A 60,948-nucleotide genomic window follows, 5' to 3' on the forward strand; every position below is an offset into this window, starting at 1 on the left:
TTTTTGGACAAGTTCAGGGGGCAAATGATGTATTAAGCCATATAAAAATGAGATAAAGTATTAAAAAAAAGTACTATATCTTCTTATATTTTTAAAACTTATCATTTAATATATGCATAACAAAATTACAGGTAACTTGAAAACATGACACGAAATCGACACTAATCCGAACAGGTTAACACGATTATGATACGAATTTTTTTGGATTGGGTTTGAGTTTACTCTTTTCAACACGAACATGAAAATGACACTACATAAACATGACTCGAACGAAATTGTCAGGTCTACTCACAACCTCTCGACTCTAATTTTAAAGGTGTACCAACTGAGCTATACTCATTTGATTCAGGATAAAATTATTAGAAACTGCAATTTTATGACTAAGCAATGAAAATACCTACCTAGTAATTAAGGTTGTAAAAATCACTAGATGCTAGTCGGACGGATAACGCTCTTGGGGATCAATGGGAGATTTGTTGGAGATCAATTAAATTAATCAGATTTGAATTTTTGTATTTTTTTTATATAAATGCAATTAATATCTAAAAATAATAATATAAAATAATTGTATATAAAAAATTGTATATTAGTAACATATATCCTCAAGAACTTGTAAAAAAATTTCAACATTAATATCATCGAAACAACTGAAACAAGTAAAGTATAATGCTCATAAGTAATATAATTAATCGAAAACTATGAAACTGTATCCTTAAAGTCTTCAAGCTATGAAAAAAATAAGCAGAAAATGCAATTAAATAAAAATATCTGAAAATAATACACAATCCACCAAAAACCATGAGACAATGTTAAAAAAATGAGTTATAATAGGAAAAAACATCAAATCATAATAATAATAAATACTTTTTGTTTTGAGCACCGTCTAGGCGGATCCTAGCCGACCTCAAAGCGTCTTAGACGATTATAAAACGTTTAAGGGACCTAGGTGGGGGAAAATCGAAATGAATTCTCAATTTTGAACACTTAGATGAAGCCTAAACGACTTTGTTGTTTAACAGAACTAATAATTAATTAACATGTTAGTTTGTGTCTGTATGTATATACTGATGCAAGAATCTATTCGACTAAATGAGAGAACACGAGTGGTGGACGAAGTCGTGTCAAATGAGCAACATACCAAGACAAAGAAAAGACATTTTGTTGAAAAACAGGGTCACACGCCGTGTGGATTAATGAAATGAACTTCAGAAACTTCAGCACCAAGCCCACACGCCGTGTGAATTAATAAAATGAACTTCGGAAACTTTAGCACTAAACCAACATGCCGTGTGGACTTGGATGATCAACAACTATGTGTCGGATATGAAGCCCATATGTCGTGTGGCTATTTCCAGACGCCGTGTGGACTTTTGAAATCTTTCCCCTCACTCCAGCTTTCCCCTAATTAACTTTTTCACTTCTTATTTACAACTCATACTTCAAGCTTATTTATAAGCTTGCCACCCCTTTACCTCTACCCCATTTTAAACCCTTTAAGTTTCATCTAATTAATTTATGTATTTTGGACTTTTTATGTAATTTCAATTTTAGGTTTAGGGATTCATCTCTTCCATTTGTAATGTTTAACTTTTTTTTTTTTTTTTATCAATCAACTTATATTTCTCTTTGAGAACTTGTTTAGGATTCATCCCTTTAACAATGAAGATTTGACAATTTCTATGGGTTTAGCTCATGAAATATTGAGATTTACTCTTTCTAGTTTAGTTAGAGAAGAAACCTCTTTGTTAATTTACTATTAAAATCAACTCGTTCGTCATTATTCGGAATCATATATTGAGATCAATTAAATTTCAATTAGTACTTTTTTTCAATATAATTTAATCCATTATTATATTAATTAATTGGCTTAATACATCAAAAGCCCTTGAATTTGTCCAAAAAGATTGATTGACCCCTGAACTTACATAATGTCTCGTTAGCCCCTTCAACTTGCTTAAAATAATTTATTGGCCACCTGAATTTGTTTCAAATAACCTATTGCCCCTCTCCCTCTCCCCCTCCCCCCCCCCCCCCCCCCCCCCCCCCCGAACTTGCTTAAAGTGACATACATTTCAATTTGTCTAAAGCTGTAAAAAAAATTGAAACTTAAAAAAGTAAAGGCTTGATTCGTGATTTTAAAATCTTTAAAACAAATTAACTTTTTATTTTGTACATTTTTATGGCATTTTTATAAGAACTTAATCATGATACTTTAAGTAAGTTTAGGGAGCTAATGAGACATTATGTAAGTTTAGGAAGTCAATCAACTTTTTTTTTGGACAGGTTTAGGGGCAACCGATGTATTAAGCCTTTGATTCATAAGGGATCAATTATTAGAATTCTTTCATTGTTATTGATAGTAATTAATTTGTTGGAATATTAATTAATTAATTATATATATATATATATATATATATATATATATATATATATATATATATGGCTTAATACATCATTTGCTCCCTGAACTTGTCCAAAAAGCTTGATTGGCCCCCTGAACTTTCAAAGTGTTCCGATAGCTCATTGAACTTGCAAAAAATGTTCAGTTAGCCCCCTGAACTTACGTAAAACGTAATCAATTGATCACTCGGTCGTAAAAAAGTAAGTTAAATGCGGAAAATGTATTCCACGCACCTTAGAATGTTATTACATAATTAAAAAATAGATTAAAAAAGAAGTTATTGCTTGCTCAACTATACAACTTGTCTTCTCTAATATTAGAATCGTATATTCCGATTTTGGTCGTTTTACTTTTTATAAGACTCGTGGAATACATCTTCCACATTTAACTTACTTTTTTTTACGATCGAGTGATCAATTGATTAGGTTTTACGCAAGTTCAGGGGGCTAACTGAATATTTTTTGCAAGTTCAAGGGGCTATCGGAACACTTTAAAAGTTCAGGGGACCAATCAAGCTTTTTGGACAAGTTTAGGAACAAAATGATGTATTAAGCCTATATATATATATGTATAGATTGGTCATGTCAGCATTTATCTATTTAGGTTTCATTTATGGTTGTGGTTGGAGAAAGAGATGGTCCTAAAATGTGGAGTTTGCAATTGCATGTGGATTGGATTACCAAACTTTGAGTTTTCATTTTCATTTTCTAAACCACATGAGATAAATTATTGGGGATTTAGTCATAATTGTTATTAATTGAAGAATAAAGAGAGATAATAATTGAGAGAACATTAATTGATATTTAATCAATTCTCTTACATTGAAAGGAACAAATAGAGGCTATATATAGAGGAAGGATATAGTCCTAATTCAATTATAGGAATTGAGAGAATGACATAAATAGTGTTTGCCCTAAACTCTTACAGTGTTTGATTGCTTCTTTTCATGTTATTTACCTTTTCACTTCAAAATTGAGAGTTTTAGGTATTTGGTTAGAGACATTCTGTTTGTCTTTTACATCTGAAAAACAGTCTTTTATAAAAGCAGAGAATTACTGCTTTTTGGGAAAGCAACCTTTTCCAACAACAAACAGTGAGTAAAATAAACGGACCCTTAAAATTAGTTTATAATTATCTCGAACACACCTTGTCAAACGATGTTCAGATGTGAGTTTTAGACGATCGCAAAGAGTTTGAAAATAAGCACTTGGAAGAGGTTTGGTCAAGATATCAACAACTTGATCTTCAATTAGAAGGAACCGGACAGAGATAAAACCATGTTGAATCTATTCACGCACAAAGTGATAATCAAGCTCAATATGTTTTGTGCTCGCATAAGATTCACATTTAGATATATATAGCTCCAATATTATCACACCATAATTGAACTAGTGTTGACAGAGAAAAACAAATTTCAGTGAGAAGAGGGTGAAGCCAGAAAAGTTCGGTTGTAGCATAGACAACATCTTTGTATTGACTCTCAAATGAAGAACAGGCAATTGTTGGTTGTTTTCGAGTATTCCAAGATATCGAGCTATTGTTGATGTAGATACATTAAGCACCAGTCAAGCGATAATCATATGGACACCCACCCAACCACTGTTTGAATAGCAATGAGCAAAGCGGATGGGCGAGGATGGAAAAACAAGTCCATAGTGAGGGGGGTACTTTGAATGTAACCCAATATCCGCTTAACCTCTTCTCAATATTCATCAGTTAGACAGTGAAGAAACTGACACAATTTGTTGACGGCAAAATGCAATATCTGGTCGGGTGAGAGTGAGATACTGCAGAGCTCCAATAATGCTCTGAAACTCATACCTAGAAGTTAAATGAGTACCAATATTTCTAGCCAGATTCAACGTAGTTTCCATAGGAGTGAGACATGATTTGCTATGTAATATCATAACACGGTCCAAAATATCATTAACATACCGAGCTTGGCATAAATAGATGTTGTATTTGAAATACCCAATCTTAAATCCTAGAAAATAGGAAGCACATCTAAGGTTATGAATAATAAATTCTCGTTCAATACAAATGATGGCATGTTGAATAAGAGAGGGAAAAGTGTCCGTAATTAGAATGTCATCAACATAATATAAGATATATTTTGTATTGTCTGTTTCTTAATAAAGAGCGAGTTGTCTATACGAGACATGATAAAGCTAATATTTGTCACGAACAACTTTGATAGAAGATCGTGAACAAACTCAATAGAAGCTCGCGAATAAACTCATAAATAATATCGAATATTATTTATATTTGATAATTATAATTTGATATATGGTCCATTCTAAAATTCGTTTATTTGATATTATAGTAAAATATAAGTCAGATTTGGAGGATAAGGAAGATATTTAAGATTTTATAATGAATCATCATCCTATCATTTCATATCTTCATAATATTCACTTCTTCTCCACTCATTTCTCTTTTCATTTCTGTTTCACGCTCCACACATGATTTTTTATTTAATGACTAAAATGAGATTTTTTTAATGTTTATACATGTAAAAATGTATTATTTCATTTGCTAAATATGTTATTATTTTCTCGGTGTTGATATATGCAACTCTAAGGGCTGCATATAAACATTAAATATATAGAATAGATATTGAAAATTTGGTGTTTCAATGCTTTTTTTTTACAATATTTGGTATTTCAATGCATATTTGATGTTTCAATGTATATTTAAAGTGTCTGATAGCCCCTTCAACTTGTATAAAATGTTCAGTTAGCTTCCTAAACTTGCGTAAAATGTAATCAATTAATCACTCGGTTGCAAAAAAAAAAAAAAAAAAGTAAGTTGTATGCAAAAAATGTGTTGCACGCGCCTTAAAATGTTGTTACATAATTCACATGATAGGTTAAAAATGAAGTTCTTACTTGCTCAATTTTAAATTTCATCTCCTCTAATATTAGAGTCACATACCCCAACCTTAGTCGTTTTACTTTTTTTAAGATGTGTGTAATATATCTTGCACATGCAGCTTACTTTTTGCAACCGAGTAATAATTGATTACATTTTACGTAAGCTTAATGACTAATTGAATATTTTATATAAATTGAGGGAGCTATATAACATTTTAAAAGTTTTTTTTTTGTTGGAAATTTCAAATGGCAAGTGATATGGTATAAAATATGAGAATGGGCCTAGACATATAAGCTCAGACTCACTATTTCAAAACTTTATATATTTGGCCAGCCCAAGAAGCTACGGAGGGTCTTTTTGGAATTAAGCATAAGGAGGAATCTTCAGTTTCCAAACATCACGCTCAACTACCTATATTACGGAAAGTTAGGTTCCGGACCAATAAGAAGTTGATACGTGTACGGAGGTACAACTCTAACATCTATAAATAGCACGGAAATATAGAAGGCAGGTACACAATTCTCTTAACTACTCCATCTGTTCCATAATATTTGTCTTTTAAGATTAAAGCACATGAATTAAGAAATGCAATTAATGTTAACTAAAAAGACTTTGTTACTCTTGTATTAACTGCATCTATTAATTAGTTTTTATTTATTCCTAAAATAAAAAATACAACTTAAATAGGTATATATTTGGTAAAACATCAATTAATGTGCATGGATTGAATCAAAACGTCAAACATTATGGAACAAAAGAATTTCTCTACAAAGACAAATAGTATGGAACGGATGGAGTATTACATTACTAAATCCTTTTTAGATTACATATTCTATATACTAATTTAAGTATTAGAGAGGATTCGTCGATCTCTGATCTCTATCTAACAATTTTCTTCTTTCTCAGATGATCGGAAGTTCATTCTCCGTGATTAGAAGATATTCCAATATCAAGAAGTAATGTATCAAGCCCGGAAAAAATCAAAATGCAAACCAAGCGGCCTATTTAAAAATAAATATATAGTTTTGAGTCTTTTTATGGCAATTTAAATGATTATTATTGGGATCATTGCTACTTTTCATAAGATTCAGAATATTATCTTCTGGCTTTTTCGGGGATTTGTGGCCACTACCAACCACTTATTCCTCCTTTTGTCCTCGTACATGCTTCAAAATTCATTTATTTTTTAGATGAGGTGTAAAAATATACCTTTACGTGGTGTTTGTTAGGAAGGATATAAAAGGTGAGACAGAGATAAAAAAAAATACGAGATAAGTTATCCCGTATTTGTTTGGAAGATAGAAAAGTGAGACGGATGAGAGATAAGCTTCTTATCCCTCAAATCATATACACAAAAAGGGTGATATAATGAGGTGGGATAAGCTCATGCGATTTTAATAGGATGGAAAAATCCGTATTATCCCTCAAATTAATGTTATGTATTTTAAATAAAGTTAAAATAGTAAAATGTATTTTATCCATATCTCTATCCAACATACCAAATATTGAATATAATTCTCCACTATCATATTTTTATCTTTATCTCAACCATTTATCTTTATCCATATCATAACTTTTATCCTTATTATTCATATCCCAATAGAATACCAAACGCCCCGCTAAAGTTTACATCTAGAAGTATTTTGTCCTTAACATTTAAAATAATACAATTTTATTCTTAATATTGGCAGTCAAGGATAATGTTGGATTAATTGGAGAAATTATTTATCAAATTGTCTTCTTGGTCATGAATCTTATCATCTACACTTCACATTTACGTCATAGTAACATATCACAAACATATAATTATATGTAAAAAAAATAAAAATAAAAAATATTATATTTTGTATGAGTTGGATAAAAAAAATCAAATATTTTACCGAATTCAGAAATATTAATTTCCAATTCTATTATTAAATCACAAAAATATGATTTTTTTAGAAACAGCTACGTGCAATTGGTGCAGAATAAAAAAACAAAATATCTATGTTTTATAATAATGTCTAAAATTAACCCAATTTGCCAATGGTATAGGTAAACTGCTATTGTTTGTCAATGTTAGAGATAAAATTACACAATTTTAAACGTTAAGAATAGAATTGTTCCTAGAGGTAAATGTTAAGAGTATTTTAATACTTTATCCTAAAAAAACAATAAAACATATCATTCAATTAACCTGCATATAGTGGTTTTTAATTTGTTATTCTTAAGCAAAAAGCATAATCAAGCTCTCGAACTTTTATATGTTTTAAAGATTAAACCTATGATCAATTATTTTTCTACAATAAACCATTAATCATTGATTCTATTATGGATTAAGTTCTTATTTAACTTTTCCGTCGAGTTTGGGCTGTATACACCGTTACGGCGATTTGACCTGTTGACATGAACAAATAAAAATAAGAGTTTCTTGACTAGGGAAGATAAAAAAAAATTAAAAAGTAAAAAGAAATTATAGAAATTAATTATATGTTCATCCAATCTCGATCTTCTTTTCTTCAATTTTGTGATTTCCAACATCAAAATCGCCACATCGATCTTCTCCCATAATACTAAAATCCATTTCCAGCAGGTTCTTACAAATTTGATTTCCAGCTTAGAAAAACTTACTGGAAATCAATTTCTGCCATTTCTTTTTACTTTTTACTCTCTCCAAATAGTCAAGAAACTTATTTTCTATTTATCCACATGGAAGTAAAAATATCCGCATTAGCATATCGAATCTTTTAACGGCGCTTATCATCCAAACTTGATGGAAAAGTTAAATAAGGGTTAAATCCATAATAAAATCAAGGATGTTGCTATTTACCGCTCCTTTTTTGCTTTTCCCGTCCTATTTGGATAATTTTACCTTTTTAATAAAAAAAATTGAATTTTTGATAAAAAAAACGCCAATTTTGGCCTAGGCGGGTATCGGATCCGCCCCGCTATAGGTCTGGGCGGATCCATCACCCGCCTAACCAGTAGCTTGGGCAGATATAGCATCCACTCAAGCCATTGGCTGGACGGGTGTTTCACCCGCCCCAGCCATTGTTTGGGCGGATGATGGATCCGCCCAGTCCTATGGCTGGATGGATCCGACACCCGCCTAGGCCAAAATTGGAACAAGGCACAAATTTAATATTTTTAGTGACGGAAAATGTTAAATCGTCCAGTTTTTTGTGACGAAAAATATTAAATTCTCTAATTTTTTTGTGACGAAAAATGCAAACTCGTCACAAAAAAATATGCATTATGTTCATGATTTTTTTGAAAAAAAAATGTAAATTTTAATGTTTCCGACTTATAATCATCTATTTTTGGGGTTCGGGTTGTCACATATCAATTATTTTCATAATTTTAATTATTGTTATTCGGGTTCGTGATTTTGGAAAGAGAATTTTCAGTTTTTGATTAAAATTATGAAAAAGACAAAAAAGTCCAAATAAGAGCGGTAACTAGTAAAAAGAAGCGGTATTTAGCAATCCACAAAATCAATGATCAATGGTTTAATGTGGAAAAATAATTGATTAGAAGTTTAATTCTTAAAATATATAAAATTCAGGGCTGAATTATGCTTTTACAAAAAAAAAAAGTTAATGTTTTGTATAATTGAGTAATTAATAATTGTTATTTTCCCCAATAAAAAATGATTTTTTTTTTCTTTTTTCATATAGTACCATGTATTATCCCTTAGCCTATAAGATAAGACAAAAGAAAAAGACAGGTTGATCTAACTTGATAACGACATGTGGTTATTGATATAATTAATAAAAAATTTTATTGGATGTCTGAAAGCAAAAGCATTCTCATATTTATTATTTGGTAATAATTATTTAACTAATTAATGGGGGAAACATCCTATGGTGGGTTTGCTAGATTCACCTTAACAAATAATGAGAAAATTAGTTAAATAGGACTATGGGAAAGAGCATATATGTAACGTGACTTGGACACAATAAAAATATAATTAATTAGACAACAAAGCAAACTTAGTTAGTTAACTACTTAGGGGTTAAAATGATAAAATTTACAAAAATGGTCCAATGAGTAGTGTCATTTACATATTTAGATCTGGTGAAATACACCATTGATTATTGAACTTACAGAGTTGTCTCAAAATGATACTCGGTGTTCCTTTTCCATTTGCTTCCAATAGTGCCACCTATCTAGAAAAATTGGCGGCCTATGAATGTAGTTTCGATCCTTCCGGTGATGCCAGAAGTCGTTTCGAACCATTGGCTGAAGTATAGGGATATTAGACTCAAGTTCAATTTGTTTCAATAAAATCACTGAACTTTGAGTTTTGTCTTAATTAGATCACTATTGCGATTTCAGTGATTAAAAGACATCAGAATGATGTCATGACTGACATGTCAGCATGAATCAACTCGAATTTCTAACTGAAACGACATGTGGCAGCCACATGTTGGTTATTTTATGAAAAATTTGTTTTTTTCGTAAAAATAACACGTGGTTGCCAGTTGGTGCATGTGTGGACGTTAGACATCGTTTCGATCAGAGATTTGAGTTGACTCGTGCTAATATTTCACTCATGTCATCATTCTGGTCCCTTTTAATCACTGAAATCGCCGAAGTGGTCTAATTGAGATTAAACTCAAAATTGAGTGATTTTATTGAGATAAGTTGAAGTTGAATGACCATTTTGAAATAATCATGTAAGTTCAGTGACCAATAATGCATTTAACCCTATTTAAACTCGTTTAGATATATGCTACCAAACTATATTCTTCCACTTTCAGAATACCCATAACACCTCATTTCTCTCCAACCTTTCTCATTCTCTTTTCTTTTGTGAAAATTTGGCGAGTTGCAAACACTACAAACGATCGGCGAAAGATGGAAAAATCGGGAAAGAAGAACCTTCATGATAAAACGAAATCAAAAGTATTTCCTTTCCATATGTGTTATGGGTATTTCATGGTTATTTTGGATAGGTTTTAGGATTTTTGCATAGATTGAACCTGATATATTTAGTTAGGGTTAATGTTTGTGTTTAGTGGCTATAATGATGATTTTTGAACTCATTTGGGTTGTATATGTAATGGAAGAGTCTAGTTTGGTAACATATATCTAAATGAATCTAAATATGTATAAATGGACCTCCTCATTAGGCCAATTTTGTGAATTTTCCGGTTAGAAACATTGGTTATTGAATTTTCAGAGTTGTCTCATAATGGTTATTCAATTTCAATAACATTATTCAATTTTAAATTTTGTCTCAATAAAATCACTCTGGCAACTTGAAGAGCAAAAGACACTGAAATATGACATGACTTTCATGTCAGCTCCAGTCAACTCGTACTATTGACCGAAACGACGTGGTTGCCATTTACCTAACCGAAATGGCATGTGGCTTCCACCTAAGTGACACGTGTCATTTCGGTCAGCTAGGTGGCAGCCACGTCTCATCTAGGTGACAGTCACGTACCGTTTCGATCATCAGTGAAAGTTGACTACTGTTGATGTGACAACCATGTTGCTTTTTTATGCTTTTTTGCTCTTGAAGTAACCTTGACTTTATTGAAACTAAATTCAAAGTTGAATGATTTTATTGAAACAAATTGTAATTGAGTGACCATTTTGGAACAACCACATAAATTCGGTGACTAATGGTTCATTAACCCCTGATTCGGAATCTCACAAAAGGCCCAACAGGCCCAGGCCCAATGCACAAGGCCCATAGACCACCTCAACTCATTATAAATACCCCCAACATAGGAAGGTAAAGACACAAGAAACTCTTTTACCACAAATCGGGTAATCTCTAAAGCTCTTCGATTATTTCTTTTTCTTAGTCGTCTCGAACATCTATCTGTCTTGATCGTCGGAGTGTTCACAGGGACCGCTCCCCGCACAGAGATGATCCCCAAGAACGACCAGGGTCCCCGACAGGCTGCCCGAATCTTTATAGTCCGTTCCCTAATTATTTGGTGCGGTGATCGTGGACTACAAGTGATTTTCAAAGTTTCAACAGAATGCAGACACCAACTGAATCCACTCCAACCGGAATACCGAACGCCGGAGCAACCAGCTCCATGACCAGTGAAATGCGTCCCGCGCCGTCCACCCTGATCTCTCCAAGGAACCTGGTCCAACTAATGGAGGAGGTGGACCCCGAGGAGGAGGAAGCCTACAATACCTCGCAGCTCCTCAGCGCCATACGGGGTTTCCAGACAACTCAGACCGTCCATACGGCGGCCCAGATGAAGATCATAGAACAACAAAAAAGCTTGCAGGAGGAGAACGCCAAAATCTGGCAATACCTCAAGGAAGCCGCAGAACCACAACAGGCAGGCGTGATCGCGGGCAGATCCGCGGACCCAGAGGCACTCGTCGGCAGGCGGCCCGAGCCCGCCGCGGCTACACTAGGAGGAAGGGGCGTGGCGTCCGGAGGACTAGCAGCCACCAGCGATGAGGACCTACTGGAGCTAAAAATCCAGCGCTTTTTGGACAAGAGAGCGCTCAGAGGAGTAATGAGGGGAAGCATCACCTCCAGCAAAACTCTACTGGTGCAAAGAATCATCGAAACAAGGTTCCCTTGTGACTGGAAGGCCCCACGCTTATCGCAGTATTCGGGAACCAAAGACCCAAATGACCACGTGGCCTCTTTTATGAGCATCATCAACCTCTACTCCAAGGATGAGGACATCATGTGTAAGGTTTTCCCCACCACACTTTCCGCAAGTACACAGGAGTGGTATCGAGGACTGGCACCCGAGTCCATCGACCCTTTCGACCTATTGAAGGACCTTTTCCTCTCCAGATTCGCCGCGATAGCGAAGGTGAGGAAGATCAGCTCGGACCTCAACGGCCTCAAGCAGCGAACAACCGAGCCACTGTGCAATTTCCTCTCCAGGTTCCACCACAAGGCCTCTCAAGTCAAAGGACTCAATCTGGAAGTAGCTCACGATGCTCTCGCAAAGGGCACTTCTTGTGAACCCCTTGAACAGAAGTGCTTTAGGAAGATGCCCCGGTCCTTCGAAGAGCTCATGACCATGGCACAGACCTTCGTCCGATACGACGACTGTGATCGACCTGTAGGGTACGAAGAATCAGAGAAAGATAAGGTGAGAGGAGATTCTCGAAAAGAGGAGAAGGGCAAGGTGACTAGGGATGCCCGGGACGGAGGACGAAGCCACAAGGAGGAGGCCCCCCTTCCCTATCCCCCACGGGTAGAGTCGACAAACTCGGATCGCAGAGGTGACCGGTCCCGCGGTAAGGAAGTGCACTATGTCACTCAAAACCCAGCTCGAAGATACATGCACCGATAACCCCATTACAAATTCGCGAAACTTTGCAATCTTTAGCTCCATTCTCTTCACCATTTATGGATGGTCGCCCACCCTATCCACCAAGTCCGCTGCAAGCTCGGCCCCTACCTCCGTACGTGTTCTCTTGGAACCCTCGCTCGCCCCAGCGACATCATCCTCAGCGATCACCTCTTCATTATCGGACCCTACGATCTTCTTTCCTTTATCCACCTTCTGCTTCCGGGATAGCATCACCTCGATCTGACCCTCATCACCCTCACCCTCTTCCTCAACAAGTACTACCTCTGGATCCTCCCCAGTTTCCTTCAGCTCATTTTCTAGCAAGGGCATGCCTTGGGGAATGTCGGCTGCAACTCCACCATCATCGGTCGCAGCAAGCACCCCGCCCATGCTCTGGACTACTTGGTTTGCATCCTCAAGCGAGGAAAATGAAGCCAGGGATGCTGAGAGACCAGCAAACGCCTCTTCGGCACTTTCAATCCATACACCAAACTCATCAGGATCGAAGTCCATACTCACACGAGGATCCCCAGCACCTGCAAAACCAAGATAGAGCAACTACTTAGCATATTTTCCAAAAAGAACAGACACGAGATTACTATCAAAACACCCAAAGCCACTCGGACGCCTCACCTACAACGGCAACGTTTACAGTTATCGACTCCAGTTCGGCGAGCTCGCCGGTCGAAAAATTGTAACCTCTCTTCCACTTCTCAAAATCCGACACGGACCAACCCGACAGCTGAGCCATCCACCACTGGTTCCAGATATAATAACCCGATGTAAGAAAATGACCAACGAGCTCGTCCACGTATGTCTTTTCATCCTTACCGGAGGGCAGGTTCTTTAAATACTTCACCAATTGGTTTTCCGATTCCAGCATCTCGCGAGGTCTCAGCCACCGACCTGAGTCCATGGGATCCTCATTCCAGACCACTCGGAATGGGAAATCCCCGTCAAGCTTACGAACGAGCAGGTAGCGATGACGGTATTCATTAACTTTGTCCTTCAATCCTCCTATCACCTTGAATTTCTGATGGGAGAAGGTGACATACTGCGATCGCAGTCCTTTATTCGGCCGAAAGAACTGGCAAAAAACCAGACCAGTCGCTCGAAAACCCACCGATCTGCACAACGAGTAGAAATCCACCATCATCCTCCACCCGTTTAGGTGAATTTGCCCAGGGCAGAGATCATACTCTTTCAGCACTTCCACGAAGAAAGGTAGGAGAGGGAGCCGCATCCCAGATTCAAGTTGTTCCTCGTAGACTACCAACTCGTTTGCTCTTCCCGCATGGTGGGCACGGTCCTCTTCGCCAAGTGCGACCAGCTCGTATGGTTGGTCTATTCGATTTCATGCTAAATCTGCGGACACGATGATGCTGTGAGCATCTTCCACAGAAAAAGACTTCGGCCTCTTCGGACGTTCTGCCCTCTCAAAACGTCTACCATCAGTGCCTGCTACGCCCGACAACCTTATCCACAACTTCACCCTCATCTCTTCGTAGATCGTGGCAAGATGTCGGTCCCTTGTTATTAAACCGTCCGGTACCACCACGACCACCTCAAGGATGCCGGCGGCAAAACCACCAGCTGGATGTTCGATGCTAGGCGCGGCACGCGGTATGACAGTCTTCTTCTTTTTTGACTTTACAATGGGAGAGTTGCTTTCCCCCTTCGATTCTATCCGCCTTTTCCGTTTAGAGGAGCGGGTCCGCGATGCATCATGGAGCGTGAAATCACCCGGAGTAACCGGCGGCAATCGTCTGAAGGCTCCCCGGGAAGAACCTTCTGACATACTCCCCTTCCCCAAAAATAGTAAACAAAAGCAAAAAGGAGGGAGGGAGGTGGGACTGACCTCACAAACAAACGAAGCAACGATTAAGAACAATTTCCGCAGGACAGCACGAGAAGCACCGCACCTCGAACACTCCAATCTACGGACGATCGCGCTCGAATAATGGCAGTCGATGCTTTGCCAAGACAGGAATGATAGAAGGAACAGAATTGCGCCAAGAGAGAAAGGAGAAAGAAAATGAGTTTGAAACTCGTTTTCAATTTTTTATACCAAGTGAAAAAGAGGCGCTGGCGAAGCATAACATCCAAGACGTCTGGCGGCGCGTGCAGAAGGCATTAATGGCAAAACATTTAATGCTACAGCAGTAGCCCTAGAACGCATGCATGGGAGCTGAGGAGTCTTTCCAATAAAAATCAGGCCACCTACGCTCACTCCTCTTCGCTACTCGACCACGGCGGCATCTCCAACTAACTCTGCACCTCGCATGGAATACTCGCCGGACCTGTTCGCGGGGTGGGGGGGGACTACTTGATTCAGAATCTCACAAAAGGCCCAACAAGCCCAGACCCAATGCACAAGGCCCATAGACCACCTCAACTCATTATAAATACCTCCAACATAGGAATGTAAAGACACAAGAAACTTTTTTACCACAAATCGGGTAACCTCTAAAGCTCTTCGATTATTTCCTTTTTTTAGTCGTCTCGAACATCTAACTGCCTTGATCGTCGGAGTGTTCGCAGGGACCGCTCCCCGCACAGAGACGATCCCCAAGAACGACCAGGGTCCCTAACAAGCTGCCCAAATCTCTGTAGTCCGTTCCCTAATTAACCCCTATTTAGTGTCATTATATTTGTTAAATCACGGATCATGACTAAGAAAATGCAAAAAGACCATTAATATTGATAACCATGAGCAATTTTAATATTGGCAGTCAAAAATAATTTTACATTTAACGTTGGCAAGTTGTGTCAAATTAGAAAATAATTCATTAAATTATTTTCTTAGTCATGAATCCTGTCATCTACACATCATAATGCATCATTTTATGAGTCGTTTAGTAACATATCACAAACATATTAATACACGTGAAAAAAACTATATTGTATTTCGTATGAATTTGACAAAAAAATCAAATATTTTGTCAAATTTAAAAATATTAAATAATAAAAAATTTAAAAATATTAATTCTCCGATTCTATAATAATATAAAAATAATAAATCTTGTAGTTTAGTGATTTGTAAAGACAATTCTCATGATTTTAAAGTTTACAAACATGAGTATGTACTTTGTGATTTTTATAGTGAAAGGATATGTGAGTTAATTTTTCGACCAAACAATATTTGTGGTTTAGTTAATTTGTAAAATTAGACCTTAAATGTTAGATAATTTGCAAAATCAATCTTTTTAATTGTTCCAAAATGCTCATTTGTCGGGTAAATAATCACAACCACAATTTTTGAATGAATGACTCGGGTTGCAAACTCAAAAAAGCAGAAACTCATGTTTGCAACATTTTAAACCACGTGAATTGTCTTTGCAAATCAGTCAAATCGCAATTTTTTTCTTATTAATTATTAAATATATATTTTTAAGGGTTAATTTCAAATAAATGCCCTATGCTTTCACATTTTTGCAGATCGATACCTATGATTTTTTTTTTGTTATAAACTGAATCCTGTGGTTTGCAAAATTTTCATTTTTTTTTGTTGATTTTGCCAAATTTAACCGATAACGACTTTAAAATGAAAATTTTCAAAAATTAAATGATATTTAAGCAGCTTTAATTCTTCAACTTTTTAGGTTTGAGGTTATTTAGGCGATATTTTGTATGAGAGAGAAAATAAATGCTTAGAGAAAGAAAACTCAAAAGTGATGAGTTTGAAAAATAAAAAATGTGGTTCGTAAATATGATAATAAACAATTTTAATTCTGAAAATTTTCATTTTGAGATCGTTATCGGTAAAATTTGGTAAAATCAATCAAATATGAAATTTTTGCAAACGGTTCAATTTGAAAAAAAAAATCACATGTACCGATTTGTAAAAGACATTTATTTGAAATCAATCATATTTTTAACTCTAATATATAAAATAATGTAATTTTACCTCTACAACATCAAAAGAATATATATTTTTTTGGGATAAGGTGTGAAAATACCTCTAATGTTTACCGTCAATAGTAATTTTACCGCTAACGTTTAAAACGATGCAATTTTATCCCTAATGTTGGCAGCCAAAAGCAATTTTACCCATAACGTTATTAAGTTGGGTCAATTTGAGACATAATTCATCAAATTATCTTCTCGATCATGAATCTTATCATCTACACTTCACATATGAGTCATTTTTATCACTAATTAGTAATAGATCATAAACATATGACTAGACGTGAATTTTTTTTTTAAAAAATAAAAAATATGCTGCCTATTGTACGAGTTGGACTAAAAAATTTCAAAATATTTCGACGAATTTATAAATATTAATCTCCAGTTCAATTATTAAATCATAAAAAATATGAAATCTTTTTTTAAAACGAATTAATATGCAATTAATGCAAAATAAAGAACAAAATATATGTGGTTTATAATATTGTCTAAAACTGACTCAACTTGTCAATATTAAGAGTAAAAAATCTAATTTGGAGAACTTTGGCTGGATTCTTACCGACACTGTGTGCTTTATCTGCTCGAAGGGTTCCGATCAATATCTTGTGTCCGACATGCCTGCAATCGGAGGAGGACGATTTCCATGCCTTAGTTGGCTGTCGTCAGGCTCGGCTTTTCTGGGATCTGACTAGCGTTGCAAGATTGGGAGATTCTTGCTCTTCGTTTAGGGAGTTCTGGGAAAAGCTAGGATTATTGTTCCCGTCGGAAACTGGTATGGTGGCGGTCTGCTGCTGGTTCTTATGGCGTAATCGAAACAATAAAGTATGGTCAAAACAAGTTATGCCGCCTACCATTCTCTTCTCTGCTGCCATGCAGTCCATCTCAAGCTGGAAAGCTGCTCAGAGTCAGGGACGTGATGTGGTTGTGACGACTGCTGATGTAACTCAGAAATGGTGCAAACCCCCGCCAGGTATGTTTAAACTCAATATTGACGGGGCTATATTTTCTGCCTTGGGTACTGCCGGTTACGGATTCATCTTGCGGGACAGCAGTGGCGGGTTCCAGGCTGCAGGTAACGGTACTATTTACTCCTCTCTAGACCCTTTTTTAGTGGAGGCGATCTCGTGCCGTGAAGCGTTGAGTTGGTTGTAGAAGTCTGGCAGGCAGAACGTGTTGGTGGAATCAGATTCACAATTGCTAGTGTATGCTATTCAGCGAGAAACTAGTAGCAATTCGGCTCTGGATCTAGTTATTGAAGACTGCAAAATCCTTATTAAGGATATAGTTAATGTGTCAATTTCTTTTATTCGTAAGTCAGCGAATTCCGCTGCTCACCCTTTAGCCCGTGCAGCTACAACTACTTTCGAGAGGATGGTCTGGAATTCAGAACCTCCTCCTTGTGTCTGTACTGCTCTTGTTTCTGATATTTAATAAAGACGACTCTTCCTTGTAAAAAAAGAGAGTAAAATTGCTCTTAGATTCCAATCTTAAAAGTAAAATAGTATTATTTTATATGTTAAAAGTGAAATTACTTCTGAAAATCAACGTTAGGGATAATTTTACACTTTATCCCTATTTTTTTCCACGTCATCCGTTATAACAAAATATCTGATTATTACAACTTCCGACCACCACTTGATAATGATGAATTAATTATACTTGATTATTACAACTTCCGACCACCACTTGAGGACCCGGACCAGACCGACCAAAAGAGAAAAGAAGAGTCAAAGGGAATTATAAGTATGGTCAACAATAATATTAATAAATCCTCAAAAAAAAAAAACAATAATATTAATAATAGAGTTTTCGAGAGAATATAAATTTGGGATCCACCTATCGACATTTGTAAAAGAATATTAATTTAGGTTGGATAATAGAACGTAACATATAGTGGTGGTAATTTTGGGTTTATTTTGTGTTTATATCATGTGAATTTCGGATTAGTATCGAAATAAGTCAATTTTAATTTAATTCAAAAACTTTGGTATCATAATCATGTTAATTTAATCGGATCAGTGTCGATTTTGTATCATGTTTTCGGATTACGTGTAATTTTACTATGTAGTATATATTAATGGTGACTTTTAAAAATATAGAAAGATATAGTACTATTTTTAGATATTTTATGTAATGTGTTTAAAACAATATAGAAGGTTTGAGTAATATTTACAAGTAATAATTATCATTTTATTACCTTTATTAATAAAGGTGACATGTAAAAAAAGGAGAGAGTATAATAATAATTTTACACATTTGTGTTATTTTCCGTTTACCATGTCAATCTTAACCCAACCCAAAAATTTACGTGTAAATTTCGTGTGAACTAAAAAATGACAGATTAGTTACTAAGCTAAACTTAAACACTAAAATTACATGTCGATTTCATGTCATGTGTACTTTTATCACCTCTAGTGATACGTCATTAATATTACTCCGTTTAGTTCTATCAACTGTACATGAATAGAGAATCAAAACTTATTATTGTATATGAATGATGTGTCACGTTTTGTTATCAAGACCTAAATTAGTATTATTTTGACATTAAGTATATATTAATACTATTTTATACGTGAAGTCTCAATTAATACATCAATAAAAAAATTTAAGTCTATTTTGATACTTATTCCCTATTAATAAATATTACAAGGACTCCATGTGATATATTACAGCAATTGGACCCACCAGATTTAACACCCTTTTAACTAACAACCTACTTTATCACATTTAATGCTCATCATATAATAATAATAATAATAATAATAATAATAATAATAATAGTAGTAAAATTAATAATGATTAACTACCTTAATTAGGCACTCCATTAGTGAACAAAAGAAAACTTAATTGTTTCCATTAGAGAAAATAATATTTAATTGTTAGTTGGAGATGATTACATCATTGCTGGTGGATTTTGTCTCATTTATTTTGGGTGTTGTTAAACCCAGCCCCAAATTCCCACCCATAGGCCCGTGAAAGGGTGAAAATGCCTTTTCATGGGTTTTGGGGAGGGAAATTTCTATTTTTTTTGCCAATTCGACACGCGGGCGTGTGGCTATCACGCCTCACCGCGTGGTCGGGCGTATAGATATCACGTCTCACCGTGTGGTCGGGCGTGATAGCCCCACGCCTCACCGCAAGGTCGGACAGTTGGCTATCACGTCCGACCACGCGATGAGGCGCGTGTCTATCACGTCTGACCACGTGGTGAGGCGTGATCGCCACACGCCCGCGTGTCGGATTGGCAAAAAAAATAGCTTTTTAAACCCGTACGTAAGCCGTTAAACCGTAAATAGGCCGTTAAATCCGTAACTTCAGAATTGTACTTAAAACCTAAAAATACCATACAATTTAGTCCTAAAATCAGTAAAAATAATATAAGTTAATTAATAAATATTATTAATCACAACATATAAAACTAATATAATCTAGTCCAAGCCTCTCTCCTTTCAGCGTATAGATTCTCCAAGCGACGAACACTCGGATGACGAAATAAACGCCATTGGGTGGCAATGGGAGGCACTGAAAACGTAGGATGTAAATAAAGACGTATGTAGTGATGATAACTCCCCAAATGACAAATCACAATCTCTCGCTCTGGTGGTCTTCCATCGTCCGAATGCATCGGCAGTATAGTGCAACATCCTAACTGTTGTGTAGTAAAGAGGAATATTACTGCGTTCAATACAGATGCAGCAGCATATAAGTCATCCGAACTCACCATCTAGTGGGACTCACCACAACCCGCTCCTGCCCATTTAATACGTGTGAGGACAGTATCAAATCCGTTCCCGTACACTGGCGCATACAGATCACAGTTTGCCCGCATCTCAATCTCTATGAGCACTCTCATCAGCTTCCACTCCTCTTGGTTATAGGTGATGACATCGGCTAAAACACGAAATCCACAGTTACCATCTGCTACAACATCATGGAATCCAGTAATAAATGGTACGATGAGACCTTGAACCCGATGTAAATGGTGGTAACCGGCGATATCCGCATCAAATCCGATTGAAAATATTAATATATGAAATTCATCAATAAAAATATATTTACTTTAACTTCAACATATATATTAATAAAATAAAATATACCCGGCATCTGGCTGTTATGCACAGATGAGGATGAGGAACGGCCTCGACTACGACTACTCCTCGAACCTGATGACCGTGCTTGACCTCGTTGACTGTACTCCCATGCACTCGAATTTCGTTGATGAATTTCCCTTTGGTCTACCCCTAACAGTGTCTTTGACTTCAGGTTCTTTGAAGCCACTTTGTTCCGGTTTTATCTGATCATGAATGTACATCGATATGCTACGCACCATTGAAGGGTCTAATTTTTCAACCTTTTCCACAAGAGATTGAAAAAAGCGGTGATCCTCAGACCTGTCAGCATATACTGGAGCAGTAACTGGCATGTCACTCAACCCTTCAAACGCAAGAGATCTCCAAAAAGGATGGATGCGGTCAACACGGACCGATTCATCTATGTCAATATATGTTTTAAGCTCACATGCACACGAAATGCCATGAGTCATGGGCAACACGCATCCGTATTCACTTACCACATCCATACTCAATCCGTGCATACGCTTGAGCTCATCATTTAGTACAGCCAAGCAGTAATGTGAAACGTGTAAGTCGAGATACGTGAAAGGTGCTCCATAGTGATTCACCGCAGATCTTCTTCTCGAGTCCTCGAGTGAGTATCTGATTATATACAGTGAAGGATTACAAAACTAATGTATTAAATTTTAAAAGATTAAAGCAAATAACAGAATAAATGTCTTACTTGATCGCCTCGATCTGAGCCTCAATGTCCTTGTGCACCTTCGCCCACACTGTATCGAGTGCACCAGTAGATGAATTCAACCACTGTTTCAACTGTGCATGTGAACTCTCCACTCGACAGGTTGTGGTGTTTCCTAAGTGCAACACATTTTTCGTCCATGCTCGACAAAACTTCTCTTTATGCACTAGCCATGTGGTCTCCACGTACTCTATCACACAAGGCCAGTTGGCAGTAGTATTCTTCATGGCTACGACTGCCGCCTCATATTCGGCTACTGTCGGGGCTTCAATTATACGTTTCCATTTGGAATTCTTAAAAATTTCACCAAACCTCTTCATTCCACACAACTTGCCTACTCTATCCTCCACATCTTTATTAATATGCCATGTGCACAATAAATGATGACTATGAGGAAATACCTCACGAACCGGCCGCATCAGTCCTAACTCCCGGTCTGTAGCAATGGCTGTCGGATGCACATCAGGTTGGAGCAAAAGCTTCAATTTTTGTAACACCCACATATAACTTCCCTCAGTTTCATCCTTCATGATTGCATATGCGATCAAGAAGTTTTTCTTTGAAGGCGTTATTCCAATGATTTCAAAGAATGGCATCTTATACTTGTTTGTTTTATATGTTGAATCCATACCAACAAACAAGTAATAAGATCGGAACAGTGTGATCAATGTTGGATGTGCCATAAATAAGTGAGTCACAACATTGCTGTCCGGCACCGCTTGCGTCCAATGTATGTACTCCTTATCTATAGCAAGCCGATAAAACTGACCGATTACATCCCGACCCTCAAAGCTCTTAGTCCTGATTTTCTCCCTGTAATTATAGATATGTCTTTGTCGGGCAATCCTCCGGATGTTTTTCTTTGATTGCAGCAAAAATAGCACAAGGCTTAGCTTGAGCTGAACTCATTTCACGAACAAGTTTTTTGGAACCCGGACTTAGTCCTCTCATTTGTCTGTAGCCCTGACGATATTCACCACCCAACCGCCCAATTCAGCGATTTCCATAACCTTTCTCTGGAATTTGCAACCACAGTACTTTGTTTTTGTATTCTTCCGTAGTATAACATCCATATCCATATCCTTTTTCCTTTTATAATTCTTAACACCACGAGCACATTTAACCAATATCCACTTTGACTTGCCCCCCGTCTTGTGCGACGCTGTGGTTAACTCGAACCCGATCCCAATTATCGTCTGTTTTACCCAGTTAACAGCTTCATAATATGTTTGAAACGTTTGTTTGGGAAAAAACTGCGAACTGTAATCTATGCCATTTCCGTCAAATTCTTCCCACGAAACCTCCTGTAAATGATAAATAACAAACATTACATTCCAAAACGTGACATTTCTACAGCGTTTCAGTGTCTAAACCCGAAAAACAACCACAAATATGCTCGGGCGTGTGAGCATCACGCCTCACCATGTGGTGGGGCGTATGAGTATCACGCCCGACCATGCGGTGGGGCGTGTGAGCATCACGTCTCACCATGTGGTGGGGCGTATGAACATCACGTCCCACCGCATGGTGGGGCATATGGCTATCACGCCTCACCATGTGGTGGGGCGTGATACTCATACGCCCCACCACATGGTGAGGCGTGATGCTCACACGCCCGAGTGCCGAACCAGATTTTTTTTTAAATCAAATTACAGAAATGAAAGGAAGTTCAATCGGAAAAATACCTCGACTTTAGACACATCATCACTCCCGTCTCTTTCTGGTGATAACGGATTGCCTTCCATCAAACGTGTTGTCTTTGATTCGGATCAAAATGTATTTGGGAGACTTTGAGAGAGTTTGGGAGGGATTGGAATTTTCAGTTTTTGATTAAAGGGCGGTTACGTCTTTTTTCGGGGCTGGAATTGTGAAATTGGGGCTGGGTATAGTAATCCACTTTATTTTTCAGTATGAAAATAAAATCTTTTAGAGTATGTATGTCTTTTCAATTTTTGTTGATTAATGTGTATCTTTAAATTTTATATATTAAACTATTATAATTACTGATTAAAAAAACTATTATAATTACATTTAGTGACTCGGAACTGTTCTAAACAGGAACGAGTTAATACATATATACCATTGTATTTATATGTTTTTTCTACATATATTTATATATCAAATAAACTATTAAATATGTTCTTATAATTATTAACCACAAACAAATATACCATTATTTAAATGATAAACTTATATGGCATAATTCTGTTACTCTAGTCATCACACCACTAAGGACATATTTGTTTATCGTTAACAATTACAAGAACATATTTTGGGTGTTATTTGGTAAGGGTGGCATGGCAGGTGAGATGCATGTGATGTGGAGGCATTTTTTTTATGTCGTTTGAAAATTATGAGCATATATTTTGCTTTTTATTTTATATGGGGGGCATATGTGACAACATAGACAAATATAAGGGCATATATGTGTATTAACCCAAACATGAAATAAAAAATGTTTAGTAAAATTTTGAAACAACTGATTTTAATAGAAAAACCAACTAATATCTACTACGTATCAGCAACAACAAACAACAAATAATAACATGTGGCCCCAAACATGCCTTTACATTCAGATTTTTTTTAAATAAAAAATTAAGTTCACAAAATGTTTTTTTACAATAATAAATTTAATGTGTACCACTATAATTAATTAATACCTTTCTGTTTCCCCTAATTTCATCTCTCCTCTTCTTTTAGAGGATGAGATTGGGGTTAGCTTCCATAGACTAATCCCTGGGTAGTTGTTGTTTTTGTTTTTACTTTTCCTTTTCTACCAAAAAAAAATAATATTAAATATATCAAATTGAATTATAATATTTTTTTTACAGAAAGAGAAATTACTATTAAGAAATCGGATTAGAATCTCTAGAAATAATATCACTAAACTAACTAGAAACATCAAAAGAATAGAAACATTATCATTAGAAAGTGTATGTGGAGCAACTAAGTGGGTAGCATCATTCGTTAATCTAGAAATAAAAAAAACTAAGGAGAATTTATTAATAGAGAGGAGATTACAGTCCTTGAGAAGGCTACCGAACTTAGATAAATCTGGATGATTGGAAGCAAGCCATCGACCACCAACTTAGCATCCATCTCAGAAGCAACATAGAACAAGTTAAGAGAAATGGTCCAAAAAAGACTCTTCCTAAGTGCAAGGACTTCCAGAGTCTTGGGGTCATACACAATCGAGCTGCAACAGGACACGAAAGCTTTCAAAGCACTATGTAACACTGTCCTAAGCCAACATAATTTAGAACTACCAAAAATTGCTTCATCCATGTTAAATTTAAGAAAACCTTCATGGTGACCAGTCCATCAGATCGGCTAGGTAGTAATAGAAGATCTATGACCCGTGAGGCGCATCATACACTCCTTCTACTCTTTAAAAATGAAGCACAATGGAAAGCGTTATGGTGGGAGACACGCAAAAACATAATTATTTCTCTACTGCCAAATAGCATATAGAACCAAGAAAACTTTAACATCATTCTCTATGCTACCATTTTGCAGAAGATAAAAACTAGTCAACATCAGCATAATCACCCTTTCACAACCTCAGATCCACCACTCTCCAACAATCTCTAGCAAAAATACAGTCAATAAGCGAGATGTTAACTATGTTCCAAATCATTTTTATAGAGAATGCATTCAATTGGAACAGATACATGTTGTGCACTCAACTACATACGAGTAGGGAGACATCTCAAACTGAACTGCCAAATGAAAATTTTCACCTTCAGTGGAAGGTTGAGATTCCATATAGTTGACCATCAGAGCCATCCTTAGTAAAGTTCCACACTAACATGTCCTCCCTGCTACTAAATGGTGCAAATAAATTGCAAATAGAGACATCCTCACCATGATTCAAAATAGAGAACAATTTACCCCTATTCCAAACTTTTGACCCAAACTCCCACAAATTCGAAACATCTATATCTTTCATGTTAAAAGGATAAGGAGAACTAACATGGAAATTAATGGCACCAGAAAACCAAGGATCTTGCCAAACTTGAACACTATCACCATCCCCAACTCTCCACCAGAGTGTGCAAATTTGCAATGAACTTCCAGCCTTGCTTACCCAATAAAGAGACATTAAATATGTGTAAATCATGATAACAAAGACCATCTTGATCTTTACCCCAACTTAAGTTGGCCCAATCAGACCAATGAATGTTCATGCTTCCATTCGCTTTCGTACCCCACCAAAAAGAGTTCATCATCTTTTGCAAATCACAAATAGAACTCAGTAAGAGAAAAGTACTCATATAGAAAGTAGGTAAGGCATGTGAAATAGATTTGAGAAGAACGTCTTTCGCTGCCTTGGAATGGAAATGGAAAGCCCAGCTACCAAAACGTCTATGTAACCTATCAATAAAAAAGATAAAGATGTTCCACTTTGATCAACCAATTAAGGACAGAAGCCCCAAATACCGACCCGTACCCAAAGGAGAATGAACCTGTAGAAAGTTACACACAGGTATCAGCTCGAACATTTTAGCTAAAAAATCCAGATTTATTCAGATTGATAGCTTGGCCAGAAACCCGCTCATACACACTAAGAATGTCTGGATAACTTTAGCTTCATCTATAGAGGCTCCAAAAAAATAAAAAATCTATCATCACGAAAAATAAATATGAGAGATCAATTAAGCACCTTGAGAAATTATGCATTTTTTTAGATTTTAATTTCTGTATTTTTTTAAATAAATTTTTTATTTTTATTTTGGGCCCCTCCCTCTCTTGTGTCTAGATGTGTGCTACGATTTGTTTAGGCATATGATTATTTCTCTAACTGTTGCATATTTTAATATTTCTATATTATTATTTTCTTTTTGAAATATATTATTTTTGGGCCCTGCATCTCCTAAGGCGGCCACCTATATGTAGCCGACTTCAAGTCGAAGGAATAAGAAGTCGAACTCCCAACTAACCTATCAAGAGGTTTGATGGAACGTTTATAGGAATACGGGCGAGCACTTCCATAAGCCAGTCATGAACCGGCTTCAGCAAACCGTTGATTGATGTAGTTACCAATAGCGAATATCCTCCACTTACTCCCTCCTTCAACCACCACCCCTCATATCCATGCCCAGGGATGGCTCTGGCATTCACAATTTGCTTCACGCATTGCAATTATTTCTGCATGGTTTGAAAGAGTAGCAACTAATGTTTGTTTTGTAGACCGCCATGATATAACTATGCTTCGACAAGTAAATAGATAGCATGTTTGTGATCAAGCTTTATATAGATCAAATAAATATCTTGCATCTGGATAAACAAGTAAATTTGATTTAGATTTATTATAATAAAATAATCCTATATTGGGTGTTTTTTGAGATATCGAAAAAGATACTTAATTCCATTGCAATGTCTTCATGTTGGGGAAGAACTAAATCTTGTTAATAGATTTATAGCAAATGTTATATCTGGTATTGTATTATTAGCAAGATACATCAATGCACTATAACACTTAAATATGGTACTTCAGGAAAAAAAATTCATCATTCTCTCGAGGAAAAAATGGTTCTTTACTATCCTCTAATGATCTCGCAACCATCGGGGTACTAAATGGATGTGCTTTATCCATATAAAATTGTTTCAGGATCTTTTCGGTATAAGTTGATGGATGAATAAAAATTCCATCTTTTAAATGCTCGATTTGCAAACCGAGACAAAGTTTTGTTTTTGCAAGATCTTTCATTTCAATTTTTTTTTCTTTAAATAATCTACAACTTTTATAAGCTCTTCAGGAGTCCCAATGATATTTAAATCATCAATACATATAACAACTATAATAAATTCTACTCATGGTCTTCTTATAAACACACATGGACAAATCAGATCATTGTTTATATCCATTATTTAATAAATCTCCACTCAAACGATTTTACCACATTCATCCAGATTGTTTTAATCAATATCATGATTTTTGTAATTTAATTGAACAAATTTCCTGAAAATCTTTATATACTTCATGCATTTTAAAACTTTCAAGGATTTTCATAAAAATTTCCCTATCAAGTGAGTCATATAACTAGGCTGTAACTATATTCATTAGACACATGCCAAGTTTTTCACAAACTGTCAAACTAATCAGATATCTGAAAGTGATTGCACCCAGTACTGGAGAATATGTTCTTCATAATCATTCAAGGTCTTTGTGAAATTCCTTATGCAACCATTCGTGCCTTATATCTCACAATTTTAGTTTTATCATTTCATTTTCGCACAAATATCCATTTGTACCCCACTAGAATTACACCTTTAGATGTTCGGACTATGGGTCCAAATACTTCACATTTTAAAAGTGAATTCAATTCTGCTTGAATTGCGTCTTTCCATTTTGGCCAATCATTTCTATTTCTAGCTACATTCTTCAACAGAGGTTGGTTGAAGAATATTCTGGCTCTTCACCGATGCCCTTGTACATTTTTTATAAAAAAATTAATCGTTATGAACCATGATAACCCATTCTATCATCCCAAATCTTATAAGTATCAAAATATGTAAACTTCTAGTTCACAGTAAGATTTGCTTCAATCACGTTAATAAATGTGTGATACAAATGAGAGGAAAAATTCTATTAAAAAAAAATCTAGTACATCCTTCTTTCCTGAAATTGTACTTGTAACATAAAGATATTCTTGATTTTCTTTACTTACAATATGAATACGATATCCATTTCTGTGAATACCTTTAAAACTAAACAAATTTGAGTGAGATTTGGAGGAAAATAATGCATCATTTATGGTCAGCTTTGTTCCTTTGGGTAATAACATAGTAGCTTTCTAGAACCTTCCATTAATTTGGTATTACTCGGTATAGTATTCACATTAGCATATTTTCATATTAAATGATAGAAAAGCTTTTTGTTTTTCAATATGGTATGTGTTGTAGCACTATTAATAAGGCATATGTCTTCATTGTTGAATACAAGTCCAATTAAACACCGAAAAACATCAATTTCTTTATTGAAAATACAAAAATAAAATATTATTATTAGCAAACAGATAAATATTTAAATATATATAACTTATTTGAGAAAAATAGAAAAATAAAATAACGCACTTAATAAAAATAACACACTTAATAAAAAAAATAACAAATATAAATAATATGTAAAAGAATGAAATAAGATAATAATTATACTTCTTTTCATAGCTCTTGGAAAAATTTGAAGCATCCATCTGAGTAATATCTGCAAGGTCTCCAAAATCATCGTCATTATCATGTACCCAGTTTGCCTAAAATCATCATCCTGGTAAATTTAATTTGTATCCACATTTTCCCCTTTTCTTTTAATGGAGGCTTGGTAAAGCTTGACAAGGTGCTTAGCCGTACGACAGGTACGGAACCAGTGACCTTTCATGCCGCATCGACAACATGGGTTTTCTTTAGTCTTTGAAAAGTGATCACGAGTTTTGTTGGTAATGTCAAGAGCCTTAAACTCATGCTTGGTAATATTTGACATAGAGCAAGTTGAAAGAAATAGGAATAACTACAAACCGTGGAGCGAATTTTTGTTGATAACGTGTTTTGAAATGAAAAAGATAGTATGTAATGGAATAAAAATAATGGAGAAAAAGTAAGTGTATTTTTTATATTTCGGCTTGTATTTTACTTGTATGTATTACATGAAACCTATATATAGGCTTATGAACATATATGTTATATAAGAATATATATTGTGGAATTACAAACATTAAAGAAACGGAGAGTTACAACATTAAAGAAAGGAGGAGTTACAAAAGTTACATGTGGATATTTATAATATAAATCAATTTTTTTGAAAAAATAATATAAATCAATTTATTCATATTTAGTGTAGATGTAAATAAAAATTTATTTCAAACTGTAAAAGCTATTTGAAACTTAATTGAAAAAGTTCTACAACCAGTCTTTTCAAATTAAAGATACGGAGTAAAAAGCTATTTGAAACTTTTCTCACCAAATACCACCATTAGAGTTTGGCCATATAGAATACGAAGGTATTCACAATATCTTCTATGAATGCGGTATGTTTGGCCATACCTATGATGGCTGCCCTAAAAGAAGAAAAGTGGTTGAGGAGGTGGTGGATCCTATCATAGGCAGAGCTGAAGCTAGCCAAGGTGAAGAGAAGAACTTTGGGCCATGGATGCTGGCCAAAAGGTCGGTCAGAAGAAAGCCACGTGCTAATGCTTCTCGGAATCAAGTCCTAGATATCAGCAAGGAGATGAACTCTCTCCAAATTGCTCCTGAGATCAAGGCTAGGCCTCATGATATTAAGAGTGGTGCTGGTGTTGACTCAGCTTCCGGTTCAGGATCTAGATTCGGAGCCCTATCTCTTGAGGATGGTCAGGATTCGGATTTACCTATTGAGCATATGGAGTTGAGTATGCCAGGCCTTGAGTCTGCTGAGCCAGCTACCATCCTTGGTGACTCTATTAATCCTCTTTTCGATCCCAAAGCCTACGCTAAGGGGAAATCCCAAATCACTGGCTCGAGAGGGAAAGCAAAGCTTAATGAGGTTAGTATCCTGCATCCTCTTGTAGACCCCCTAATTGGAAAGTCTATAGGAGTTAATAAGGTACACTTGAAGAAACCTAAGGCTAACCTTAAAAAGAACCTTAGTTCTTTGGATTCTTGGGATAAAAGAGGGCCGGCTGGCACCTCTTCTAGGCTCTCAGGAGCCCCGAATAAATACCTGCTCTAGGGTTTAGGCCTGTGATCAGTTGCCTTCCTTCTGATGGACTTTTTTGTTTGGAATGTTAGAGGTGCGGCTAGCAAGGCGACCCGCATCCATGTTAATGATCTTATTAAGCAATTTAATCCTTCTTGTTTTGCTCTTCTTGAAACCAAGGTTAGTGGTTCTAAAGCAGATGAGGTGGTTAAAAAGTTTAAGAATTGGAAGTGTGTCAGGTCGGAGGCGACTGGTCGGGCAGGGGGGATTTGGCTTTTTTGGAAGCCAGGTCGTGTTAATATTGATATTATTACTATTGATAATCAATTCATTCATAGTAAGGTGTGTTATCCTGGCAACAAACCTTTCTTTGTTTCCTTTGTCTATGCCGATCCGGTCTTGACTAACCGGAAGAGGCTTTGGGAGATCTTGTACTCTATTAGTACAAACATGGTGGATGCTTGGTTGGTTGCTGGTGACTTTAATGATATTGCCCTGATGAGTGATCAGAAAAGGGGGGGTAATCATTATGTCAACCGGTGCCTTAACCACAAGCAGAATATGGATCTTTGCGGGCTGTCGGACCTGGGTGCGGCTGGCCACAAGTTTACTTGGAAAAGGAATAGCGTGTTTGTTCGGTTAGACAAAGTTTATGCGAATGTGGCTGCAATCTATAGATTTCCCGAGGTGAACGTGTTGAATCTCCATTTTCATCATTCTGACCATTGTCCTATCCTCGTTAAGCTGGTTAAAGGTCATCGGCTCAAAGAGAATAGACCTTTTAGGTACCTTGTTGCTTGGGATACCCATCCTGAGTTCAGAAATTTTGTTAAAGATAATTGGCATCCTCATTCTAATGTTCTCCTTGCTGCTGAGGAGTTTAGAAGAAATGTGGTGGGATGGAATAAAAACATCTTTGGCCATATTATCCGAAGAAAAAAATAAACTTTTAAGGAGAATGGAAGGCATTCAACGCTGTTTGGAGACCCGTTTTGAACACAGTCTGAATTGTCATCTTAGATCTCTCCAGAACGAGTTGGAAGCGGTGCTTAGACAGGAAGAGCTCCTTTGGTTCCAGAAATCTAGGAAGGCTTGGATTAAGGACGGTGACCGTAACACCAGATTCTTCCACCTCTCTACTATTATTATGAGGCAGATGAATCGGATCGATGTTATTAAAGACTCCAATGGTGATTGGATTTATGAGGAGGAAGATATTCGTCGCCTTGCTCTTGATTTCTATAAAGACCTCTTTAAAGAGGAAGAAGTGGATCTCGACAAAGCCCAATCCGGGATCTCCTTTCCTAGGCTGGAGGAGGATGCTATTGAAGAAGCTTTTCATCCTATCGACCAGAAAGAAATTGATCTTGCCTTCACCAATATTGGAGCTACTAAGGCTCCAGGGATCGATGGTATTCCTGCTAGTTTCTACCATAAACACTGGGATACGGTGAAGGAAGGCGTTTACAGCTTTATTCTAGGAGTTTTCGACGGATCCAACGATATTAGGCTGGTGAACAAAACCCTCCTGGTTCTGATCCCAAGGTTGAAAAACCTTCCTCCTTTTTACAAATGAGGCCGATCAGCCTGTGCAATGTGTTATACAAAGCTATCACTAAGATTGTGGCTAATAGGCTCCGACGTATCCTTCCTGAGATTATTAGCCAAAATCAAGGTAGTTTTGTTTCTGGTAGGCAAATGATGGACAATATGGTTATTGCCCAGGAGATGGTTCATTCCATGAAAATGAGGAAAGGTAAGAAAGGGATCGTGGCCCTCAAACTTGATCTGGAGAAAGCTTATGACCGTTTAAACTGGAGTTTTCTTATGGATAGCTTAAATAGAGCTGGTATACCTGAGAACTGGAGGAGATTAATTGAGGGTTGCGTTTCTTCTCCTGTTTTCCAGGTTTTGATCAATGGGGATATGTCTGATGAGTTCTCTCCTTCCAGGGGTATCCGTCAAGGAGATCCTATGAGCCCCTTCCTTTTTTATGATTGCTATGGAAAGGCTGGCTCACCTAATTCAAGAGGCTGTGAATAAGGGGATTCTCCATCCTGTGTCCATTAACAAGTTTTTCCCTCCTATTTCCCATTTGTTCTTCGCTGACGATGTAATGATCTTTATGGAAGGGAATGAGGAGCAAGTAGGTGTGGTCATGGATATCCTTAATTGCTTTTGCGCCACTTCTGGCCAGAAGATCAATGTCCATAAGTCTCGGATGCTTTGCTCTAAGAACATGGATAGAAGCATTTGTAAAAAACTTAACGATCTTTCTAGCATTCCTCTTACTCAATCTTTGGGTAAGTATCTTGGGGTCCCCCTCCACAGCGACAGAGTTTCCAAAGCCTCCTTTAAAGAGACTCTGGATAAAACTTATGGGTTGTGTGCTAGTTGGAAGGCCAATTCTCTATCCATGGCAGGCCGTCTAACCTTAATTCAGTCTGTCAACTGCGCGGCTCCCAATCATATCATGCAAGCCTGTAAATTGCCTGAGCCGGTTCTCAATGAGCTTGACAAAATCAATCGACGTTTCCTTTGGGGAGAGTCTGGAGAGGGAAGGAAGATTCACCTTGTCCCTTGGAAGGAGATCTGCCAGCCTAAAAGCAGGGGGGGTCTTGGCATTAGACAGGCTAAGGACAACAACAAAGTTTTATTAATGAAGCTCCTCTGGAGAATGTGGCAAAACCCTTCTTCTCTTTGGGTTCGTCTGCTCTGTGGCAAGTATCGTAAGGACAAAATCTTTGGGGGCCCTAAGGAGAGAGTTGTCAATTATTCTTTCCTTTGGAAAGGGCTCAGTGCTGTGTTTGCTGAATTCTGCTTGGGGGTTGGCCTGGAGGTGGGTAATGGTAAGTCCATTAGCTTCTGGTATGACACCTAGATCAGAGATAAACCGCTTATAGATGTTTGTTGCTCCCCCCCCGCCTAGCAATATCCGCAACTGGAGGATTGCTGATGTGGTGGACTCTGATGGGGACTGGATTTGGTCTAAGTTTGATACCTTCTTGAGCCTGGATACTCTCCTCAGAATCAAGGGAGTGAAGATTAGTAATCTCGAGGAGGACAAGGATAGGCATTGCTGGGCCCTGACTAACAATGGAGCTTACTCTTGCAAATCTGCCTTTGAAGCCTTTACTCTCAACAGATTCGACCCTCTCTCGGATACTTGGAAATCTATTTGGGCTCTGAAAATCCCTTACCGAATGAGGAGCTTCCTGTGGCTAGGAGTTAAGGACAGGTTGCTCACTAATTCGGATAGACATAGACGGCATTTGGCGGATTCAGGAGCTTGCAGTAGATGCGGAGGCCATGTTGAAACTTTGTGCCATGCCCTTAGGGATTGCTCTAGAAGTAAGGAGGTATGGAAGAAAGTTCTCCCGCACCACATTCTCCCCTCCTTCTTTGCCCACTCTGAGAATGACTGGTTCTCTAATGGGGTTAATGGTAAGTTACTGGCTAACATGGAGCATGGTGACATTTTCTTTGCTATTATTTGCCACCAACTCTGGAAATGGAGGAACGAGGAGATCTTTGATGAGAAGACTGTTTTTATTCAGAACTTACCTGAGTTCTTCTCGAATAAGCTCTTTACTATTACTGAGAGCTTCAAAGGGGACTCCCTTGCCAGGTCTACCCAGAATAAAGAGGTTCACCTTGTTAGTTGGAGCAGGCCGAAGGATGGGGTGGTGAAGTTGAATACGGATGGCTCCTGCCTCAATAATGGTAGAGTCGCGGCCGGAGGTGTTCTCAGAGACGCGGGGGGTGCCTGGATGTCTGGGTTCACCCATAACCTGGGATTGGGCTCGTCATTTTCAGCGGAGCTTTGGGGTATTCTTTATGGTGTCAAGCTTGTCAGAAATCTAGGTATTAAGAGGCTTTCTGTGGAATCTGATAATAAGGAGGCCATTAGTATGATTTCTAATAATCATGCTATTTGTCTTAATAGCCAGAACCTTATCAAAGCTATTAGAAGTCTTGGCTCCTCCTTTTTAGTTTTTAGAGTTCAGCCACATCTTCAGGGAACAAAACCGGATTGCGGATCGCTTGGCGGCAGCTGGGCATGAGGGGATGTTAGGTGTTACCACCCTTTCTGATCCTCCTATCTTTCTTTCGTCTCTCCTTTTAGAGGATAGGATAGGGCTGGGTTAGCTTTCCTAGACTGATCCCAGGCTAGTTTGGTCTTCGTGTTGTCTTTCTTTTCCTGTTTCTACAAAAAAAAAAAGTTTGGAGTTCGTCAAAACCTTTAAAAATATTCAAATTTCTAATTTGTCTTAAACATGTCTTTGATCTTTGCATATTATCAAGTCACTTTATGAATTAACTAAATCATAAATATTATTTCATCGAAAATTAAGTCAATTTTTTTTAAAATCCTTTAAAATTTCACAAAGTATAAAATTTATTACAAACTTTTAAACTGGTTTAAACTATAAATATATTTTTGTATATTTATGTTAGGGAAAATTATAAAAATAAATTTTATGGTTTGAACGATTTGTAAAGACAATTTATGTGGTTTAAAAGTTTGCAAAACAGGAATCTATGCATTTTATAGTTTACAAACTCAGTTATTCATTAAAAAATTATTGACGTAACTATTTACTTTAAAAGAAAGCAATATAGAGCAATTAAAAAGACTACTTTGTAAATTATCTAAAATTTTAAAATCTAACTTTGCAAATTAACTAAATCACAAGTATTGTTTCGTCGAAAAATTCACTCATATTTCATTAAATTGCAAACTTCATAGCGTACAAAATCCTCCTTGCAAACTTTTAAAAATACTTCTTGTAAATTGGTTAGACCATAAAGTTTATTTGTGTAATTTTCTGTTTATGCTTTAAAAAACACTGTCACATTCATAAGATATTGGTGGCGGAGATGCGTATATTGAGATGGATGTGTGGTCATACGAGAAAGGATCGGGTGAGTAATGAAATAATTAGGACAAAAGTAGGGGTTACATCTATTAAGAATAAAATGAGGGAAAACCGACTAAGGTGTAGGGATGAGCATGGTCCGGTTTGGTCCAAAAACCGAACCAAACCGAATTGGACCGAACCAAATTACCTTTATTTTTTAGGACCAAACCAAACCAAATTATAATTCGGTTTGGTCTGGACCGAACCAAATTATTTCGGTCCGGTCCGGTTTGGTTCATGTTTGACCAAACAAAGCACTAGAGACCTATAATTACTTGCACCTTCACTAACTAAACAATTATATAAAGAAAATAATCATATAATTAGTTTTTCTTTTGTATATATAATTAGTTGAGAGAGAAAAAACATGTTTAATTGTTTTTTCTTTTCTATATATAATTAGTTAATTAATTTAAAACCTTAAAAGTTAAGAGTAGTACATATTATATTTCAGTTTGGTTTATTCGGTTTTGGACTGGACCGAACTGAACCAAACCGAAAACCAAACTAGCTTAAAAATTAGGACTGAACCAAACCAAAATATAATTCGGTCCTGTCCGGTTTGGTTTGGTTTTTTCGGTCTTTGGATTTTCGGTTCGGTTCTGCTCACCCCTACTAAGGTGGTTTGGCCATTTAAGACGAAGAGCGGTTGATGCGCCGGTTAGGAGGACTGAAGAGTGGCAAAGGGATGTAGTGGCGAGGGGTAGGGGAAGACCTAAACAAACTTGGAGGAGGGTGATCGAGAGTGATATGAGTTTATTGGGGATTGAGGAAAATATGGTAGTTGATAGGACAGAGTGGAAGGAGAGAATTTGTGTCGCTGACACTACTTGATTTCACGGTTTTATATGATGGTTCATGTTAGCCAACCCCGAATCATTTCGAGACTAAGACTTTCTTGTTGTTGTTGTTGTTGCTATTAGGTTAATATATCAGTTGCTTCCTGAACTTGTTCACAAAGTTTGATTGACCACCTGAACTTACATGGTGTCTCATTAGCCCCTAAACTTACTTAAATTGTCATGATTAAGTTCCTAAATCTATAAAAACATCCTAAAGGTATACAAAACAGAAAGTTAATTTATTTTAAAGACTTAGAATGACGAATTTAACCTTTGTTTTTTAGGTTTTGATTTTCTTCTGCAAATTTAGACAAATTAAAATATCACTTTAAACAAGTTCAAGAGACAAACAAATCATTGTAATAAAGTTCAAAGGGCTAATAGGTCACTTTAAACAAATCTAGGTGATAAATAGGTTATCTTAAGCAAATTGATGAGACTTATGAGATAATATTTAAGTTTAGGGGCTAATCAATCTTTTTGACAAAATTCAAGTATTAATGTATTAAGCTAATAGCCTTAATACATTATTTGCCTAACTTTTCCAAAAAAAAATTGGCCTAATACACAAATAACCCTCTGAACTTGTCTAAATGTTGTAACTTTCCCCCTCAACTTTCAATTGTAACAACTTACCCCTTAAACTTGTCCAATTGTAAAACATAACCCCAATTTGGGAATTTTTTTACCCCGTATTTGAAGCAACCGTAAAAAAGTTTTCCCGAATTCATATCACGCCAAAAATCTGATTATCATACTCCACGAGCGTTGCAGATTTTGTATTTCACGTGTTTCTTCAATTGCAGTCCATGTCAGCAATTTGGGATTGTGTTTTACATTTTGACAAGTTTAAGGGGTAAGTTGCTACAATTGGACAAGTTCGAGGGGTAAGTTGTTACAATTGAAAGTTGGAGGAAGCATTTGCAACATTTGGACAAGTTCAGGGGGTTATTTGTGTATTAGGCCAAAAAAATTTGATTGATTCCTGAACTTTTAAAGTATCCTAATAGTCCTTCAATTTGTATAAAATGTTCAGTTAGCTTTCTGAACTTGCGCAAAACGTAATGAATTAATCACTCGGTTGTGAAAAAGTAAGTTAAATACAAAAGATGTATTGCACGCGTTTTAGAAAAATTAAAATGACCAAAATCGAAGTATATGGTTCTAATATTAAAGAAGACAAATTTTATAGTGGAGCAAGTAATAACTTCATTTTTAATCTATTTTTGGATTATTTAATAACATTCTAAGATGCGTGCAATACATTTTCCGTATTTAACTTATTTTTTACAATCGAGGGATCAATTGATTATATTTTACGCAAGTTCAAGAGGTTAATTGGACATTTTATGCAAGTTCAGGCTATCAGGATACTTTGAAAGCCCAAGGACCAATCAAGTATTTTGGATAAGTTTAAGGGACAAATGATATATTAAGCCTATTATTATTATTATTATTATTAGGCCTAATGCTCCCCCAACCCCTTTAACTTGTCTAAATTGGTCATTTTACCCTTCCAACTCATCGAATGTTCTATTTACCCCCTTAACTCCATAAAAATGATATTTCTCACCTCCATTAACTTGGCCAGATTGGTCATTTTAACCCTCACCAACTCATCGAATGTCCTATTTACCCCATTAACTCTATAAAAGTGGTATTTCTCTTATGATCCTATTTATCCACTTAACTCCATAAAAGTGGTATTTCTTACCCATTCATACTGCAAAATTAATAAGACTTATTCAAATGAGTTTGAAAATATATTTTTTTAATACCAACTTTTTATTTTGTTTTAATTTGATAATTATATTGATCATTCATTTGTGTATTACAATAATATTATATTACAATAATTAGATAATCAAAATTTAACTAGTAATAAAAAATTGAAAAGGGAAAGAATAAATAAAAGATACAAATAAAAAAAATATTAATATAAACAAGTTGAAGACATTATATGTAGAAATAAGGTACTAAAATAGGCCTATAATTTTTAAGGAAGTATCAATTTAGGTTCCACGTATAAAATAACACCAATATAGATTTAACATTTAAGAAATGGTATCAATTTAGGTCTCGATAACGGATTGTAAGGGGTGAGAAATACCATTTTTACGGAGTTAAGAGGGTAAATAAGACATTCTATGAGTTGAAGGGGTAAATAAATAAGTTGAAAGGGTGAGAAATGTTACTTTTATGGAGTTAGAGGGTAAATAGGACATTGAATGAATTTAAGAGTACTGAGGTAGCATTAGGACTTATTATTATATTATTATTGGAGAGGTGAGGTTGATCACGGTGGTGAACCTGAACTGACACGGGTTTCCTTATTCACACTCACACCTCTCGGTCCTCGCCCAGTCACCTACCTTCTTCTTCTTCCTCACACTCCGAGACGCCATTAATAAGACATTTCAACTTCTCATTCTTCCAAACATCGATTGAGACGCCATGCTGAAACGCCTCCAAACTTCACAACCTTAGATCATTATGTCACATCCAGTCACCACCCCGTCTCGCTTCAAAATCAATTCCAACTCCAACTCCAAACTCAAAATTGACAATGCTAATGGCTCCTCTTCACCAGCAAACAAATCAGTCTCTCCAGATGTAAAGAAAGAGTCGAAAACCAGGAGGTCTCTGTTGCTCAGCAAGCCTAAGTCCCCCGATTTGCCTCCTCATAAGAGTAAGGACCATATGGATCGCTCTGCCTCTGTTAATCGGGTTGAGCAATTTTCTAGGCCAAGGCGGCCGAGGCAGGTGGATTCTGGTGCTAGGAGAATTGAAGAGGATACCGTTACTGTTACTAACAAGGAATTGCAGGAGAAAGAGTTTTTGATTAAGGAGTTGCAGTCTCAAGTTTTGTCTCTAAAGGCTGAGCTCGATAAAGCGCATAGTCTGAATAAGGAACTCGACTCTCATAACAAGAAGCTTGCTCATGATCTTGCGGAGGTTGCAGCTTTTAACACTCGTCGTCACCAGGTCACAATCTATATCTCTTTCTTTGATATTGAATTAACGGACATGAAATGTTATTTGATTTTAGAAGAGGAAAACAGTTGTTAGATTATTAGGTTTTGATTGTTATTTTGATTGAAGCAGTCAAATGAGCAAGTCGGGAGCCTGAAATTTAACGACAGTAAAATCGAATTGGATGACCTGAGGGTTAAAACGTCATGTCATCAACCACCGCCTCCGCCACCGCCGATGCGTCTCCTCCCAAAAGCAGCTCGCACAGAGACAGATACTCAATCTAATTCGTCCTTGCCACCTCGTCCACCTCCCCCACCACCAATGAGGCCTGTAGCCAGAGCAGTCTCTGCTCCAAAAACTCCTGCAATTGTTGAATTCTATCGCGCGTTGAGAAAACAAGAGGATAAAAGAGATGTTCAGGGTCCAGGAAATCATTATAAATCAACGGTGACGAGTGCTCACAATAGCATAGTTGGAGAGATTCAAAATCGTTCTGCACATCTGTTAGCTGTAAGCACCATGGTCCATGAGATTTTCAAGTTTTTTTACCATATGATTGCTTATTTCTGCATCAATTGCTTCTCAATTTTGTAGATAAAAGCTGATGTTGAAACAAAAGGTGATTTCATCAACGGACTTATCAAAATGGTGGTAGCTTTGGCCTATACTGACATTGAAGATGTCTTGAAATTTGTGGATTGGCTTGATGATGAACTGTCAACGCTGGTAACTTTCAAATCCTTTCCAACTTTTTCTATTAGTTGTCATCAGTTGCTGCCTTGCCGGCTGATTTGTTGTTAATACTATAAAATACATCATCCAATCTACTCAACAGTGATTGAGGAAACTAGTATTCTGCAGGCAATCCCTAACCCAAAGCACTAAAGAAATTACTCAAATTACAAGTCATTTTTGTGCTATTGCTTGACCTTATTTGATTCCGTTTACATTTGAAACCCCCAGTTGTTGTTGCTATATTAGCTTATCTTCAATAGCTTTAGATATTCAAATATCTTCTTGGAAATAACTTATACCTGTTGCTCTTCAAAGTATAGTGCAGTAGAAGTGACATTATTTAATTACATGCTCAAATTAGCTCATGTTATGAACTTCTACTTTCTCCTAAGGCATACTTGATTTCCCAGTGTAATTGAATATAGAAGGCAGAGAGCTAGCCGAGTTGCAAACAGTATGCAATTATAGAAATGAACTCTCAAATCCTCTATTCTTCCCTCTCCGGACCTTAATTTTCACGATATGTGAATCGAGTTGATAATATCTGCAGCTTTAATGTGCTTAAACATTACATTTATAGCTGAGTCCATGACGAAATTCTTCTGCTTTGGGGGACTTTTAATCCAAAACCTTTTCTTTGTTTTAAAAGATCTTTTTCCCGTTAGTTGTTGCTGAATTTACTATGATTTTGAGTTGATGAATTGATATTTTTCATCTAAAAGGAAAAGATATTAGCTTTATGAAATTGATTATTGTAACCATCTTACTGATATCCCATTTATCTAAAGTTGCAACCAGTTTATTAGTCCTTTCAAGCTAGAGCCGTTTTTGGAACATGAACAATTTGCTAATCCTTATATATATTGATGCATTGGATGGCAGTAGCATGCTGATGCATACATTTTTCTACACTTGGGCAGAGACGTTGTTTATCGAGCAGTGTGATCCCGATCCCTAGAATTTTACTGCTGATCTGATAGCACACATTGTAAAAGTCAAATTCAACTCTTTCTAGGATCATAAAATCACTCAACTCCGTCTTTTGAACATTTTTTAGTTCAACAAACATCTTTACTTCTCAAGTCACTTATTCAGTCTGCTGGGACTCCCATGAGCTCTTCTCTTGTGGCAAAGTGCTTCCACTTTCACCATTTTACTGTACTTATAGTGACCGTGATATTTTTTTCCGACTAATGGTAGCAACAAATTATGTCCTGTTAAATCTCCAATGCTGCTGAAATTCATATTTAACATATTATATAATAGTTAGGTTTAGGTCCAGTCCAACGCACACCTTAATGATAAATCACTGCATGCCTAATATATATGAAATTGATATGCTGTTTAAATTGCAGATATCGGGATCCTCTACTTTGTTACTAAAAGCAAAGCTTCATTATGATTTAAACTATTCAGAGAATCTCCAAGAGACTCTTAGTACACTCTCTAAAAATAATATAAATAATTGACTCTTAATGGTTTAAGAGTGACTAAGATATATCATCTCCAACAATACTCCTTAGATTCACTCCTTATTTATTATTTTATTATTAAATTATTGTTTATTGTTATATTTACCAATAGTGTGAGGAGAGAGACTGCTCAATAATAAATTATAAATAAAAAATGAAGTTAGGAGGCACTAAGAGGTGGAGAGATGCTCTCTATTAATAGAGAGATGGAGAAGCTCTTAGTGATTTGAGGAGCCACTAAGAGGCTGTTGGAGCTCATTTTTTATTCTCCCTCCTCAAATTTTAACTTAAGAGCCAACTTAATAGGCTGTTGGAGATGCTCTCATATGCTAAAAGTTTAGACACCATGACTCTTTTTATAAATAGATTAGAGAGTTTAGAGCTATTGAGAGATAACTTCATAGCTTGCAAAAGGATTCAATGACCTTGGACCGTTAAGAGTTATACGCGCAAAACTAAATTCTGGTTCCTCTTTCGTACTATCTTCTTTGCTGCTAGTTAGGCCTAGGTTATGAACTTGGTTCATATCATTAAGGTATGATTGGGAAATATAATTAAGGTTCGTCTTAACATTTTAATGGAAGAGCAGAGTCCTAAATTTGTGCTGAACTGTAAATGTTATTTGAGATGTTTTTTTTAACCGTAATTAGTTTATAAGTTGTTAATTACAAGTTGTGTTTGACAGGCAGACGAGCGAGCTGTGTTGAAGCATTTTAATTGGCCAGAGAAGAAAGCTGATGCTATTAGAGAAGCTGCCATTGAGTATCGCGGCCTTAAACAATTAGAAAGGGAAATAACTTCCTTCAAGGACGATATTAGCATTCCGTGTGGAACGGCCTTGAAAAAGATGGCTCTCTTACTTGACAAGTAAGCATTACGAGACTTCCTCATTTTGTACATCCAATATGTATTTCCATATTGTTCACCAGCTGGTCTGTCTTCTGATTATACAAGGTCAGAGAGAGGAATTGGAAGGTTGATTAAACTTCGAAGCTCGGTTTTACGTACTTATCAGGATTGGAAAATTCCAACCAATTGGATGCTTGATTCTGGAATTGCGAGCAAGGTATGTTTTTCTCTATAATAAGATCGATCTATATATGAAATGAAATGCAAGTGATGACCGTAATTAACGACGGTGCAGATAAAGGAAGGTTCAAAGAAGTTGGCAAAGATGTACGTAAAGAGAGTGAAAAACGAGCTTGAAGTGGGACGAAATTCAGATAGGGAATGCAATCAAGAAGCATTGGTGCTTCAAGGCGTGCAATTTGCATATAGGGCTCACCAGGTGAGATTATGTTGCATATACAAAATGCATGTTCATGTTATAATAAGCCTCGAATGCAATGTAATGTAATATAATCGAATGTAACGTTTCCGTGTGCAGTTCGCGGGAGGTCTTGATTCAGAAACTCTGTGTGCATTTGAAGAGATACGACAGCGTGTTCCGCAACACCATATTGGAGTTGGAGTTAGCGTTGCATCTCGAGAATTATTAGCTGCTGTACCATGATCATGATCCCCTTTTTGCTAAGACTTTCTGTTCCATTTCTCTATATGAAATTAGTTGTTAGTGAAACAAGATACATATATGAAGTTCCTGCTTATAATAATTCATCATAATGTAGTAATGTCCAGAAATTTTACAGTACTACATAAGTAATATACCCGACTAATGAAAAATTGTTTTGCATACCACTACGTGAAAGGTGATTGCTGTGAAAAGAAAAATGTATAAATGTAGCCTTAATTAATTAGTCGGGTATATTATTTCCGGAGTATTTTAAAATTTTCCGGTAATGTGAGTGTAGTTAAATGGGGCCTTTTTTTTCATTGTAGTTTCCTTGGGCCTTCGAAAAGATGTAATGAAAACTGAGACTATAAATAGTTTGGGCTCCTAATTAGGAATAGGATCTAACAAGGTTCAGCCCATCTCTCTCCATTTATTTTGACTACTACTCTATTCTTTTAGAAAAGAAAACAATAATTTAATAATAATAATAAAAAAATACTAATTAACATTTGCCCCTAAACGTGTTCAAAAAGCTTGATCGGCCTTCTGAATTTTTGAAGCGTCTTGATAGCTCCTGAATTTGCATAAAATGTTTAGTTAGTCCTTTAAATTTACGTAAAATGTAATTAATTAATCGCCCGGATGCAAAAAAAAGTAAATTAAATGCGAAATATGTATCGCATATATCTTAAAAAAGAAAAGTAAACCGATCAAGGTTGGGTTATGCGATTCTAATATTAGAGAAGATAAATTTTATAGTTGAGCAAGTAATAACTTCTTTTTTAATCTATTTTATAAATTATGTAATAACAATTTAAGACGTGTATAATACATATTTCGCATTTAAACTTTTTTTTTTTTTTTTGCAACCGGGTGATTAATTAATTACATTTTACGCAAGTTCATGGGGCTAAATGAACATTTTATGTAAGTTCAGGGGCTATAGAAACACTTTGAAAGTTTAGAGGGTCAATCAACCTTTTTGGACAAGTTCAGAAGGTAAATGACAAAAGCCGGCTTGTAAGAAATAATGGAATGAATTCATTAAAGTACAAGATTGCTATATACACGTAAGTATATAAAGATATCTAAAAGGGAAAGTTCGGATCTAACTTAGACCCATTTGTCCTTCAGCCGAAAGTAGTTTTAAAAGTAAGGGAACTTAAGGTTAGATTATGGGAACTTCTAATTAATGCTTTTGTATGGTGTTTTGAACATGCATTTTCTTCAGAAATAAAAAACAACACCACAACACATGAGTTCATATCATGTGTGCCGAGCGACACAGGGATGGAAAATAATGATCTCAACTTTTTATAATGTAAGACTCTTTTCGTAATTATTGAGGATTTCGAAACTCTTATTCTTAGAACATTTGCTTGTTCTATAAGTATAATTTAAATTTGTTTATTTTGGTCGGCTTCTCCCATGGACTAGGTGATAATTCAACTTGGAAGGGGACCGATTGGATAAGCAAACTTTAAATTATGATGAAAGGGACCATTTATTCATTTCAAGTTTCTATATTTCACAGTCCGGATAGTTATAACAAGATATATAATTGTGAAAAAAGAATTATGTAGAGATACAAGTGAAAAATTACAGGAAATGTGATATGAAATCTAGGAAAGACATACAATTTACTGATGCTTTTTAAGTCTGTACAACCTAAACATGTGTATAATAATTAAATTATCGAGACACTATATATCTCTAATAAGTATATAGCAACGATACTATCGATGGTATGCTAGTCACACAATCTATTTACCAATATGAAAGGAGAAAAGATGGAGCAAATTTAATATGTGCAGGTGAGAGATGTAGGAATTCCGCCCGAATTAAAAGTCGGATTCGGATGGAATCCTAATTGGATTCAGATACTTATTTAATTACAAAATTAAATAAATAAAATCCTAATTAAGTTAATTCTAACCAATTAATTAATTAATTAGGAATACTAATCCTAATTAAAAATTAGAATAAGGAAGTCTAATTTATGAATAGAGGGTTAAATTAAACATAAAACAATATTTAATTTATAAATCACTCCTCTCCCTATTTCGGTTGGCGCACCCCTCTTTCCGTGAGACTTCGTTCTTAATTCGTGGATTATTTGTTCTTTCTATTAAATAATTTTAGTGTGGGAAAAACGTGACTAATGATACAGATTCGTGGTTCTAAAGAGAATTTTTCGCTGCCTATTCAAGATTAATCAAAGCTCCAAAATGTAAGTCTCAAACTCGTATTTGAATCCATTTGATTATTTGGATAGAAAAAATCCTTCAATTCCCTAATTCTTATTATTATTATGTTATGGAACTAATTTGAATAAATATCTACAAAAATACACCAATTATTCTTTTTCTTTTTATTTAAGCTTCACTTTCTGTTTTTAAGCTTTTACATTTTTATTTTTACTTTAATCATTACTTGGTGTCAAAATTAATTGTTTTTTTTGGAAATAAAAATTAATTGGTTTATTTATGTTTTTTTGAAAATATTGGGGAAATTTCTGTAGGTATTAAATTAAAAAATTTTGTAAATAATTTTTTTTTGAAAATATTGGGGAAATTTTCTGTAAGTATTTAAATTATGAAAATAATTTTTTTGTATGTATTAAATTAATTGCGTCAAAAATTTCTTTGTAATATGAACTGTTCTCTGAGAATAAAAAAAGTCTATAATTAGGAAAATTTTAAAAGAGTTCGATATAAATTTTCTATTTGTATGGAATCTTCAAAATTCTAAAAGTTTTTGTGATCCCATTATATACGGAGGGCAAGGGGTACTCTACCCGCGGATACCCAGCACTACCCGATTCTAATATGACTATCTGTATTTAGGGCCGTCTTAAATATTTTCGGGGCCCTGTGCGAAATGAAAAAAATGGGCCTTATTCATTAAAAAAATTTAATATTTTCATATAATAACAATGTTTCTACAAAATGAAACAGCAAAATACTTTTAACTTGATTTTTGACATAATAAAAATAAATATATTCGACGTTGTATAATAATAACAAAAAAAAAAAATTGGGTCCTTAAGACTCTTAGAGCATTAATTTTTTAGATAAGTTAACATTCACTTAGAATACCAAACCATTTATCCTTATCCCTATCCCAACATTTATCTTTATCCCCATCCCAATAGAATACCAAACGCCCCATTAGGGTAATGGGAAGGATACGAGTAGTTAAAAAATAAACAGGTAAGAATTTGGGATTGACACTACCTGCAGGTACCCTACTCGTTGCTATCCTACATATGACAAGATATATACGAGGGGGAATTCCATTTGCCAAAAATACAATAAATAAATAATAGCCATATGACTTAATATAGACAACTGAATTTTTATTTATTTATTTATTTTTTTGGAAACAAGTACACGGATTACCTTACAAACAGCGGCTGATAGCCAAATAAGAATAGTAAAGCAGGAAAACTCGTTAACATATCAACTAACATAGGTTTACATATCAAAATTTCACATTATTTTATATATATACAGTCGAAATTTATGTTAATCCTTTCTTAGATTTGCCACTAACATAGCAAATAGTGCAATATTAACCATAACATTACAAATATGATTTGTTAACTAATGAGGGAAGGTGGAACCTTGATATTGTGAGAAATATTTTTAATGAAAATGAAAGGAGACTCATTGAATCAATACCGAGACGTAATAACTCTATGGCAGACGGCTGGTATTGGTTTTTTGAAAAAAGTGGTGTATATTCGGTTCGTAGCGGATATAGAAGGTTGATGTCGAATTTTCTATAAGTTATCATACTTGCATATCCACCATTTGAGTCTCCAACAATTATTCCGGTCACGGACCCGATAAGTGAGAATTTATGGTCAGGTATTTGGAGAATTAAAGCACCTCCGAAGATGGTGAACTTTATATGGCGTTTATTTTCACTTTGTCTCCCCACAATGGCTAATTTGGCGAGGAAGCATAGTAACCATCCTAACCTTTGTCCAATCTATCAGGAGTACAATGAGGATGAGAATCATCTTCTCTTAACCTATCCTTTTGCTGTTTCTGTCTGTGAGGCTTTCTTTTTGGATAATCGTATGATGTGTATTGGGGATTTTCTTCTTTGGTTTGGTGACAAAATTCAAAACCCGGGAGGTACGGATATTGCGGAAATCTCTAGTTTAGTTTGGCATATATGGAAACATAGAAATGTTGTGGTTTGGGAACAAAAGAGCTCTAAGCCGGTATCAATCGTGTTATCAGCGAGAAGAGACCTGTCTGAATGGCGGAAAATCCAGTTGAGACGTGGAAATCTGATCGGAAATAAATCTCCTGCTGTTCGGTGGAAAAAACCAGCAGATGGTTTTCTTGCTTGTAATGTGGATGCTGGTGTTTTTCATGAAGAAGGATATTGTTCTATGGGTCTTATACTGAGGGACTCTCGAGGTGTCTGCGTCTATGCCTTCCATTGTGTGTTGGACGGGTTCTATGAACCGGTGGTGGCAGAGGCTATTGCTATTAAGGAAGCATTGACTTGGCTCAAGACTAATGAGTACAGGAAGGTGGATATTCGGTCGGACTGCTTATCGGCTATTACGACACTTCATCAATCCACATCTTCCTTTAGATTTTCATACTTACAGGATGTTGTCTTTGAGTGTAGAACTTTGTTACAAGAGCTAGATTCAGTTTCGGTCTCTTTTGTTAAACGTTCAGCGAGCGTTGCTGCTCATTGCTTGGCAAAAACAGTAAGTTCTCAGTCTGTTCGTGGTGATTGGGATTCTGCCCCTCACTTTCTTTACGATGTTATTTTTTGTGATTCAAGTTAATAAAATTCTATTCTTTGATTCAAAAAAAAAAACCATAACATTACAATATTAATCATAACATTACTAAACAAAATGAATTGCAATGAGCAGATTTGACAATTGACTGCTACATCGAATCTTTCAACAAATTTATCAATAAACGAACATGAGCATATACAGGGAGGGGTCCGAGAGGGTCTGGGCTCTTCAGTCGCCGGAACCACCATGATTAAAGGTAGTTCTGGCCTCCTGCCTCCACAAAATTTAAGGATCATATTGTTAAATTGATGATTGATTAAACTTTAATTAGGTATTTGATAAATTAAGCATTTGACCTAGAATTTTGATTAAGTATTTGATAAATTTGATTGATTAGAGGTGGTTCCCACCTTCTATTTCTAAAATATTAATGACGTGCTGGTTTAGCATCCCTAAAATGGCCTGAGAAGTGTTAAGTGATTCATAAATCCAAATTTCTATTTTTTTTTTGGAATGTTAGACCACTGAATCCAAATTTCTAATTTTTTTTACCTTACAAGGCCTCTCAATTTTTTTCCCCCGTTAGGTCATTTCTAAATCCAAGTTTTTTCATTGAACACAAATTTTTTTTGCATGTTAAGGATATTAGACACGGCCTAACTTAATTTTGAGAAGTTTTACATTGATACTTAAAATTTTGTTCTTGACCACTCAGATTATAACACGTATATATACGGGAAAAAATCTGAGCAAGTTTGATTTAGCAAAAAAAAAAAAAAAATTTACGCATGCACGTGAAAAATCGGCTCCTCCAACCGATCAATCTTGTATTCGCTACTATAAAATGTATATTCGTGTATACATTATTTAATGTGTTGTTTATAACTGTTTTAATAACATTATATGCAACCTTCTGTTATTAGCTTGTATGACATATACTTAAATATTATGAGGTAGTTTGTAACGGAATAAATATTTTAGATGTAACGATGTTCGAAAGATTTACTATCACGGTAAATAACGAGCTAATACCGTAAATAACGAGCTAAATAACATTAATCAATATTAACATAAATAGGATTATTTGAAAATATTAGGCATAAAATTATTAGAGGTATATCAAAATCCCACATTATTTATTTGGAAGGATTACCCGAGTAAGTATGAACAGCCATTGAAATTGGGGTGATCGAAAATCCAAACCTACAACAATATGGGGATGATCACTCGACAGGATGATTGTCAAGAAACTAAGAACAAAAATGGAGCAGGAGAATTTTGGATCTCAAGCCTCGAATTTTGCTCTGCTGCTGGTAGATACTCAATCGGTAGGGGTGTAGAGGGACGGGCATGCATAAGAAATGGAAAATTTGATTCTCAATCGGCCACATGCTCTATGATTGTCAAATAAGGTAAGATCTAGCTCATTACTCCTAATTGCGACTAATTAGCGACTTTCCAAATAAAAAACTGAAATAAATAATTACCATAAACTGAAATCCAAAGCTAAATTTGTTAGAATATATATAAACTCACTAGGCCTAGTTAATCATCGATTGATTACCAATCAACCTTCCAAATTTGGGTTCTCTGATCGCGAGTTCCTGTGGAAGTAACTAGCGTTTCGGTTTTGGGGGTAGGGTTTAGAGAACATAGTGTTTGGGTTTTGGGGTTAGGTTTAAGGTTTTTAGGTTAGGGTTTTCTTTGGGAGGTGTGGAGATGGATGATAATCCTGAGCTTGACTGCTCTAACAACAATATTGATCCTGATATTGCTCTCTCTTACATTGTAAGGGTTGATTTTCATGATGTTGTTCAAATAATTTTATAACTTGGATCATGAAGTAACTATTATGAGAATATCGTTTTAAACTTAATATGGGAGTTTCAACATTAATTCTACTTAATTTGGTTGAGCAATTAATGGGTTTAATAGGTAAATGCATTGGTTTATGACTTAAGGTATATATTGATTCTGTTTGTCATTGCTAAGTTTGTCATGTAGAGTACCAATAACCCCCATAATAAATTAAGGCCATGAACACTATCTTAAACTTGGCCTCATTCACGCAAAAGACGTTTAGAAGGAAAATGATTGTCTATAATCTTGAACTTAAGTATATAAACTAGCAAGGTGGATGTTGATCAATTCAAAGGCAAGCTAAAATGTTTTCATTTGTTTTTTTCTTTATCAGAGTTTCATTTGTTTTAATATCTAAATTTAAGAATATTATTAAGAAACTATAAATGTTGTTATTACAAAATTTATTTCTCTTCATGCTCATCAACAACATATAAACTTTAGAGAAACTAATATAAACATTAGGCCTTATTAATATAGATTCTCTTCATGCTCATCAACAACACATAATCTTAGAGAAACTAATATAAACCTTAGGCCTTATGTCAGGTGGGTATCCTGACCAGTGGGATTTAGAAAGAATTAGAAAGAAATGAGAGAGAGAGAAAGGAGAAAAGATAGAATTAGGTACAGAAAGAGAGAAAGATTTGAGAGAAGAATGGATAAAAGTGTTAATTCTCATTGATGAATTGTAGCATAGCAAAGCATGACCTTTATACAGTACAAGCTGAGTGTCTGCCAAACGGTTACACACCAGCTGTGTGTACAGGTGTTATAACAAATTCACTACAAGACAAATTAGCTAGCCCACTAAAGTAACCCCACTAAAGTAACGATAACAGACTTCTACTAACAGAAGGCAATAACACTACAAAGCAATACAAAGCAATAAGGAAATAACAGAAATAACTACCAATAACCATATCTTGTAAATATCCAATCTAGTCCTTCAACTTCTTACGACGCACGTATGTGACAATACCTCCCCCTTGAGCACATTCTTGACCCCAAGAATGAATGAAGGAAGGAAATTGATTAACCAACATAGAATAGTCCTCCCAGGTGGAATCCAAAGTAGAAAAGCCGTCCCACTGAATCAGTAACTGAGGCACTGCCTTGTCATCTACTAGAGCATTACGAGTATTCAGAACCTTAAGAGGCTGAATTGGAAGAGGGCCATCCTCAATAGGAGGAAGAGTAGTGAGTGGAGTTGCAGCAGGATCTGATTTCCTCTTAAGAAGAGAAACATGAAAAACAGGATGTACCTTGCTAGTCAGAGGAAGTTGGAGCTTATAAGCTACCTTTCCCACCTTAGATAATATCTTGAAAGGACCAAAAAACTTGGCGGAGAGTTTGTGAGAGTGACGTTTAGCAATAGAAGATTGTCTGTAGGGTTGAAGCTTTAAGTAAACCCAATCTCCAGGATTAAATTCTCTATCTGATCTGTGTCTGTCAGCAAATTGCTTCATACGATTATGGGCCTTTGCTAAGCAATCTTTGAGAGACTGATTCAGTTGGTGGCGAGCTGTTAAGATATCTTCAACAGTAGCCACATGAGATGTAGAAGCAGGCAGGACGGGCAGGGCAGGGGCCTGGCCATAGAGTGCCTGAAATGGACTCATTTTCAGAGCACTGTGATAGGTAGAATTGTACCAATATTCTGCAAGTCCCAACCAAGTAGCCCATTTCTTAGGATGAAGGAAACACATGCTGCGTAAATACCCCTCTAAACACTGATTTAAACGCTCGGTTTGACCATTCGTTTGAGGGTGGTAGGCACTACTAAATAGGAGTTGGGTACCCATCAACTGCATTAATTCTTTCCAAAAAATTCCAGTAAAGATCCTATCACGATCTGAAACAATTGTACGAGGCATTCCGTGTAAACGGAAAATTTGATCAAGGAAGAGTTTAGCCACAGTGGCGGCAGAGAAAGGGTGTGTCAGAGGTAGAAAATGGGCACTTTTAGTGAATCTGTCAATGACTACCAAAATTGTCAATGACTACCAAAATTTTGGTAAACCTTCCACAAAATCCATGGCGATATCTTTCCAAGCACCATCCGGAATAGGCAAGGGCTGCAACAGGCCTGGGTTAGGGGAGAGATCAGGCTTACAACGTTGGCATGTGTCACACTTAGCCACCCATTGTGTCACAAACTGAGGCATTTGTGGCCAATAAAAACTTTGCTGTAGTCGAGTCAATGTTCCTTTAATGCCCGAATGTCCACCCAATGGAGAATCATGGCAAACTTGGATTAACTTCACCCTGAGAGCAGTGTTGCCTCCAATATACACCCTGTTCTTAAATTTAAGTAACCCATTGATCAAAGTAAAATTACCCCTGGAATCTGGGGTAACAGCAAGTTGTTGGTGTAGCTTAATTGCCAACTCATCGTGGTTATATGAATCTTGAATTTCTTGGATCCATGTAGGTACAAGCATTGAAACGGCTAAGAGCTGCAAAGCAGGTCTATGGTGATCCTCAAACTGCCTGGAGAGTGCATCTGCCACTTTATTCTCTACCCCTTTCTTGTACTGAATTGTGTATTCCAGACCAAGTAACTTGGAGATGCCTTTGTGTTGTATAGAAGTGTGTAAGCGCTGTTCTAACAAGTGCTTAATACTCTCCTGATCTGTCTTAATGATAAATGGAGCATGCTCCAAATAGGGTCGCCAATAAGTCACTGCATATAAGAGAGCCAGAAATTCACATTCATATGCAGACAAACGCTGATTCCTTGGACAAAGACCCTTTGACAAGAAGCAAATAGGGTGCTGGTTTTGCATCAAGACTGCCCCTATCCCTGTACCACTAGCATCGCACTCAATAATGAATGGAAGAGAGAAATTCGGTAATGCTAAAACCGGAGCCTGGGTCATTAGTTGTTTGAGAGTGGTAAAAGCTGTTGAAGCTGTAGAATTCCAATGAAATTGGTCTTTCTTTAGCAAGTCAGTAAGGGGTCGACAAATAGCCCCATAACCATGAATAAACCGTCGGTAATATCCTGTAAGACCGAGGAATCCCCTGAGCCCTTTTAAGGTTGTAGGTTGTGGCCAATTGACCATGGCCGAGATCTTTTCAGGATCAGTAGCCACCCCTTGAGCTGAAATAATGTGCCCTAAATAAGAGACCTGATCAACACCAAACTCACACTTGGAAGCTTTTGCAAACAATTGATGAGTAGTTAGGATATCAAAAACTAACTGTAAATGTAAAAGGTGGGAATCCAAATCAGGACTGTAAATGAGAATGTCATCAAAGAAGACGAGAACAAACTTTCGTAGGTAAGGTTTGAAAATGGTGTTCATTAGGGATTGAAATGAGGCAGGAGCATTCGTAAGGCCAAATGGCATGACTACGAATTCATAATGGCCAGAATGGGTACGAAAAGCAGTTTTGTGAATATCGGATTCCTTCATGCGAATCTGGTGGTAGCCAGCCCGTAAATCAATCTTACTAAACTTACTTGCTCCCTGCAGTTCATCAATAAGCTCCTGGATGATTGGTATGGGAAATTTATCCTTCACTGTGGCCTTATTTAGCTCACGAAAGTCAACACAAAAGCGCCAGGATCCATCCTTCTTTTTTACTAAAAGGACTGGAGAGGCATAGGGACTGTTGCTAGGTCTTATCACTCCAGTAGCCAGCATCTCCTCAACTAATTTCTCAATCTCAGTTTTCTGTTGGTGAGAATAACGGTAGGGTCTAATGTTCACGGGATCGGTGGCAGTCTTAAGTGGTATAGCATGGTCATGAAGCCTTTGTGGTGGTAAGGTTGTAGGTGTTTGGAAGAGGTAATTATTTTGGTTAAGGAGTGACTGTATTGAGTCAGGTGGGGTGGTAATGTTTGGGGTAATGAGCTGAGTGGTGGAATCTAGGGTATCATCAGCCATTATCATCACAAATAGCTTACTAGTTATGCCCTTCCATCCCTTAGCAACTAGCTTGTTGACTGACTTAAGAGTCATCATTTTGAGGCTTAATTCCTCTATCATGCCCTTTAATTCTATTTGCCTTCCCTCCTTATATATCAACAAACGGTTTTGCTCAAAGTCGAAGGTGACTGGAGTGTGGCTTCGCATCCAGTCAGAGCCAAGAATTATGTCACAATCCCCTAGTTCAATGACCCTTAATGTAAAACTGAACCTAGAATTCTGCATTGACCAATTACAATCTTGGCATTTAGAGGTAACCTTAAGCTGACGGCCATCAGCCACAGTGACTGCCACTGGTTTGACCTCTGTTAATGGCAATTTAGCCTCTCTGGCTATCTTCACATCAATAAAACTGTGCGTACTTCCGCTATCAATCAATATCAAAATGGGTTTTCTGTTTAAAGTACCTTTCAACCTCATGGTATTGCTTGTAAGCCCTCCTTCCAATGCATTAAGGGAGACTAGGATCTGTTCATTGTCGCTAGTGACTCCTTCAAGCTCCTCTTCAAAATTCTGGGATACTGTCAACTCCCCTTTCCGGTTCTTCACCCTCCTCTGCTGTAATGGCTAACAACTTCTTAGTTGTGCACTGGTGGCTTGGATAATAACGTTCTCCACATTTCCAGCAGGCCCCTGGAACTCTTTTCACACCTGTATTAGGTACTCCGGAGGCAGTTTTGACTGAGGCAGGGTTAAGTGTAGTGTTTTGGTGGGAGTTGGAGGTATTTGGTGTGTAGGCAGTGTTTGGGGTAAATGAAGGAGTTCTTAAGTTAGAAGAAGGGTTCCAGTTTTTTATGGGTAATGGGGATCGAAAAGTGGGTTTTGGTTTTACCACTTCTAATATATCTCTTAGGTGGTTTTCTTGTAGTTTAGCTTGCTTGATGGCTGAATATACCTCCTTGGGTTCATGAGATCTTACAGCAGATCTCAACTCTGGTTTCAAGCCAGCAATAAAACTTTTAGTGTAATATACCTCAGTTATCTCAGGATGCTCCTTCTCCATCTTCAATTTGAGGTCCTCAAACTCATCCTGATAATTGGCAACCGTAGTCACCTGCCTCAACTGAGAAAGTTGCTCCACCACCTCAGTGATTTCAGGAGACTGAAATCGTTTTCCCACAGCCTCCACAAACACTTCCCAACTAATTCCAGGATGGATTGGGATCCAATTTTTAAACCATTTCTCTGCTCTTCCTTGCAAGAAAAGCCCTGCTAACTCCACCTTCTTATCTTCAGCGACCTCAAGCAATTGGAAATACTTCGAACATTTGTTGATCCAAGGCTCCACCTCAGAACCATTAAAGGTAGGAAGTTCGCATTTAGGGAGTAGTTTATTGAAATAAGGAACCCTCGATGTAGATGGCTCACCTGCTTGAGATCCACTAGGAAAACTACCAAGGATTCCTTTCTCAGGATTGAAGTTGGAATTCTGGGTTTTATGTGGTGATAGGGAGGATTCAAGGTTGTTTGGATGTTTTTGTGGGGATGGAATGAAACCAGAGGTTGGTTGAATTAGATTGGCTAGGGTGGATATGGATTTATGCATCACATCCTCTAAGGCTTGATGAGAAGCGATTTGATCCTTCCTAAGCTGGTTCTGTTCTTGGATTATAGAATCCATTCTTTTGTGATATGCAGATTGAGCATCGTTGAGTTGAACTTGCATTTTTTCCAACTTCTCCGCCGTCGCCTCTGAACGGTCGTGAAACTGAGCTGTAAGCTCCTTCAATTGCTGTTCAAGTGTTTCCATGGCTGCCTTGGCTCGTTTCCTCAGCGCACGAGTTTTTCTAGAAGAGTTGTTTAACATTCATGGAATGGCCGGAGGTCGAGTTTCTTTGATACCAATGTCAGGTGGGTATCCTGACCAGTGGGATTTAGAAAGAATTAGAAAGAAAAGAGAGAGAGAGAGAAAGGAGAAAAGATAGAATTAGGTACAGAAAGAGAGAAAGATTTGAGAGAAGAATGGATAAAAGTGTTAATTCTCATTGATGAATTGTAGCATAGCAAAGCATGACCTTTATACAGTACAAGCTGAGTGTCTGCCAAACGGTTACACACCAGCTGTGTGTATAGGTGTTATAACAAATTCACTACAAGACAAATTAGCTAGCCCACTAAGGCAATAACACTACAAAGCAATACAAAGCAATAAGGAAATAACAGAAATAACTATCAATAACCATATCTTGTAAATATCCAATCTAGTCCTTCAACTTCTTACGACGCACGTATGTGACACCTTATTAATATGGATAACATTAAACTCTAAAGTTACATAAAAAATATTTAGGCGGAATCAATAATTAACATCAGCCTTCAGCAGATGATCCATGGCAGTATTGACATAGTCAATCGGTATAACCTCAGTTATGCCATGATATTCTGAATGAAATCAAGCAAAGCTTGCTTACCTTCAACTGGTTCAGCCATGGTGACTCCAAAGAAGAGAGTTGCAACTAAAATGAACAAAATATTCATTTTCGAACCACCAAAGTATCTCATACAAATCCTGCTCAAATCTACATGAATCAAAGGAAAATATGGTTCAGAATTAGGCAAACTAACAGAAAAATATTACAGTAAAATAATGTACAAATTGTAAAATTTCTAAAAAGGAATGCTTTTAAAACTTAATTAGTCAAAACTTTAAATAACCTTTTTACCGTTATTTTTATAGGTGATAAAAGTACAACAAATTAGTAAATTACAAAGGGAACATGAAATTTTCTGTTCATGAAATTAAGAAAAGCCTGTAATTTTCTCGGAAACCAAACAGAAGGGGGAAACTATGAATGTTGAGCATAGGAAAGAACTTGGTTATACTTGAGATATTATTTTTGTGGATTATAATCATTCGATTGTAGAGGGCTAGATTTTGTTGCAATTGATTTAATTGACCTATTACAATGAGAGGCGTTCTTTGTCAATTTGAATAAGATCGGCACTTGTCATATCTTTCATGTATTACTTATAATATATTATTGTTCCATGCTTCTTTTTATGCAAGTCAATTAAAATTTCTTTATTTTGCTAAAGGATGAGAAGATTCAAAATGTATTGGCCCATTTTCAAAAGGATTTTGAGGGTGAGATTTCTGCAACGGAATTGAGTAAGTGACTCAAAATGGAAGTTGTTCAAGATCCATAGAAGTAAAGGTGAGATATTTTTATATACCGATAGTGATGGTTGGACATTTTTTCTTTCAGGGGCTAGATATGGTCATTATGGCTCATTTTTACACGGTGTGGAGATGGAGTATAAACCTGAGCTCGAGGAAAGGGAGGTTTTCCAATATAAGGGTGACTGCCCCAACAAGAATATGGATCCCAATATTTCTCTCTCTTACATTGTAAGAGTTCATTTTCATGATGTTGTTCAAATATCTAAATTTTAAGAATATTATTACGAAACTGCAAATGTTGTTATTACAAAATTTATTTCTCTTCATGCTCATCAACAACATATAAACTTTAGAGAAACTAATATAAACATTAGGCCTTATTAATATGGAAATTTATTTCTCTTCATGCTCATCAACAACACATAATCTTAGAGAAACTAATATAAACCTTAGGCCACTTAATATGGATAACATTAAACTCTAAAGTTACATAAAAAATATTTAGGCGGAATCGATATTTAACATTGGTCTTCAGCAGACGATCCATGGCAGTATTGACATAGTCAATTGGTATAACCTCAACGTCAGCAGTTATACCATGTTTTGCTGCGATGGATATTCTGAATGAAATCAAGCAAAGCTTGCTTATCTTCAACTGGTTCAGCCATGGTGACTCCAAAGAAGAGAATTGCAATGAAAATGAACAAAATATTCATTTTCGAAAACCAAAGTTTCTAATACAAATCCTGCTCAAATCTACATGAATCAAAGGAAAATATGGATCAGAATTAGGCAAACTAACAGAAAATATTACAGTATTTATTGTACAAATTGTAAAATTTCTAAAAAAGAATGCTTTTAAAACTTAATTAGTCAAAACTTTAAATAACCTTTTTACTGTTAGTTACTTGTTGATTTCTAAAATACTCCTACCTAACTATTTTTATAGGTGATAAAAGTACAACAAATTAGTAAATTACAAAGGATGAAATTTTCTATTCATGAAATTAAGAAAAGCCTATAATTTTCTCGGAAACCAAAACAGAAGGGGTATTCTTTGTGGATTACAATCATTCGATTGTAGAGAGCTAGATTTTGTTGCAATTGATTTAATTGATCTTTTACAATGAGTGGTGTTCTTTGTCGATTTGAATAAGGCTTGCACTTTGTCATATCTTTCATGTATTACTTATCATATGGTATGTTCCATGCTTCTTTTTATGCAAGTCAATTAAAGTTTCTTTATTTTGGTAAAGGATGAGAAGATTCAAAATGTCTTGGCCCATTTTCAAAGGGATTTTGAGGGTGAAGTTTCTACAATGGAATTGGGTAAGTGACTCCAAACAAAAGTTGTTCAAGATTCATAGAAGTAAGGGTGAGATATTTTTATATACCGACAATGATATGTGGACATTTTTTCTTTCAGTGGCTAAATATGGTCAGTATGGCTCATTTTTGCATAGCTATACACCATCTTTTCCAAGAAGCTCTCCTCGGTCTCATCCAAAGACTCAAGAAAGAAATTGTAGCACACAAAAAACTGCACATGAATCTCCTACCAGCATTCTTAAGGTAAGTCTTTTTTGCTTATTTGACATTTCGTTCACACGCATCTTATGAGAAATCAAGGTTAATTGATGAGCTAAGAGTTTTCTGCCCCTGCTTCTATTAGAAACAGGTAATGACTTCCTTTCCAGTTCCTGGGGGTGCCATAGTATCACCTTTTCATGAGAATCTTCATTGTTTGAAGAATCTGCAAAATGATACAAGTAGAACTACAAAGCGAAGATTTTTAGTCTCTGTGAAGAAGAAAAAGAATATTTGTATGATGAGAAGAAATTTGAAAGAGTTGCACGATGATCAGAATGGCCTTGACAGCACTAGGAATGATGAGGATAGTAGCGGGAGTGGATTGAAGAAGGACGAAACGTTGAGAGATTATGCAGATATTTATGCTCCAATTCCTGCCTATAGCCAAACTGCTACAATAAATCTTGAAAAGGCCAAAACGTTGAGAGATTATGCAGATATGCTTAAGGTTTCTTATTTTTCCTATTGAATGTTTTAATCTTATTTTAATGATTTGTTATGCATGTGTTGTACTATCAATTGGAAAAAGAAGTTATATCCTTGTTGTCCACACCCTTGTTGTGGTTTGATTACTTTTCAGGGCTTGGGGTTCGGTCTTCAAAGTAATGGAACAAATTTCCGAGCTGCTCGGAAGTTTCTTTATGGAGCTTCTCTCCTAGAAGCTAGCAATGAGGTTGGCAGACAGGGGGAGATGACTCAGATTCAAGCATATAGTATAACAGCTGAACTTTGCGAGTAAGTAAACATGATAAACTTGTTATCGATGCTCTGCTTCTCTCCTGATTCTATATATGTGCATCAAAGTATAGGTAGTGATTTGAGCATTTCATGTATGTATGTTGATTAAGATATTATACGTTTCTTATGTACCTGTAGATACTGTTACATGGACTCGGGACTTGTATCCGATACTGGTACAGATCCGAGTATCCAGTACGGAAAGCTTGAAAATTTTGGATACAGGGATACTGTCCTAAATTTGGACACAGGTACTGGGATACTGGATTTTTGATTCTTGGTGAAGATTTTATACTGTAGGAAGGAGCAATTAGGGTTTAGGAAGGAAGAGAAATAATTAGAGAATTAAAAAAACTTATTGTTTGTTTTTTATTTCCAAGATACAAGACGCTTCAAATTCTTTAAAGAGAATAACTGCTCTAAAAAATATAACCGTATCCTATGTTCTTCAACCGTGTCTGACACGGATTTCATACCAGTGTCAGTGTCATATCGTGTCGACACTGGTATGGCAGCCAAAATGAAGAGTCCGAGTATCATAGCCTGTAGATAATTCTGTTCTGTTTGCTTTTGAAGCTATTATATACTATTTCTTTTAAGATATATGTTACACCACCAGTGTCTGGCTCCTGTTTGACCTCTGTAATCGGCAGATGTTCTGCTGTGGAATATGAAAGACGATGCAAAATGGCTGCTGCTGCATTGGCCTATAAATGCTTGGAAGTTGCACTTCGGAGGATAGTTTACTGCAAAAATTCTATGTTAAGCAGTGACCGGAATGAGTTTAAAGCATGTCTACAAACTTCCTCCCGAGGTAATAGAATGAACGGCATGAATCATACTACAGTTACAGTTTTATCTGATCATATTGTATGACAATGTCTTGGATTATTAATACAGGTGATGACTTAAATAATCAGGCAATTGTCGATAAGGCTACTGTTTCCAAGGGTACCATACCTCATGTTTCTGGGAGTTCCATTATTGTAAGTTCATTTATACCTTGAAGCTCTCATGTCATGTCTGACTTAGCTTTTGCTACGGCAGAGGTGAAATTATGAATATTTGATTCTTGCAGATAGAGGATGTAAATTCTGCAGTGGAGGCTTCAAGGAAATCCCAGAATGCTTATTTAGCTGCTAAAGCTTTAGAAGAGGCACAAAATAAAGGTTGTATTATATTGGTCAAGAAAGTCATTGATTTTAGCTTCTTCCAAGATGTAGAGGAGTTCTTACTTCTGGTTGAGCAGGCAATGGTGGCCATAATCTGTGAAAAATTGGACAATGTAAGAGAATAAGTCAACTTTGTATATACTGAGCATTTTTATGTTTCATTTGGAAAGTCGCAACGGTAAGCGTTGTTGTCGTGTGACCGAGGGGTCACGGGTTCGAGTCTTGGGAGCGGCCTTGCCCCTAGTACACCCTTGTGGTGGGACCCTTCCCCGGACCCTCACTTAGCGGGGATGCATAGTGCACCGGGCCGCCCTTTTATTTGGAAAGTCGCATTTGGAAAAGAAAGGCTAAAGAGTTATAGTGAGATGCAATTGGAAATCTGCTGCATAGACGGGAAGAAAATCTGTTGTTCCCATTTTGGTGTCTCCTTCTATGTCCCTTTCACAAAAAGTGGTCCCCACTTAATTAAAATAATATATTTTGAGAGTCAAAGGGACCTCATAATAAAAAGGGACCACTTTTTGTGAGAGGGACATGGAAGGGGACACCGAAACGGGGACAACAGATTTTCTTCCGCATAGACGCAGGCAGCTGGCCAACAGCTTTTACCTGTGTACATGTGTACAAAGTGAGATTGATTTGCTGATTTTACAATGTGATTGATAATTCTTTCTCTAGGTTGAAGTTTTCATATCTGTGTCTTCAATTGTCAAATGCAAAAATACATTATAGACAGCACTTGCACATTTATTGATTTTCTGATCATTATTGACAGTAGGGGGATGAGGGCGAGCCTTGGCGCAACGGTAAACGTTGTTGTCGTGTGACCGAGAGGTCACGGGTTCGAGTCTTAGGAGTGGCCTCTTGCCCCGGACCAACAGAGCCGCTCATGAGCAGCTCGGTGATCGGCTCGATAAAAGCTCAGCTCGACTCTGCTCGATTTGTAAATGAGCCGTTCGTGAACACGATTTACTGGCTCGGTTCGTAAACGAGCCAAGCTTGAGCGGGCCAAAGCTCGGCTCGAAAGCTCGCGAGCAGGCTCGATTAGAACATTTATGAACAAATTTTAGTTTTGTAGAAAACTATATAGTTTTGTGTTAGTTCACAAATATCTAAACTTAATATTATTTCATTTGCTATTAGATGAGTTCGTTCACAAACATAATAAATGAGTAATAGACGAACTATTTGTAAGCATCTTGTTTATTTATTCACGAACTTTGCTTGTGAGCTTGTTTACGTACACAATTAAAGAGTTTTTTGCGAGCAAACTTCACAAATATAATTAACAATTTACTCACAAACAATTCATGGTTAGATAATTTTCTTAATGAACCAAGTCCAAAAGAGG

At 36.3% G+C, this 60,948-nt stretch overlaps 2 protein-coding genes across 3 annotated transcripts; both read left to right on the top strand.

Moving 5' to 3' along the window:
- Positions 1-37,995: 37,995 nt before the first annotated feature.
- LOC136220171 (protein INCREASED PETAL GROWTH ANISOTROPY 1) lies at positions 37,996-42,711 on the top strand. Its single transcript, XM_066007918.1, has 7 exons — positions 37,996-38,690; positions 38,811-39,191; positions 39,276-39,407; positions 41,574-41,755; positions 41,843-41,954; positions 42,033-42,176; positions 42,276-42,711. Exons 1-7 carry the CDS (start codon positions 38,199-38,201, stop codon positions 42,399-42,401), a joined length of 1,569 nt encoding a protein of 522 aa, XP_065863990.1. The 5' UTR covers positions 37,996-38,198; the 3' UTR covers positions 42,402-42,711.
- Positions 42,712-48,314: 5,603 nt separating this feature from the next.
- On the top strand, positions 48,315-60,739 carry LOC136220172 (cysteine-tryptophan domain-containing zinc finger protein 7-like). Of its 2 annotated transcripts, none has more exons than XM_066007920.1 (10): positions 48,315-48,590; positions 56,013-56,085; positions 56,183-56,325; positions 57,354-57,426; positions 57,524-57,669; positions 57,776-58,135; positions 58,268-58,422; positions 59,079-59,239; positions 59,326-59,411; positions 59,504-60,739. In XM_066007920.1, the coding sequence occupies exons 3-10, from the start codon at positions 56,227-56,229 to the stop codon at positions 59,720-59,722; spliced, it is 1,299 nt and encodes a 432-aa protein (XP_065863992.1). In that variant the 5' UTR covers positions 48,315-48,590; positions 56,013-56,085; positions 56,183-56,226; the 3' UTR covers positions 59,723-60,739. The 2 variants fall into 2 exon arrangements, with proteins under 2 accessions (XP_065863992.1, XP_065863991.1); XM_066007919.1 differs by having other exon boundaries at positions 48,316-48,590; positions 57,770-58,135.
- The last annotated feature ends 209 nt before the right edge of the window (positions 60,740-60,948 follow it).

This window comes from Euphorbia lathyris, chromosome 2 (assembly GCF_963576675.1).
Source record: "Euphorbia lathyris chromosome 2, ddEupLath1.1, whole genome shotgun sequence".
Classification (NCBI taxonomy): Eukaryota; Viridiplantae; Streptophyta; class Magnoliopsida; order Malpighiales; family Euphorbiaceae; genus Euphorbia; species Euphorbia lathyris.

Excerpts from the sequence above, each read along its gene's own strand:
- LOC136220171 (XM_066007918.1), top strand. The coding sequence starts at position 38,199 with ATGTCACATCCAGTCACCACCCCGTCTCGCTTCAAAATCAATTCCAAC. Across the intron at positions 38,691-38,810 it reads TTAACACTCGTCGTCACCAG|TCAAATGAGCAAGTCGGGAG; the intron begins GTCACAATCTAT and ends TGATTGAAGCAG. Across the intron at positions 39,192-39,275 it reads GTTCTGCACATCTGTTAGCT|ATAAAAGCTGATGTTGAAAC; the intron begins GTAAGCACCATG and ends TCAATTTTGTAG.
- LOC136220172 (XM_066007919.1), top strand. The coding sequence starts at position 56,227 with ATGGAGTATAAACCTGAGCTCGAGGAAAGGGAGGTTTTCCAATATAAG. Across the intron at positions 58,423-59,078 it reads ATAACAGCTGAACTTTGCGA|ATGTTCTGCTGTGGAATATG; the intron begins GTAAGTAAACAT and ends TGTAATCGGCAG. Across the intron at positions 59,412-59,503 it reads TTTCTGGGAGTTCCATTATT|ATAGAGGATGTAAATTCTGC; the intron begins GTAAGTTCATTT and ends TGATTCTTGCAG.